This window comes from Lampris incognitus, chromosome 6, assembly GCF_029633865.1.
Source record: "Lampris incognitus isolate fLamInc1 chromosome 6, fLamInc1.hap2, whole genome shotgun sequence".
Lineage (NCBI taxonomy): Eukaryota > Metazoa > Chordata > Actinopteri > Lampriformes > Lampridae > Lampris > Lampris incognitus.
Window position 1 is genome coordinate 4648205 of NC_079216.1, and position 72089 is coordinate 4720293.

General features: G+C 46.0%; 1 protein-coding gene across 1 annotated transcript; it reads right to left on the reverse strand.

Moving 5' to 3' along the window:
* Window positions 1-6960: 6960 nt before the first annotated feature.
* Window positions 6961-58899, reverse strand: si:ch211-272n13.3 (ankyrin repeat domain-containing protein 36C). Its single transcript, XM_056281660.1, has 44 exons — window positions 58700-58899; window positions 57724-57838; window positions 57407-57580; window positions 56726-56832; window positions 56498-56635; window positions 56152-56303; window positions 56014-56040; window positions 55567-55603; window positions 55402-55477; window positions 55263-55320; window positions 54969-55147; window positions 51966-52122; window positions 51782-51843; window positions 51596-51698; window positions 48181-48251; window positions 48018-48087; window positions 47857-47901; window positions 47274-47585; window positions 45850-45942; window positions 45604-45758; window positions 44128-45015; window positions 44042-44067; window positions 42734-42740; window positions 42376-42599; window positions 41801-42025; window positions 41493-41520; window positions 36084-36231; window positions 35556-35769; window positions 33117-33300; window positions 30891-31037; window positions 28594-29056; window positions 27065-27570; window positions 26738-26890; window positions 26292-26467; window positions 24934-25027; window positions 24365-24442; window positions 21965-22099; window positions 18986-19098; window positions 18296-18443; window positions 17808-18098; window positions 14628-14863; window positions 12822-13071; window positions 10125-10170; window positions 6961-7373 (listed from the first exon to the last, which is right to left on the reverse strand). The coding sequence occupies exons 1-44, from the start codon at window positions 58897-58899 to the stop codon at window positions 7243-7245; spliced, it is 7242 nt and encodes a 2413-aa protein (XP_056137635.1). The 3' UTR covers window positions 6961-7242.
* Window positions 58900-72089: the final 13190 nt, after the last annotated feature.

Below are 72089 nucleotides of genomic sequence, written 5' to 3' on the forward strand. Positions count from 1 at the left end.
TGGTTAGAGCCTGTTTGTGCTGTCCTCTGAAGGGAGTAGTACACACCGGTGTAGGAAATCTTCAATTTCTTAGCAATTTCTCGCATGGAATAGCCTTCATTTCTAAGAACAAGAATAGACTGTCGAGTTTCAGATGAAAGTTCTCTTTTTCTGGCCATTTTGAGCGTTTAATTGACCCCACAAATGTGATGCTCCAGAAACTCAATCTGCTCAAAGAAGTGCCCATCCAACCAATCCAACTTGTGGGAGCTGCTTCTGGAAGCGTGGGGTGCAATTTCTCCAGATTACCTCAACAAATTAACAGCTAGAATGCCAAAGGTCTGCAATGCTGTAATTGCTGCAAATGGAGGATTCTTTGACGAAAGCAAAGTTTGATGTAAAAAAAATCTTATTTCAAATACAAATCATTATTTCTAACCTTGTCAATGTCTTGACTCTATTTTCTATTCATTTCACAACATATGGTGGTGAATAAGTGTGACTTTTCATGGAAAACACAAAATTGTTTGGGTGATCCCAAACTTTTGAACGGTAGTGTATATATATAAAGTGCAGGGCCTAAAGAAAAATAAAACACATACCAACATGGGGATCGCCGGTTCAAATCCCCGTGTTATCTCCGGCTTGGTCGGGCGTCCCTACAGACAGAATTGGCCGTGTCTGCGGGTGGGAAGCCGGATGTGGGTATGTGTCCTGGTCGCTGCACTAGCGCCTCCTCTGGTCAGTTGGAGTGCCTGTTCTGGGGGGAGGGGGGACTGGTGGGAATAGTGTGATCCTCCCACGTGCTACGTCCCCTTGGTGAAACTCCTTACTGTCAGGTGAAAAGAAGCGGCTGGCGACTCCACATGTATGGGAGGAGGCATGTGGTAGTCTGCAGCCCTCCCCGGATCAGCGACCGGGACGGCTCGGAAGAGTGGAGTAATCTGCCGGATACGATAGGGGAGGGGGAAAAAAAGAAAACAAATGAACACAAAGCAGAAAAACAAATGATCTCAAATTCAAACTATCAAGTAATCTGGGAATGATTAATCTGGGATTGGGAATGATTAATCTGGGATTGGGAATGATTAATCTGAAACTAATCAACTTTAAAATTCTGTAAATTACTGGATTAATACATAAACTCCCTCCACCCTCTCTGCTGATCCGGGGAGGGCTGCAGACTACCACATGCCTCCTCCGATCCATGTGGAGTCGCCAGCCGCTTCTTTTCACCTGACAGTGAGGAGTTTCACCAGGGGGACGTAGCGCCTGGCAGGATCACGCTATTCCCCCCAGTTCCCCCTCTCCCTGAAAAGGCGCCCCGACCGACCAGAGGAGGCGCTAGTGCAGCGACCAGGACACATACCCACATCTGCCTTCCCACCCGCAGACACGGTCAACTGTGTCTGTCGGGACGCCCGACCAAGCCGGAGGTAACACGGGGATTCGAACTGGCGATCCGCGTGTTGGTAGGTAATGGAATACACCGCCACGCCACCCAGACACCCTGATTTACATCATTTTAATTTTAACTATGTCTTATTTCATCTTTTTCAAATAGAATTAGAGACATTTTCCAGCTATTGGACCAGCGGCGTGGCCAGGGTAAATGAAGTGGGGGGCAGGGGGGGTTATAAAAATAAGGGGGACTCTGGACACGACCTTTACTTTACTAGGTTTCAAAATCCGAGTACTGGTCTTTCTTAAGTTTTCCCAAGTCCCAAGTACTGGCTTCTTGTAGAGAGTTTCTTATAAAACGTGAGTATCTGTTTTGCACGTAAAGATTAAGAGAAGTTTGGAGAAAGAAGAGATGGTAAACAAAGTCAAAACTGTCACTTACCAAGAGTCCCGACCGAGAATCCTGCAGCAGGAGCAGTAAACTGCATCTGCCTCTACAGAATACCCCAAGCAGCCATATGCACTGTACCACTTCTTCTGACACCTGTCCTCCCTCCCTCAGTCATATGCACTGTACTGACACCTGTCCTCCCTCACTCAGTCATATGCACTGTACTGACACCTGTCCTCCCTCACTCAGTCATATGCACTGTACTGACACCTGTCCTCCCTCCCTCAGTCATATGCACTGTAGTGACACCTGTCCTCCCCTCAGTCATATGCACTGTACTGACACCTGTCCTCCCTCAGTCATATGCACTGTACTGACACCTGTCCTCCCTCAGTCATATGCACTGTACTGACACCTGTCCTCCCCTCAGTCATATGCACTGTACTGACACCTGTCCTCCCTCAGTCATATGCACTGTACTGACACCTGTCCTCCCCTCAGTCATATGCACTGTACTGACACCTGTCCTCCCTCAGTCATATGCACTGTACTGACACCTGTCCTCCCCTCAGTCATATGCACTGTACTGACACCTGTCCTCCCTCAGTCATATGCACTGTACTGACACCTGTCCTCCCTCAGTCATATGCACTGTACTGACACTTGTCCTCCCTCAGTCATATGCACTGTACTGACACCTGTCCTCCCTCAGTCATATGCACTGTACTGACACCTGTCCTCCCCTCAGTCATATGCACTGTACTGACACCTGTCCTCCCTCAGTCATATGCACTGTACTGACACCTGTCCTCCCCTCAGTCATATGCACTGTACTGACACCTGTCCTCCCTCAGTCATATGCACTGTACTGACACCTGTCCTCCCTCAGTCATATGCACTGTACTGACACCTGTCCTCCCTCAGTCATATGCACTGTACTGACACCTGTCCTCCCTCAGTCATATGCACTGTACTGACACCTGTCCTCCCTCACTCAGTCATATGCACTGTACTGACACCTGTCCTCCCTCAGTCATATGCACTGTACTGACACCTGTCCTCCCTCAGTCATATGCACTGTACTGACACCTGTCCTCCCTCAGTCATATGCACTGTACTGACACCTGTCCTCCCTCAGTCATATGCACTGTACTGACACCTGTCCTCCCTCAGTCATATGCACTGTACTGACACCTGTCCTCCCTCAGTCATATGCACTGTACTGACACCTGTCCTCCCCTCAGTCATATGCACTGTACTGACACCTGTCCTCCCCTCAGTCATATGCACTGTACTGACACCTGTCCTCCCCTCAGTCATATGCACTGTACTGACACCTGTCCTCCCCTCAGTCATATGCACTGTACTGACACCTGTCCCCCCTCAGTCATATTCAGATCACATCACATCACATCACATCACACCACATCACACCACACCTCACCACACCACACCACACCTCACCACATCACATCACATCACACCACATCACATCACACCACATCACACCACCACACCACACCACACCACACCACACCACACCACACCACACCACACCACACCACACCTCACCACATCACACCACATCACACCACCACACCACATCACACCACACCACATCACATCACACCACACCACACCACACCACACCACACCACATCACATCACATCACAATTACAATCACCTCGAATAAAAGGAGCACTTTTTCTATAAATGGCCATCATGTAATTCACTTACATAATCTTCTTCCAGCATTTCTCCGAAAAATTCTTACCCTACTCAACCTATACCCAGGCATTTTCTCCTCAGTTTTGAAGGCCTCTCGAGGACCATCTTTTGACAAAAGTCTGGGGTGGGGGGGGGGGGCAACCCTAACCCTAACCCGTGGCCACGCCACTGTATTGGACTGAGAACCAGCCTCTGTATTTCTGCTGCTATTTACTGGAACATCAGTGTGGAACATCAGCAGCATCCGCCATTCAGGACGACGGAGGAGAAGTTTGTTTCCATCCAGGGTTGCTTTTCATCAAAATAAATAAATAAAACAAAATAAAATAAAACAGCCCTTTGAACGCTGTTCATCACCGTTCTGTGTGTTTGTCTGTTTGTCTTCTCCGCTGTGCTAAAGTGTCCTGACAATGTTTGTAACCCCCTCCATCAAACCCAGGTGTACGTGCAGCGTGTGAAGTGGCTTCTGCTAAAAAACAGAAGAAAAGAAAAAAGAGTGTAAGAGAATAATAAAACATCTAATAGTCAGTCTGTCAGATGTGCCCATCTTGTGTAAGGGAGAGCAAAATCGAGGTAAGCAGATCTGAATATGTAACATGGGGAGGCTGACACATCAAAGAGAGGAGAGACACGCAGGAGGGGGCGCCATCACGCACGCCTCGTCTCATTTGAATAAGTGGGGGGAATGGTTTCCACACCATCAGCTTCTCATGTGGGAGGAAGAGTACACAGCTCATTACTGATGAAGGCTGGCTTACAAATGGGCAGGAGGAAATATTAATGCTACGCTTCATCTCACCTCGGACAACAGACGCCTCGTGTCCGACAACACACACACCTGCACAGTTTAAACCAGGAAATGTCCATCTAACGAGCACGGATGACTAGACTCGCTAGCCCTGGGCTAACGGGTCTGACCCTTTAGTTGACTGGTTGGCGCAAAATGGTGCGGGAGACCCAGGTTCACTTCCCGGCTGCCCCCAAATTCACTACATTGGTGTCAGAAGTGGCCTGGCTGCTTGGGTACCGCCACAGCCGGGACGTGAACCCGTGTCTCCCACACCACGGGCGACTACGCTAACCAGTCAACTAAAGGGTCCGACCCGTTAGCCAAGGGCCAGCGAGTCTAGTTATCCGTGGTTGTTACACCCAGGCCTCATCCAGTGTGGAGTATGAAGTCTGTTTTATAAGAATATTCTGAATAAATCAAAACCATTTACAAAAGCTTTACATTGGTGCTCTCAAGAAGTGTAAATGTGCCCCTGTCCTGCTGACTGCTTTATAGTGACACTGTCCTGTAATTAAAGACTCGTTTATAGTCAAATTAACAATTTTCAAAATGTCTTTAAGTCTCCCCTCTGACAAACTTCCAAAATGAACTCCCATTACCGTCCTCTGCAAATTACAGGGTTCCTCCCCCAGGACTTTATCCTGGATATCCATGGCAGGCGTTGGTCACAGTATTCAGTATCAAGTGTCGGGGGAAGTCTCAATAGTCTCTAAACAGATTGTGTGAATGAAAACACTCCGATGCCCCCTCTCAACACAGCAACATCTATCCATTATCCAAACCCCTTATCCTGCTCTCAGGGTCGTGGGGATGCTGGAGCCCATCCCAGCAGTCATTGGGTGGCAGGCGGAGAGACACACTGGACAGGCCGCCAGACCATCACAGGGCCAACATACAAAATCAACAGACATTCACACCTAGGGACAATTTAGTACGGCCGAGTCACCTGACCTACACGTCTTTGGACTGTAGGAGGAAACCGGAGCCCCCAGAAGAAACCCACGCAGACTCGGGGAGAACATGCAAACTCCACATAGAGGATGACCCCCAAGGTTGGACTACCCCGGGGCTCGAACCCAGCACCTTCTTGCTGTGAGGCGACTGCGCTAACCACTACGCCACCGTGCCGACCCACACACAGAGAATCATATGATTTTATAATCTAACTTTACAATTTCCACAATCTCCAACATTTCCAGGACATTTGATCATTTGAACGGCGTTTTGTGTGACTGGAAAACTAGTCTATAAATTTCCAGGTTTTCCAGAACGTGTTGGAACACTGAATAACTCCAGGAGGTGATTGAGCAATCAGGATAGAGTAAATTTGTGTTACAGGTTCCCTAACAACACCTTTCTACCACTGACCTCTGCTCTGGTTTGATCCTCCAGCTGATCTACTGCTATCCATCATGAAGACTCCTCTCTGCTGCTATCCATCATGAAGACCCCTCTCTACTATCCATCATGAAGACTCCTCTCCGCTGCTCCATTTCGGAGGAAGAGGGACAGCTGCTGAGCACTGATTTGGAGGATTGCTGTGTCAGTCACAACTTCGCGGTGACCTGTAAATGAACCAAGGATTAACAGAACCAGTGTCACGGGGGAGGGGGAGGGGTCCACTTTAACATTTTCAGTACTACCCGTCTCAGCTCCACATCCGGATGAACTAGTTGAGCCACACGTGATCCAGCGGACACATTCCAGGTTTTTTCAAGTTTTATTGACAACTTTAGAGGCATTTGAAATAGTCCCTTATATTTTTTGCTACAGTAAATTTTGTCTTTAAACACGAGAAAATATAGTGAAATACTTTTTTTTCCTGGTAAGAGTGAAATGAACCCACCAGCGCTGTGACCACCATTTTAACTTCCATACGAACAACCAGTTTTCTAGTTCATCTTTTTCAAGTATATCGTCTCAAAAAAACAAAAACAAAACTAACAAAAAACCAAAATTCCAAACAGGAGACTCAACAGAGCCCACCAGAATAAGGACCGGGACAGATATTGCACCATAAGATGGCACGCACCACATGTAATAATACCTTGTCAGGATGGTTAACGACATGTACATCCAATACTTATACCAAATATTCACAAATAAAAATCCAAACCACAATCCCAAACACTGTATATACACACTGTGCTGAACGACACACAAAGGTTACAGATAACACAGACCTCGCTGGAGGAACAGCCGCCACATGGGCAGCGCCGCTCTCCGGTTGTACCATCGATAATAATAAACAGTGTTAACCGTATGGCTTCATGGACAAACTAAGAGACAACAAGGAAACAACGAACACCGTTCACTACTGAGAGGATAAGTGCAATGTGCATCAAGTTCACTCCTTTCTTCAAAGAAAGAAAGAAAGAGAAAGAGGGAGGCTGAGAGAGAGAGAAAAAGAGAAGAGAAAGAGACAAAAGAGAAGAAGAAAGAAAAAAGGACAGAGAAGAAAGAGAGAAAAAGAGAGCAAGAGAGAAAAGAGAAGAACAGAAAGAGAGAAGAAAGAGGAAAAAGAGAAGGAGAAAGAAGGAGAAAAAGGGAATGAGTTAAAGAGAAGAGGAGAAAAAGAGAAGAAAGACTAAGAGACAAAGAGAAGAAGAAAGATACAGAAAGAGACAAAAGAAGAAAGAGAAAGAGACAAAGAAGAAGAGAAAGATAAAAAAGAAGAAAGACAAAGAAAAATAGAAGAGGAGAAAAAGAGAAGAAGAAATAGAAAGACAGAAGAAAGAGACAGAGAGAAGAAGAAAGAGAAAGAGACAAAGAGAAGGAGAGAGAGCAAGCGAGGCTGGGCGGGTGGAGCGTAGTGGTAGGTTGATGGCAGTGGCTTTGGCCTTAGTTTTGGAACAGTCAGTAAACTAACTGCACGTTAAACGGCTGGTAAACTGACAGTACGTGTACAGTACTTGGACTCTGTCCTCTCTGAAAGTACTGGGGGGGGGGGGGTCAGATCATGTAGTTCTTCTTCAGGACCTCCAGATACTGCTGTGTGGCCCTGCTGACCGGGTCCAGCTCTGTTCCGGAGGCTGAGCCCACTGGGGAGACACGGGCCGAACCCACCTCCAGCTCTGCCATGGCTGAGGATCAGAGTGAGACCGGGGTTAGCCATGCAGAAGCATACTGAAATTACATTATGCATGTAATAATAAAAGTAGTAATGATAACACTAATCACAATGACTATGACAGCAATAACAACAAAAGTATTAACAATAGTATTTCAACTAGCAGTTGTAGTAACATGATGGCAGACGGCCAGAATAGTATTTCAACTAGCAGTTGAAATATTGAAGCCAGAATAGTATTTCAACTACCAGTTGTAGTAGCCACATGATGGCAGACAGTCAGACCACCTCGACATCATTCTATTTCTCCATTTGAAAAAACAGTTGCCTGAAATAAAGAGTGTGATTTTTGAGAAAAGCCACCAACCAATTTTTTTCTGAGTGATTAGTTTTTCATAGCATGAACATGAATTTTGAAGCAATAATTTCCCCGGACCTGGACTGGGGATGTTGTTGAGCAGCGGAAAGAACACTTTGAGGAGCTCCTGAACCTGACTAACACGTCCTCAGTGGAGGGGGTAGAGTCTGAAGACTCAAGGGAAGCCCCACCCATATCCCTGGCAGAGGTCTCTGAGGTAGTTAAAAAGCTCCTCGGTGGCAAGGCGCCGGGTGTGGATGAGATTCGCCCTGAGATGCTGAAGGCTCTGGACATTGTCTTGGTTGACACGCCTCTTCAGTGTCGCGTGGAGGTCGGGGACAGTACCTGTGGAGTGGCAGACTGGGGTGGTGGTTTCCATATTCAAAAAGGGGGACCAGAGGGTGCGCTCCAATTATCAGGGCATCACATTGCTCAGCCCCCCTGAGTAAGTCTACTCTAGAGTGCTTGAAAGGAGGCTTCGACTGATTGTCTAACCTCAGATCCAGGAGGAATAATGCGGATTCCATTCTGGCTGTGGAACAACGGACCAAATCTTTACCCTTGCGGAAGTGCGGAGGGGGGCATGGGAGTTTGACCAGCCAGTCTACATGTGTTTCGTGGACTTGGAGAAGGCTTACGACCATGTACCCTGGAGCACTCTGGGGTTACCGTGGGAGTATGGGGTACCGGGGCGGTTGCTACAAGCCATTCGATCCTTGTACAACCAAAGTGAGAGCTTTGTCCGCATTCCTGGCACAAAGTCAAACATGTTTTTGGTGGGTGTCGCACTCCACCAAGGTTGTCCCTTGTCTCCGATTCTGTTTGTGATATTCATGGACAGGATCTCAAGGTGCAGCCAAGGTGAGTGTGTCCGTTTTGGGAACCTCAGAATTTCATCTCTGCTCTTCGCAGATGATGTGGTTTTGTTGGCGTCATCAGAACGCGACCTCCGGCACGCACTGGGGGCAGTTTGCAGCTGAGTGTGAAATGGCCAGGATGAGAGTCAGCACCTCCCAGTCTGAGGCCATGGTTCTCTACTGGAAAATGGTGGATTGCTCCCTCTGGGTTGGGGCTGAGTTGTTGCCTAAAGTGAAGGAGTTCAAGTATCTCGGGGTCTTGTTCACGAGTGACGGTAGGATGGAGCGGGAGATTAACAAGCGGATTGGTGCAGCATCAGCAGTAATGCAGACATTGTACTGGACCGTTGTGGTGAAGAGGGAGCTGAGCCGGGAGGCAAAGCTCTCAATTTACCAGTCAATCTTCATTCCAATCCTCACCTATGGTCATGAGCTTTGGGTAGTGACCGAAACGATGAGATCACAGATACAACCGGCTGCAATGAGTTTCCTCCATAGGGTGTCTGGGCTCAGCCTTAGAGATAGGGTGAGGAGCTCGGACATCCGGGGGGAGCTCGAAGTAGAGCCGCTGCTCCTTCGCATCGAAAGGAGCCAGTTGAGATGGTTCGGGCATCTGATTAGGATGCCTCCTGGGCGCCTTCCTTTGGAGGTTTACCAGGCACAGCCAACTGGGAGGAGACCCCAGGGTAGACCCAGAACACGCTGGAGGGACTACATGTCCAATCTGGCCTGGGAACGCCTTGGGATCCCCCAGGAGGAGCTGGAGGGCGTTGCTAGGGAGAGGGACATCTGGAGTGCCCTATTTAGCTTGCTGCCACCGCGACCCGATCCCGGAAAAGCGGCTGAAGATGAGATGAGAATTTCATCACAAGGGACTTTTTTACCCCCCCCAATTGTATCCAGCCAATTACCCCACTCTTCTGAGCCGTCCCGGTCACTGCTCCACCCCCTCTGCCGATCCGGGGAGGGCTGCAGACTACCACATGCCTCCTCCAATACATGTGGAGTCACCAGCCACTTCTTTTCACCTGACAGTGAGGAGTTTCACTAGGCGATGTCGCCAGGGGGACATAGCACGTGGGAGGATCATGCTATTCCCCCCAGTTCCCCCTCCCCCTGAACAGGTGCCTAGACCGACCACAGGAGGCGCTAGTGCAGTGACTAGGACACATACCGACATCCGGCTTCCCACCCGCAGACACGGCCAATTGTGTCTGTAGGGACGCCCGACCAAGCTGGAGGTAACACGGGGACTCGAACTGGCAATCCCTGTGTTGGTAGGCAATGGAATAGACCGCTACGCCACCCTGACGCCCCACAAGGGACTTTTTGCTAACAAGATGCTAATCAAGTGACTTAGCAACTTGGTTGTTTCAAATGGGAAAACATAATTGGAATTTGGCAAGTGATCCATCCGTCCATCTTGTGGCTAATTTCGTCCAACGAAAGGATGAGATGGCCGGCTCACTTGACAATAATCATAATAATGACAAGAGTCTACTACACAGCCTGGATGTTTGTGATGAGGGGAGCCTCAGCGCTGTCTCACCGTGGTCTAACTCCTTCGTTATAGCGCTCTGCAGTTCAGTCTGCATCTGAGGAAGAAGCAGAGACATACGAGCTCAAACCTCCATGAATTGTTTTCTTTTTTTTAAAGGTACACTACACAGCAAAGTGTCCAAGTTGAACAGGGAAGGAGGAAGGAGGCGTGGTAGCGATGAGAGCGTCACACAACACACCACGGTAGATGGACAGATGCCATGTCAGCCACTCAAATGAACACTGTGAAAAATGAACTCTACATCAAAAATGTGCACCACAACACACGAACTCTGCTTCAGTGGACTTTCTACAGACCGGTTGTGGTTGCTGGTTGGTGGTACGGTCAGGAAGGTCGCTCGCATACATTTTTCAATTTTGGATGATTGAATCTATACAGAAAAGCTATTTATTTATTTCAACAAATTTTTTTGGGCAAGTTTTCCCCTTTTTTCTCCCCAATTGTACCCAGCCAAATACCCCAATCTTCCGAGTCGTCCCGGTCGCTGCTCAACCCCCTCTGCCGATCCGGGGAGGGCTGCAGACTACCACATGCCTCCTCCAATACATGTGGAGTTGCCCGCCAGCCGCTTCTTTTCACCTGACAGTGAGGAGTTTCACCAGGGGGACATAGCGCGTGGGAGGATCACACTATTCTCCCAGTTCCCCCTCCCCCCTGAACAGGCACCCCGACCGATCAGAGGAGGCGCTAGTGCAGCGACCAGGACACATACCCACATCCAGCTTCCGACCCGCAGACACGGCCAATTGTGTCTGTAGGGACATCCGACCAAGCCGGGGACTCGAACCAATGATCACCCTGTTGGTAGCAACGGAACAGACCACCACACCACTCGGACGCCCCTCAACACTTTATTTTAACATGAGCTTGAGACACACATGAACAATACTAATCATTTTTTAAAAAGTCGAAGAATTTATTCAATATTTTAAACTAACCAAATGAGGAGAAATGTTCTTATTGAGGCCAGAATTACATCTTACATGCAATGATTTAGGGATTTTAGCCACACACACACACACACGCACGCACGCACGCACGCACACACACACACACACGGTAGAAGCTGCAGATGGAAAAGGTCCAGGTTTTATCATTTTCCAGTTCATCTGCCATTAGTATAAACTGAAAAAAACATTTCCAGCTCATATTTAGTTTCATTTACTTTCAGTTTTCTCATGTTCCCTTTATTCTTTGAAGTCCTAGAATGAAAGTTACATCCACCATCCCCCCCCCCCTTATTTTTCTCCCCAATTGTACTTGGCCAATTACTCCACTCTTCCGAGCCATCCTGGTCATTGCTCCACCTCCTCTGCTGATCCAGGGAGGGCTGCAGACTACCACATGCCTCCTTCGATACATGTGGAGTCACCAGCCGCTTCTTTTCACCTGACAGTGAGGAGTTTCACCAGGGGATGTTGTGCGTGGGAGGATCACACTATTCCCCCCAGTCCCCCTTCCCCCCCTGAACAGGCGCCCCAACCGACCAGAGGAGACGCTAGTGCAGTGACCAGGACACATACCCACATCCGGCTTCCCACCTGCAGACACCTGTAGGGACGCCCAAGCAAGCTGGAGGTAACATGGGGATTCAAACTGGCGATCCCCGTGTTGGTAGGCAACGGAATAGACCACCATTCCACCCAGACGCCCCTGTTCCCTCTATTCTTTTAAGTCCTAGAATGAAAGTTAGGTCCATCATTTTCATTGTAAGTAGGGGTGTAGTACTGGTGGTGCTTTATGGTCTCTATTGTACCAGAAAACCACGGCAGCGTGCAGAAAACCAGCTCGAAAGCAGAGACACCAGGAGGGACAATGTTTAGAGGAGTTCACCTTCATACAAATGTGCTTCAACTGCCCTATGTACATAAGCAGCCGTTATATGTAAGACTTAGGATTCCTATGTGTTATGTAGTTAAGACAAGATTTCCATTACATTTGGAGAATTTAACGGGACAGGTATGTGTCCTTTTCCAGAACTTAGCTCTAGCATTGAAAGCCAAATATTCTCCAGGTTTGTGTTTGGCCATAGGAGCCCTGTGGAGACTAGCAGCAGGGTCAAGGCAGTCGAGCAGGGGAGAGAAACAGCAGGCAGTCCGTCAGTTATTCACTCAACTAAACACAAACTACACACCTGGTCATGAGTCTGGCTGAAGAGAGGACAGGTGAGAGATGGACTTTTGAGACAGAAGCTGAAGCAGAGAGAAATAAAGGCAGAGAGAGGTTAAAGGTTAAAAGTTCAGCTAGAAGACAGACCAGGCTCAAGAAGAAGAGAAGGGATGAGAGTAAAGAAAACCAGAGCAGGAGAGGGAAGATGTTCCCAGTCTCCGACGTGAAAATAGAAAAGACAGACAACCATTCAGAGAGCTTTTTACAGGCCTTTACATCAGTTTTATGAATCTGCTTCATTTACATGAAGTAAAGTCTAATGAATCAAATAGACGATATAATAGGGACTGACCTACTAATCACTGTAGACGTTAAGGTAGTGTCATGTACTGCAAATATACGGAAAGTTCTACCTTTAAACAAACAGCCACTGGTTTCATTAACACCACTGACAACAAGATTATGAGGTGAAAATGTCCCAAAGTAAACTAATTGGTCTACATGGAGAGTCATATTCTTCTTCTGTAAATTCCATCTGTGTTTGTTTGTTTGTGCGTGTGTGCGCGTGTTGCTGACCTTGGCCAGGTAGTCCTCCACCCTGCTGTTCTGACCCTCAGTCACGGGGCTGAGGAGGGGCAGTCCCAGGCTTAGGCTCCTGCTCAGTGGCCCCAGAGCAGCCCCGTAGGTCGGCGCCGACCCCAAGGAGCCAACATCCAGCGAGGGCCCTACCATGCTGCCGTTGGCGATGCTGCTGGCGATAAGGGACTTGCTGCGGTGCCGCTCGTTCAGCAGCTTGGCGTTGGCTTCGGCCAGCCGGGTGTTGGCTCTGAGGACAGAGGATAGATAGGGTTTACAGAGTTAATGATGGACTGTCAGGACCTATGCCATGTTCCAATCAACCTGGGAAGTGCTGACCACTCAATTAAAAAGGCTGTAGAAATCAGGCAGGACCGTGGGAAAAGATGTTTCTGTGGCACCTCTCACACAGATATCAACCCCTTCAGCTACACAAGTAAACCGGCAGGCATACAGATCAACTTAACCATTCATTCATTCATTCATCATCAGCCGCCTCTCTCGGGTCGGGTCGCGGTGGCAGCAAGCTAAGTAGGGCACTCAAGACGTCCCTCTCCCCAGCAACACCCTCTAGCTCCTCCTGAGGGATCCCAAGGCGTTCCCAGGCCAGATTGGACATGTAGTCCCTCCAGCGAGTTCTGGGTCTACCCCGAGGTCTCCTCCCAGTCATCCGTGCCTGGTAAACCTCAAAAGGAAGGTGCCCAGGAGGCATCCTAATCAGATGCCTGAACCACCTCAATTGGCTCCTTTCGACGCGAAGGAGCAGCGGCTCTACTTCGAGCTCCCTCTGGATGTCCAAGCTCCTCACCCTATCTCTAAGGCTGATGAGCCCAGACACCCTACGGAGGAAACTAATTTCAGCCGCTTGTATCCACGATCTCCCCCTTTCGGTCCCTACCCAAAGCTCATGAGCATAGGTGAGGATTGGAACGAAGATTGACTGGTAAATTAAGAGCCAATTAATTAAAGAACTAATTAACTTAACCAATCATGTTCAAAATTAAATTATTAACCTACTGCCAGACATGTGTTAAGACAAAGTCAAGATCACACAATGTTAGAAACTGAACTTCTTGTCATATGATGAAATTAAGCTGACGATAAAAGCAAGTTGTTCACAGGTTAGGCCTTTCGATCTGTGACATTATAGACTGTATCTTGTTAAAGCCAGGGATGAGAGGAACTCCAACACCTGTATTCTAGTTGGAATTCTGACCTCAAAGAGACATTTCAGTGCATTATTTCCTGGTAGGATGTGGGCAATCCTACCTTCCCAAAGTGAATGGAATGCAGCATAACTCAGCCTGTATCTACAGGTTCCCACCACAACGTACCTGCTGATCAGAGAAGGCCTATTCTGTACATTCAATATTCAAACCATTTGATGGAACGGTTTTTCTTAAAAATGTCAGGACTATTTTACTGAGGGGACCATTTGATGTTGTGTCCTGAATAATAGTAGACCAATCAAATACACTCAAAATGTGTCTTAGCACGTGGGTCATTTACCACGTAGTGAATAGCAGGTAGCTAATACAGACAGCACACACAATTACACCATTATAGTCGTTTATGAACTAAACAGATCTGGAACACTTCTAGACCACAAGATGCCTAGACCTCCATCCAGGAGCGTAACTCTATAGCATGCTAGACTAACGTATCCTTACCTTATAAGCAGACTATGGGCCAGAAGAGAAGGAGAATCTGTTACTTAGTTACAAAAATTCAGGAATCTCCATACGCTTATCTATATCTGTGCACTGTACATCTCTGTCATCTGTACAGTGGGCAGGCGGGTCTCACCTCTCCAGTTTGGCAGCTAGGGACTTGCGGAGGCGGAGTTCCTCAGTATACAGTTCCTGGTAGCGCTCCAGCTCGCTGCGTGTGGATTCTCTCTGGTTCAGGCTGTCCTGCTGGGCAGTCCGGACCTGGCCCAGCTCCCCCTCCAGCTCCCGGATTCTCTGTTCTAGCTGGGAGCGCACATTGGTCTCATTGGCAGATTTAATTTGATCCAGTGCGTCCTGGGAAGCCGCCTGGGTCTGAGGGACATATCAGCCACATTTAATACTGTGTTCACTAGACACTGTCATCAAGGGTATCTTTAGATGTTTAAAGTACAAATTTAATGACTTTTGAATAGTTTTAATATCTCTAAAGGAAAAAAAAAGACAAGTCTCTCCAGTTTGGCAGCTGTTGAGTATACACTGTTGTTGGGGTCCCTACTGGGGCCCCTCAAGGCTCCATTTTCCATTTTGGGCCCCATCCTCTTTTCATTATATATTACAATACATTTACATTACAGGCATTTAGCTGACACTTTTATCCAAAGCGACTTACAATAACTGCATTTAACGTAGGAAATCAGGAGAACTACTAGTCATCAGAGGTCATATGCTGCCCTTGGGGTCCATTTTTAAGAAGCATTATATTCCTTTTCATTGTTTTGTTAATAATATACAAATGTATCTGCCTATAAAAACAAAAAGCAAAGATTCAATGCAGCCTTTGTTGAACTGTTTAAAAGATGTCAAAACGTGGATAGATTTAAACTTACTCAATCTTAATGGAAATAAGACTGAGATCGTAATGTTTTGACTACCTGATATATTGGATGACTCTGACGGTATTCTTGGCACTTGAGCTTCTTATATTCGATCAATGTTAAGAATCTTGGTGCGATTTTTGACAGCTCCTTCAAATTTGATAAACAGATTAGTTCAGTTGTCAAAACTAGCTTTTTTCAGTTAAACTTTTAACCAGGGCAAAGGCTTATCTCTCTCCCAAAGATTTCAAGAGAGTTATCCATGTTTTTATTACCTCTCAGTTTAGACTATTGTAATTTCTTTGTATGTGGGTGTAAAACAGTCATCTCTTCATCGCCTGCAGTTAGTACATAATGCAGCCACTTGTCTTCTAACTGGAAAAAGAACATGTGATCACATAACACCAGTATTGGCCTCCCTCCACTGGCTTCCTGTCTGTTTCACAATTGAATTTAAGATTTTTTTCACTTGTTTTTAAGGTTTTAAATGGGCTCGAGCCACACTATCTGGCAGAACTCCTGCATCATCATACTCCAGTCAGAGCACTGAGGTTGACCAATCAGAGACTCTTGGATGCTCCGAGATCCAGGCACAAAAATAGAGGCGACCAAGCCTTTGCAATGGCTGCTCCTAATCTCAGGAACAGCTTACCTATTCATATAAGAACTGACCCTAGATCAGAACACACCCTAGAAAATTTTAAGTCGCTGCTGAAGACTCACCTCTTCTCATTGGCTTTCAATTTGAGTTGAGCTTGACACTTTGACTTCCCTTTCTATTGTGCCGGAAATTATTGTATTATTATGTTTATTGTTTTCTTTTATTCTTAACTGTTATTTACATTTATTTTCGATTATTTGGCATTTTAAGCCTGTTTAAGCCTGCACTTTGGTAAACTGTGGTTGTTTTAATTGTGCTATACAAATAATATTTGACTTGACCAAGTAAAAAGCGGACTTAGAACTACACAAATAAACTTGACTACAGGCTTACATAGTCCATCCATTATCCAAACCGCTTATCCTGCTCTCAGGGTCGTGGGGATTCTGGAGCCTATCCCAGCAGTCATTGGGCGGTAGGCGGGGAGACACCCTGGAAAGGCCACCCGGCCATCACAGGGCAAGGCTTACATAGTATTTTTAATAATTATAAAAGACACATGAAATAAAGAATGATTGGTTTTTTTTACAACCTGGGTTTTATTTTTGTAGGTTTTTCCATCGTGCATATCAGTAATGATGTTTTATCTAGCTGCTTTATTTTGGAGCTCTTGGACACAGGGCCAGAGTTTTACAATGGCATCTTATGGGACCATGAAACATGAGTGTCATACATGTTTCAACAAGTCCAATTGAACTATATTTAAACCACATATTTGGATGTGAAAACTAAAATACAAATTGTAAGTAATTACCAAAAATATTCAATATCACCAATGATAAGTAACATTAGTGAGCTACTTTCTGGTTAAATTTTCAGGAATTAGCAGCCTATACTTAGACCTTGTTCAGACTGCAGGCAAATTGGATTTGTTTCTCAAATCAGATCTTTAAGACAGACTGTCTGCACTGTTATCTGCAAGTGATCAGATCGGATTTGTGTGTTCAGACATCACCAGCCGATCTGCATGGGTTGCTGCGGTAACGACGTAGGTGTGAGTAACTACGTACGCAGTTTACCAACACGGAAGCATGAGAAATGGAGATCCATCATCTCGCCCTCCAAACAGTTGCGCCGTCAAGTTGTAATGCAGAACTCCTCCGTCACACCAGACAAACTCAGCGACAGAGGAGGCTGGTATACATTGTGACGTTCCATGCTGCAGTTATGGCAGGCACTCTGGATTTGACGTTGTCGCTGTGTGTCGTGTTGCAAGTGACGCAAAAGACAGTTTGAGATCCGATTTGGGCGGCCAGACCATCTAGACTGAGACGCATCTGTAGAAATCTGATTGGAATCACATTTCAAACCACCTCCCCATGTGGTTTAGATCAGATTTGTTCATACTTTCGAAAATCAATCTGGATACACCAAAAAATGGATTTGGGCTAATAGACTGAACAAGGCGATAGTGTAGGTAGTAATAATCATCCATAAACTACTCGGCCAAAACAATAGAGAAGTCATAGATAATGGACAATCATGGAAACAGTTGGAGACACTGGGGGGGGGGGGCGTTGTTGTTTAAAGGACAGGTTTATGACTCCTGCTCAGCTGTCTCATAAGACACCGCTGTAAAGCTGAGTCCAGCGGTGATCCCGTTCTAAAATCCACTAAATGAAGCTGGTGAATAAAATATCATAATCAAAATACCAGATGGCAAAATCTACAAAAATAATATCCAGGCTGTAAGTAAAAAAAACAAAAAAACAATAAAAACCCAGAATTTTGTTTTAAAAGCAAAACAAAAGGAAAGAACCTTTTGATTAGCGCCCCCTACCTGCAGGAAGAGGTTGACCTCCTCCAGTTTTTGTCGGATCTCCTTGCGTGCTCTCTCCTCGGCATCACGGCGGTACTGCTCCAACTGGCTCTGGTCCACCAGGCCCACCTCCACCTGGCGCCGCAGCCCTGACACTTCCTCCTCCAGCTGCCTCTTGGTCCTTTCCAACCGCTCGTTGCTTCGGCTCAGGCTTCTCTGGGCCACCAGCTGCTCCTTCAGCTCGCCGTTCACTTTCTCCAGCTTCTGGCAGCGAAACACCTCCTTCTCCAGCTGCACCTGCAGCTCCTCCACCTGGGGGGCAGAAGAAGCGGACAGCCCAAAAACGTTCGGTCTACGCCTTTTGTGTCCATCACAGACCCCCTTTGACAAAAACCTGGTTGTGTACATGTTGTCAGGCTAAAATGTTTAAACAGAGAATGCAAAGCTGGGTTTAGAACTTGAGTGAGGACTTTATAAGCTCATTGTGGTGCATTTCGAGAAGGACATACTTTTTCTTTCATCCGTCCCAAGGAGACGTCCGCCAGGCTGTGCTTGGCCATCTCCATTCTCAGACTACTCATGGGAGAGCCCAACTCAGCACCACCGCTGTCCTGCTCCCGAAGTTTCTTCTTCGCAGTCTTCAACAGAGTACGGAGCCTAAGACACAGACACAAACATACACACACAAACACAAACAAAATGTTAACAGCAGAAACACATAAGGTCTTACGATTTGCCTCGGTGTGACGATAGTAGACTTTACAGTCGGGTGCAACTTTATGTCTATTCAATACTGGAAGACGGTGCGTCTGACCCACAATCCTGAGGACAAACCTAAGAACATTACACCCATCCAGATACAAGATAAATCAAACAACAAGCAACAAAATACACTTCTATGGCACTACATTTGCTCGGCTATATAGTAGGCTATGACATCAGCATGGAGGTGACCAGGAATCCCAAACCGCTTGGAAGAATAAAGACTGCCAACAATTACAAATGAAGGGTAAGTGTTTGTCTATAATACTCAGCAATAAAAGAAAAAAAAAGTCACATCCTTGCAGTAGAAACACAGAGATGGATATCAGGGTAAGCCAGGAAGGACTGCACTCTACCGGGTTCTACGTGGAGGTAAATAAGGTGGAGGTGGTACTGCCATTGGGTGTAGAGGGCTGAGGAGGAGGTAAAGGTGTCACCTGTACATTTCTTTTTGGAGCTCAGTGTTCCTCTTCATCTCCTGGTCAAGCCGTGTGTCCATCGCCTTCTTCTGCTCGGAAATCTTCTTGGCTTTCTTCCTCTCCAACTCCATCTAGAACACAGGACCACAAGCCTTCAAAACTCCATCTAGAACACAGGGCCACAAGCCTTCAAAACTCCATCCAGAACACAGGACCACACGTCTTCAAAAGCCTCTTGTTGCTTTGTATTTTTTTTTGTTGACCCCCCCCCCCTTTTCTCCCAATTGTACTTGGCCAATTATCCCACTCTTCCAAGCTGTTCCGGTCGCTGTGCCACCTCCTCTGCCAATCCGGGGAGGGCTGCAGACTACCACATGCCTCCTCCAATACATGTGGAGTCACCAGCCGCTTCTTTTCACCTGACAGTGAGGAGTTTCACCAGGGGGACGTAGCATGTGGGAGGATCATGCTATTCCCCCCCAGTTCCCCCTACCCCCCAGACTGCCACCCTGACCGACCAGAGGAGGCGCTATTGCAGCGACCAAGACACATGCCCACATCCGACTTCCCACCTGCAGACACGGCCAATTGTGTTTGTAGGGACGCCCGACCAAGCTGGAGGTAACACAGGGATTCGAACTGGCGATCCCCATGTTGGTAGGCAACGAAACAGACCACCATGCTACCCGGACACCCCGTTGGTTTGTATTTAAATCTAATTCAAAGGCACAGTTAACCTGCAAATATCAACCAAAGCTGTGTCGTGCTACTCATGGTGACACGAATAAACTTCAGTTCATTCACTTAACTGCTGTTCTATTAGAGATGTTCCATACTGAGATTTTCTGTTATTATCTTATTCTTCATTTGCACTTTGTTCTTTGTGCCTAAATGCTACCAAGTCTTCATTGATAATCATACCCACGGGCCACATTTAGATCACCTGGTACAAGTGACCCAATTCCAATTATTTATGGCGCTTACAACACAAGTAATTGCCATAAAGCTAAGTTTGAGTCTGACAGGACGCAGGTGCCAACAGGCAGTGCACAGAGGCAATGCATTGAGTGCATACAAGCAGATTTTTTTTCCTTTCTTTTTTTCCCTTTAGTTCATTAAGTGCAGAGGTGTTTGCAAAAGAGCTGGGTCTTTAGTCTTTTCTTAAAGATTGAGAAGGACTCAGCTGATCGAACAAAGTTTAGTAACTCATTCCACCACCTCGGAACTACAGCAGAAGAGTCTAGCTAACAACTTAAGGTCCTGTTGTGGTAGCACCAGGCACCTTTCACAGGCAGTGTAATGAGTGGTAGGGAGTATTGAACTGAATGAGGAAGTTCAGGTAAGGAGAGTACAGTGGATGCTTAGTTGGCAGCTGAGGACTGAGATGGTCAGGCTCAGAGAATTGGTTACTGATGGAAGAGACCATATCAGTAAAAAACGAGGCGAACATGTCTGCAGTGAGCAGACTGGAGGGCGGAGGAGGAGGCGGACTGAGGAGGGAGTTAAACGTAGAGAACATTCTCCGAGCATCTTTGGCACCACAGATCTTGCTGACAGCAAGTGGTCTTAGCAGTTTTTAAACTGGAGGAGAATGATGCTAGGAGACTCTGAGTCACTGAGGTCAGTGGGCTCTCTGGATGCAAGTTTGGATGTTAAAGGGCAGAGATGGTTAAGAGAGGAGGCTAGTGAGGAACAGAGTGTGTGAGGAACAGAGTGTGTCTGTAGCCTCATTGAAAGGGAGTGAGGGGAAGTCATTATGAGAGGTATGGTAGCCAAGACCTCATATGAAACTTGAGTCGGTGTGAGGGACCAGAAGTTGCGGTGGAAGGAGACCAATTGCACAGGAACGTGACGATGTTCCAGTAAGGAGGCCGTGAATTGAATAAAGAAGTGGTCAGACAGATGTAGGGAGGTGACAGTCACATTTGCTGTGGAGCAGATCCAAGTCAAAATCAGATCAAGAGTATTGCCCACTTTGTGTGTGGGAGGGGTGGAGAGACCTGTTTGAGGTCAAATGAAGAAAAGAAGTGACAGGAAGTCAAGCTGCTTGGGTTTTGCCAGTACGAATATTCATGTCTCCCATGACAACCAGTGGTGTGTCATCATCAGGAATGAATGAAAGTAACACATCTAGTTTGACTACAAAGTTCCCCAGTCGACACCCTGGTGGGCGGTATATGACAACCACAAACAGCAGAACAGTAACTCTGACTGTACGGTCACGGGAAGAGTTGTTGCTTAGTGGAGAAAGCTTAGTGAATTTCCAGTCTTTGGAAATGAGGACCCCTGTACTGCCTCCACGCCCAACAGAACAGGGTGTGTGTGAGAAAGTGGAGTCAACAGAGAGTGTGGCCGGTGTGGCACGTTCTTTTGGACAAATCCAGGTTTCGGTCAGGGCTAGTTCCTGAATGTCTGACAGGTTAGCAGGTGATTGGATAAATTCTGTTTTGTTTACTGCCGATTAGCAATTCCATAGGCCAACTGTGAAGGAGGAGTGAGTAGAGGAGGCTTTTCTGTGTGTAAAGATGTTCTTAGAGTTGCATTTTCTGCGACAGATGTAATTTTTCTGGAAAGCATTGGATGACAGGAATTTCTTTGTAGCACATGGTGAATCTATGCTGTCCCTGAGCACAGGCAGGCTACGTCAACAGATAGTAGAAAATAACTAACCAGTCGTTCTCCTTGCTCGGTGGACTCATACAGGTAGACTCGTAGGTCTACTCTGAGACACTCTTCATTTTGCTACCTTACAATGTTACATTAACTTCCCTGGGTCTTTTAACTTCCTTGTAAATTTTGAAATTTTGAGGTTGTATTTGTGATGGCTTTATCATCTCCTCTGTTGTGCGTACCCTATTTTACTTTATTTGTTCCAGTCCCTAAACAGTCCTATTATCCCTCACACCATTTCCTTCGAGGTAACTCTACAAACGACTATAACGAAGGCTCTTTGTTTGAAAAAGAAATGAAAAGTACAAGCTGTAAGGAGCTGGCCACCTGGCTGCTGAGCTCTCCCTTCTCCTTCTCCAGCTCGGCCAGGCGCAGGCCCAGCTTGGAGCGACTCTTCAGCTCCTCCTCCCATAGTGCCTGAGTGTCCAGCGCGGTGTGGGACAGCGCACTCTGTTTCTGCACCTGAACACCAGAGAGGAGAGACGGAGGACAGAGGCCAGTTCAGGAAGTTATCATACGATGAAAAAGGATGACGGTTCAGATTCATGACCAGAGGCAATCAAACCTTTAATGTCAACAACTTTGGCCCGCCTCACTCAATGAGCTCAGGCTAACACAATCTGTCCTCCTTTATAAACACTCTTAAATCTGTTTTATAGACTTTCATTTAAAATCCTATCATGTCTTATGATCTCGTTTTCACTGCTTTCATATGTCCCCCCCCCTCCCGTTTTCTCCCCCAATTGTACCTGGCCAATTAACCCACTCATCCAAGCCGTCCCGGTCTCTGCTCAACCCCCTCTGCCAATCCGAGGAGGGCTGCAGACTACCACATGCCTCCTCCGATACATGTGGAGTCGCCAGCCGCTTCTTTTCACCTGACAGTGAGGAGTTTCACCAGGGGTACGTAGCATGTGGGAGGATCACGCTGTTCCCAGTTCCCCCTCCTCCCCGAACAGGAGCCCCGACCGACCAGAGGAGGCGCTAGTGCAGTGACCAGGACACATACCCACATGCGGCTTCCCACCCGCAGACACGGCCAATTGTGTCTGTAGGGACGCCCGACCAAGCCGGAGAGAACACAGGGACTGGAACCTGCGATCCCCATGTTGGTAGGCAATGGAATAGACTGCCATATTTCCGTGATGGCAAACTGTACCGTGGTTCCAAGCGTTCAGTCAGGTGGTGGGGAAGCCCTAATTTTCAAAGACTGTCAGGGGTTGCTCATCCAGAACAAGTAATTGAAGAACCTTCTGCTATTTTTGTCACTTTAACACTATCACTGGGAAATTTCTCGCATCTTTGCAATGATAAGTTAATAAGATGGTTGTGTTATATTTTGCAGTGGTACCGCCACCTCACGAAACACTGGATTTGCAGATATTGCAAATAGCCATAGAACTTGTTGGCACAGCAAGAGTAAAATACCTCCAACCAGCTGACACATTGTTGTTAGCTCCCTCCATGCTATGACAGCTCTCCTTCGAGCAAAATGGCCAGGTCTACTGGCGCGCTGCTGATGAACAACATAGTACACGCACATAGTAGATGTGAACATAGAATAACACAGAATTAAATTGATCGGCCCCATTGTCACCAAAACCCATCCATCCATCCATCCATCCATTATCTGAACTGCTTATCCTGCTCTCAGGGTCGCGGGGATGCTGGAGCCTATCCCAGCAGACAGTGGGCGGCAGTTAGGAGACACCCTGGACAGGCCGCTAGGCCATCACACAGGGTTAACACACACACACACACACATTCATTCCTAGGGACAATTTAGTACTGCCAATTCACCTGACTTACATGTCTTTGGACTGTAACCAACACCCAATCCAGCTATTTGAGTCAGTATTGAACTAATATCCGACATCAGCATCGGACTGGTGCATCCCTAGTTTTAAGAATAAAATCTCCCTGAGACTAAAGTCCATCCATCCATCCATCCATTATCTGAACCGCTTATCCTGCTCTCAGGGTTGCGGGGATGCTGGAGCCTATCTCAGCAGTCATTGGGCGGCAGGCGGGGAGACACCCTGGACAGGCCGCCAGACCATCACACTGGGTCAACACACACACACACACACACACACACACACACACACACACACACACACACACACACACACACACACACACACCTAGGGGCAATTTAGTACAGCTGATTCACCTGACCTACATGTCTTTGGCCTGTGGGAGGAAACCGGAGCACCCGGAGGAAACCCACGCAGACACGGGGAGAACATGTGAAATCCACACAGAGGACGACCCGGGACGACCCTCAAGGTAGGACAACCCCGGGGCTTGAACCCAGAACCTTCTTGCAGTGAGGTGACCGCGCTAACCACTGCGCCACCATGCCGCCCAATACTCTAAAGCAGGGTGGGTAATCTTATCCAGAAAGGGCCAGTGTGGGTGCAGGTCTTGGTCCCAACCAAGAAGTTACACAACTGTGTCTCCTAATCAAGTTCCTCAGGAAAGACTCTACTAGTTGATTAGTGAGATCAGGTGTGTAACTGCTTGGTTGGAACAAAAACCTTCACCCACACTGGCCCTTTTTGGATAAGATTGCCCACCCCTGCTCTGTCTAAAGTTACGTGTCGACTGTACTCTAAAGTCAGTTAGACAAATTCCAAAAACTAAAGAAGAAGAAGAAGAGACGAAGACCAGAAATCTGCAGAACTAAGAGTTTTGTCATTGGAGAAATGTGAACAAGTCACCAACCTCTCGACTTAGTTGGTCCTCCAAACTCATCTTCGTGCCCTGAAGGTTGGTCACCAAGTCCTCCAGACGACTTCTGACCTAATGGGGGGGAGATGCGAAGAGATGTGAAGAACAGGTTTTACTCTCTTAGGGTTTAAAGCTTGGACCTTTCAGGGATATCTTTCATGCATCATGCAGCTGTAGACACGAAGGAACAGCAGGTGCCACAAACCTATGAAGAGAAACCATCACCAAGTACAACCAAAAGGGTTCTGAAGAGTTCAAAGATTATTTTTTCTCCTTTTTTTTTTTTTTAATTAACAGAGAGAAACTGCTTAGAAAACCAGAGGTCAACCACACAGAGATACTAAGCCTAACTCCAAAATACTAACCGCTCCTCCCGGTGAAGATTCAGTCAGCTGTGAAAAGATTAAACACTTTGTAATGTCTCTACAGTCAGTTTAATAATTTACGTCACACTACAGCACCTAAAACTGAAAGAGCACCATCAGATTGTAACAATTTGCTGGTTAAGCTGTCTGTGAAGCAGGTTAACTGAATGGGGGTTGTTTGGGTTGGTTCTCACTCACCAGGGCCGCCTCCTGCGCTCCCTTCTGAAGGATTTCAATCCTGTTGGACTGCTGCTTGGCTGCTGCCTCCAGCCTGGCGTTCTCTATCTCCAACCTGGAAGCAAGCCAACATATTACAACGTATCCGAGTCACCAATCTATGGAGACTGAACAAGAACGTGCAATTTAAGACCCTCTGACCATAGATATTTAAAATTATACATTTCTTTATACAAATCATTCATTTCTTCTAACCAACAGAGACAGGATGTACCGTTTCCAGCGGTTTCTATTTCAGATATGAAATGAAAAGGGCAAAATTGATTTTATTTTCTATACTTTCTATATATTCCAAGTCCCGAGGACCAATCTGTGATGCCGGAAGTTGCAACGCCCCAGTCCCTTCTTTTGCCTGCCGCCCGGCCTGCGTTGCACCCTACGCCAATGCTCATCGCCGCGTGTGCTGGGTCCACGGGGTGGTAGATCCATGTTGCTTTTTCGGGCCGGGCCCGATCGGGCTCCCTCCGAGATCTGGAGGGAGCTCGGAGCAGAGCAGCTGCTCCTTCATTGTGAAAGGAGCCAGTTGAGGTGGTTTGGGCATCTGATTAGGATGCCTCCTGGGCGCCTTCCTTTGTAGGTTTACTGGGCACCGCCAACTGGGAGGAGACCCCGGGGTAGACCCAGAACTCGCTGGAGGGACTACATGTCCAATTTGGCCTGGGAATGCTTTGGGATCCCCCAGGAGGAGCGCCCTACTTAGCTTGCTGCCACCGTGACCCGACCTCAGAGAAGCGGCTGAAGATGAATGAATACTTTCTATATATTTTCTATACTATACTTTCTATACTACTATATAATGTATCACATTATTATAGATAGTTGGGCTGTAGTCTCAATTATAAATATAAGTATAAACATAAATTATAATATTTTTCATTGTAAAGGGTTCCAAGCAGATGTGTGTGATTGTGTATGTGTTTTCATTCTCAAGGGAGTGGGCTCAATTATTGCTTCACATATATATAGAGAGAGTGTGTGTATGTGTGTATAGGAAGGCAAGCTACAGATGTGTGTGTTTGTTGCTTCATTCTCCAGTAAGTGGGCTTAATTATGTATCACACAGAGAGAGAGAATATATATGCTCAATATGGAGCTGTCAGAGAAGAGGAAAAGAGGAAGGCCAAAGAGGAGGTTTATGGATGTGGTGAGGGAGGACATGCAGGTGGCTGGTGTGACAGAGGAAGATGCAGAGGACAGGAAGAGATGGAAACGGATGACCCGCTGTGGCGACCCCAAACGGGAGCAGCCGAGAGTTGTAGTAGTAGAAGAGAGAGAGAGAGAGAGAGACAGAGACAGATAGAGACAGTGTAGGTATGTACCTCTGCACAGTTTCCTCTAGCTGTCCGATAGTGGTGTCAGAGCCTTGTGTGGCTGACAGTGCCTCCTGGAGTCTCTGGGCGGTAGTGGTGAGCTCCCGCTCCCTGTCATTCAGACTGCTTTTCAGACCATTGATGCGCCGCTCAGCCTGGACGAACTGATCCTCGCTCTCCTCCAGCTACACCACAGAGAGAGATTGTTAGTGAACTCGGACAGGATAAAGATCACTGTTGTCAGCTCAAGGACAGCATGGATTCACTGTTATTGTCCTGTGTGACATCCTGCTCCGTCACCCACAGGAGTTAGGGGCCAGGCGCTCTAAGTATAGCACAGCTGAGCTAGTTACAACACAACTTAAGCTGCCTGCGTCTTCTTTCCAATGCAGCTAGTATAGGAGACGTGGTAAGAGTATGATGCCACAAGGTGGCGCTGACCCCCTTTCCATTACCTTCCCCTTGAGTCGGTCCATGTCCTTGAGGAGCCGGGCCTTCTCTTCGTCCAGGTCATTGCGATAGCGTGTGTTGACCTCGAGGGAGGCCTCACTCATGGAAAGCTTCTTCAATGAGTCAGCTAGCTCCTGCTGCAGCTGCCTCAGACCGGCCTGCACTCAGAGCGAGACAGACAGAGAGAGAGAGAGAAAGAGAGAGAACTCATCTCTGTTAGACATTAGGACTAACCTGACCTCTAGGAGGAGACATAAGAAGGGAAAAGGTAAAAGCAGGTCAGGAGGAAGCGGTAGTCTTAATCCTTTTACCCGTCTTTGCCCTGGCCCTACCTCTCTCTCGTTCCTCTCCTCCTCCAACTTGAAGAGCTGCTCTCGGAGTTCGGCCGCCTTGCTGGCCAGCTCCCTATTCCTCTCTTCCACCAACTGTACCCTCTCCTCGCAGTCTGAGCGCAGCTTTGAAAGGATGTCGCTGAAGCGCTCCTGTGCATCGGTCACGGCACGTTCCTTGGCCACACCCTTGTTCTGGGCTTCCTCTAGCTGCTGTCGCAGTAGCATGCCCTCACTCTGGGCCTGAGCTAGCCGCTCCTGCGTGGTCTCCTGGCGGGCCGCGGCCCGGCTGGCCAGCTCTCTCTCAGCCTGCAGGGTGGTCTCCAGCTCCTTGGCCCGTGCCGCTGCCTGGTCCTTCTCCCGCTGCAGGGCCTCCAGCAGAAGACCTTTCTCTGTCAGCTGCAGAGTTGCCCTGTGGACCTCGTTCTCCAGGCTGTTTGCTCGGACCTCCGCCGTGGCCAGTTTCTGGGACAGGCTGCTAACTGCCTCACGTTGACTGGATGCTTCACCTGGAGATTTTATTTTACACTTGTAGTGTCACAATATTCTACACCCCTTGCATTACAAAAACACTAATGACGCCGATGTTTTTCAATGCCAGTCTACGCATTGTGATCAGCTGTTAAAGGAAAAAAAAAATCAAAATCTTCAATATTATCTATAAACATATGTTGTAAGGAAAACACTCCACTAGCAGCCATAATACTAGGTAATCTGCGTGTCTGAAATGCCCGAAATTGTGCAGCAAAATGTGAAACGGAAAACCTACTTCCTGGTTTGCTGATACACTGGACAAAAAGAAAATGTGGGGTCCGCGGTGGTGTAGCGGTCTAAGCATCAGCTTTGTGTCGATGCAGTTGCCCACTGGGGACCGGGGTTCACGCCCCGGTCTCGTCAGATCCGACTATGGCCGGACTCGACGAAGCAGCAATAATTGGCAACGCTGCCTTCAGGAGGGGGGCGGAGTCGGCTTGTGTTCATCACACGCGTCTCTGTGTGTATCGGAAAAAGCAGTGGTTCGGCCTGGATTTGCCTCGTCATGAAAGTGGGGAGACGTCTCCTTTGAGACTGCCGGCCAGAGAGATGCAGTTGGCGAACACATGCATTACGGGGGCGGGTGTTTGAAATAAAATAAGGATCGATTGGCCACTAAATTGGGAGAAAAAGGGAAAAATCGGAAATACATTTTAAGAAAAAGAAAATGTGAGTAACATTGCCTCATTATACAGCTGTATTTAGTGTTGATATTTTCTTATACAATGCAGCCCATCAGCAAAGAAGGAGTAATTTTGCCTTTTTACAGATTTTCTGCCAGTGGTGGACAATGTCAGCGGCGTTTCAGCTGCTAATGGACGTGTTATCCTTGCAACAATTATGTAAAGATAATGTTGAAAATCATGACCGTTTCCCTTTAAATGCAGGTAAAAGAAGACAGTTTGGTCTAATTATTTCTGGTAAGTGACTCTAGTTCAAGACTTCTGACAGCAGACAGATAGTGTAAATGTCATATTGAGGTTCTAACGCCCACTCACCTGTGTGTTTGTCTTTAATCCGCTGGTGCTCCTCCTTTTCACGGAGCAGGGCTTTCTCTGCATCTGCGCGGGTTGCCTGGCAGCGCTCTGCCTCCTGCGTCGCCCCCGCCAGGCGATTCCGGGTAGACTCCACCTCTGCCTCCAGTGTCTCGCGAGCCTGCCGCTCATGCTCCAGGCGGCTGGTGGAGATGGCCAGCTCAGACTTGAGAGCGCTCAGCTGGCTGTTGTACTGGAAGACAGTCTGGGCAAGCGCATCTTCATTCAGTTTCAGGTCTCGGCGAGTGTCTTCCAGGCGCTCCCTGAGGGCCTCGCTCTCCTCCACCAGGCGGCTCTCCTCCAAGTTGCTGTTGGCCCTTGAGCGCTCCAGCTCTGTTCTCAGGAGACTCAGCTCCTCCTGCAGGGAGGCCGTCTGCTGGAGGAGCTCCTTCTCCCTGTCGCTGGCCTCAGTAAGCTGAGACAGGGCCTGTGGGGAACAATCTACATTTTAACACTGCAATGCTAATCAATGAATTCCTATATACTTGTACTTTAATATTTTACTTCTTATTCAGACCTGACTGTGGGGCGCTTGGTTAGAGTTCTGAGTAAGATGTGACTGATGTTAATATTGCTGAGTGCTTATTTCCTTTATCATGTTATTCTACTTGTTCAGATTTGCCTTGAGAGAAACAAATATAAATGTAGATGTTGTGTATACTGTACATACAGAGTGCTGGGACTGAAAACCAAATTCTAAATTTTTAAGTAGTAAAGTTCTTTACTTTCCAGTCCTTTAATTGAACCGAGTCAGGCAGCAAAAACAGTTACAGATACAGTTCCTTGCAAAAGTATTCAACCCCCTTGACGGTCGTCACTAATATCTGCATTATAAAAGATACTCACACAGGGGGAAGGGGACAAATCCCACATTACACAGGCCCTGGTTAAGTGTGGTTATCCTAACTGGGCGTTTGCCAAAGCCAGGAAGATGCCCAAACAGTGCACCAGCCGATCGAAGAGAGGAGAAGGACAACAGCTGCGTAAGCATAAACCAGTGGTGATCCCGTATGTGGCGGGAGTGTCGGAACAGTTGAGACGCGTATTTTCCAAACACCGTGTCTCAGTTGCTTTCAAACCCCAAAACACGCTGCACCAGAAATTGGTCCATCCCAAGGATCGGGTCCCCCGGCACAAACAGAGCACAAACTGGCCCAACAACACTACCAGAAGTGGTGTTGGTGGGCCAATAGGGGGCAGTCTTCCCTCTGGTCCTAACCCCCACCCCCAAATATCAAATCCCAATGCCCCAGTGCAGTGACAGGGACACTGTGCTGTAGGAGATGCAGTTCTTCAGATGAGACGTTAAACCGAGGCCCTGACTCACTGTGGTCATTAAAGATCCCATGGCACTTATCACAAAGAGTAGGGGGTTCCCCGGTATCCTGGCAAAATTCCTCCATCTGGTCACCTAATCATCCTCCTGTGTAACTGGCTCAATGATTCCTCCCTCTCCACCTCAAGCTGATGTGTGGTGAGCATTCCGGCACAAAATGGCTGCCGTGCATCACCCAGGTGGTGCTGCACATTGGTGGTGGTTGAGGCGAGTTACCCCCTTCAATGTGAAGCACTTTGGGTGTCTAGAAAATCGCTATATAAATGTAATTATTATTAGTAGTAGTAGCATTACAGTATACACTGTTAAGTGCCAAGAGGATTGCCGTGACTTGTACATTGGGGAAAACAAACAGATGCTGGCCAAGAGGATGGCACAACACACCGGAGAGCTAACACATCAGGCCAGGACTCCACAGTCTATAAGCCAGTGGCCACTCTTTCGAGGACAAGGACCTGCACATCCTTGATAGGGAGGAACGCTGGTTCGAACGGAGAGTCAAAGAGGCCATCTATGTGAAGAGTGAACGACCATCACTGAACTGGGGGGGGGGGGGACTAAGAGTACATCTGTCGCCATCTTACAATGCTGTGATTACAACCATTCCCCAGTCCTCTGTGAATAGTACACATGGCCATTGTAACTAGTTAATGGTCATGGCAATTTGCATACGAAACCGATCGTTTTTGGTCATTATGCCACTGTATTGTTTATAAGGGTGGGGACACCTGCAGTCAGTTGAGACTGAAGAGGTCACTTAGATGAGAGATTAAACGGTTCTCTCAATAAACGTGTCCAGACGAACTGATTCAACTTTCTTTCTTTGAGTTACAGATATAACCCATTAAGTTTGACAATGACAATAAAATGATGAGAATGATGATGGCATGATGGAGAATGATGTTTGCAGCTGTGTGAAGACTACCTCATTGCTCTTACTGATGTTCTTCCTGTTCTCCTCCTCCATCTCCTGCTGTTTGCGAAGATGGCTGTTTAGAAGGTTCTCCTGCAGGGTTCTGGCACTGCGTTCCTGGGCCAACAGCCTCTGGGTCTCACTGCGATCCTGCTCCAGCTGGATCGCAGCAACACAAACATGACACAATCACACACATGCACAAATAATTTGTTTAGCCAAATACCTATAAAGAGGTAAGTCTCTTCACAGGATACCCTATTCTGTATGAACTAGGCGGTGCTCCTCAACTCTGATGCCGCAACTGCTAAAATCTTATTATTATATCTTACGATTTGATTTACCATCAATGACTTAATTCACATGCAGACCAAAATCCCATTGGTATTTAAGCAACTAAAGCATCCCATCTTTGACATGGCACACATAAATGCATATCCTGCATATCCCATCAACAAATAATGCGAATAAACATTTAACCCTGGTCCCTATAAACTTCGATAAGGCATCCCAAGAGATAAGGTATCCACTGGAATGTCAATGGTAGCCAGGATACTATGGCATAGAAACAACTCATCCCATCAACTATTTGTATCTATCTCCTAGTTCACAGTTTTATGGGTGCAATTTGGCCAAGTTACTCAGGGTTGAGCATGACCGTCCTCCCTCTTGGTCTTCAGGTCTGCTGTCTGCTGCCTCAGGAGACCCCTGGGCAAACCAAGCCCGAAAGGCCTCCCTCTTCAGCCTGACGGCTTCTCTCACTGCTGGTGTCCACCAGCGGGTTCTTAGGTTGCCGCCTTGACAGGCACTGATGATCTTATGACCACAGCTCCTACCTGCCGCATCTGCAAAAGAGGCTTTAAACATGACCCACTCAGACTCCATGTCCCCAGCCTCCCTTGGGATACACGAGAACTTCTTCCGGAGGTGGGAGTTGAAGACCTCATGGACAGGGGCCTCCGCCAGACATTCCCAGTTCACCCTCACTACATGTTTGGGTTTGCCAGGTCTGTCCGGCAGCCTTCCCTGCCATCTGATCCAACTCACCACCAGGTGGTGATCAGCTGACAGCTCTGCTCCTCTCTTCACCCGAGTGTCCAAAACATATGGCCGCAGATCTGATGATACGACCACAAAGTCTATCATTGATCTTCGGCCTGAGGTGTTCTGGTACCAAGTACACGTATGAACTACCTTATGTTCGAACATGGTGTTTGTTATGGCCAATCCATGACTCGCACAAGAGTCCAATAACAAGGTACTGCTCGGGTTCCGATTGGGGAGGCCATTCCTCCCAATCACGCCCCTCCAGGTTTCTCCATCATTGCCCACATGAGCGTTGAAGTCCCCCAGCAGAACTATAGAGTCCCGAGGCGGAGCCTTATCCAGGACATCACCCAGAGACTCCAAGAAAGCCAGATACTCCAAACTGCTATTTGGTGCAAAAGCACACACAACACTCAAGAGCCTTCCCCCCAGCGACTCGCAGTCATATAGAGGCGACCCTCTCAGTCCCCGGGGAGAACTCCAACACAGCGGTGCTCAACTGGGGACTTGTGAGTATCTCCAAACCTGCCCGGCGCCTGTCACCTTGGCCAACTCCAATAAAGTAAAGAGTCCAGCCCATCTCCAGGAATTTGGTACCAGAGCCCATGCTATGTGTGGAGGTGAGCCGAACTACATCTAATTAGTACCGCTCCACCTCCCACACCAGTTCAGGCTCCTTCCCTGCCAGAGAGGTGACATTCCATGTCCTGAGTACCAATCTGTGATGCCAGAAGTCGGCATGTCCCGGTCCCCGCCTTTGCCTGTCACCTGGCCTGCATTGCACCCTACCCCAATGCTCATCCCCGCGCGTGGTGGGTCCACGGGGTGGTGGCTCCATGTTGTTCTTTCGGGGTGGGTCCAACCGGGCCCCATGGGCCAAGGCCTGGCCACCAGATGCTCGCTGGTGAGCTCCTTTCCCAGGTTTGGCTCCTGGAGGGGGCTCTAGTTTCCCTTTTCCTGGCCAGGTGCTGTAGCTCTGCTGGTGTACTTTCATTGGGTTTCTTGGGATTCTTATATATATATATATTTATATAATTTTTAAAATAGATTAAAGTCAAACTATTTTAACTGTTCCATTAGGTGGTCAGAGCATTAATGAGCTCATGGGAAAGGGGCACTGATGTGTGAGCTGGTATTAGGAGGTACTGGTATAAGAACTGGTATTGGGGGTACTGGTATATAAGCTGGTACCATTTTCATGTTGTTGACAAGAGTTCTCCTCTCTAGCTCCAGGTTGCGGAGGGTGAGCTCCACGCTTTGTCTTTCTTCCACTTCCCGCTGTTGCTGCTCCTCTGTCCTCCTCAGCTTCTCCCTGGTGGTCTCATACATCATGGTGGCATTACGCCGATTCTCTTGCTCTTGTTTCAGCTGGAACCTGCACCGAGGGGTTCAACAGGATGACATTTATACACTGGTGCATCATCTGATTTCAGACAAATGCAAATGTAAACCTGCTGTGTAATATATAGAGCAGTGGTGTCCAACTCAGTTCCTGGAGAGCTACCCTCCTACTGCTTTTCACTCCAACCCCAATTCAACATATTCGATTCTATTAATTTAAGGTCTTGGTCTGAAGGTAATTAGTAGAATCAAATGTGTTAAATTTGGGTTGGAGTGAAAACCGGCAGGATGGTAGTTATCCATGAGCAGGGTTAGACACCACTGAGACAGAGGGATAGAAAATAAAGGGATAGATAGGGTGATTCTTTTTCTTATTTTGCAGTTTTTTTGGCATTTATCTACTTCTGTACTTTTTGCCATAGAAACTTCGTTTGAAAGTCAAAACGTACATCTTCTTCAGGAAATGTATGCTATTACTTTTCTTTATGCCAGCATGTTCCAGTGAATTTTTATAATAATAATTAAAAAAAAACAATTTATAATGGTAGTCTAAAGGGAAGAATAACCCAGCCACTGAGGATGCACAAGCCAGTGCATCCTTAGTGCCGGTCCCAAGCCCGGACAAATGGGGAGGGTTGCGTCAGGAAGGGCATCCGGCATAAAATCTTTGCCAAATCAAATATGCGGATCATAAATTACGGATGATCCGCTGTGGCGACCCCTAACGGGAGCAGCCGAAAGTAGTAGTAGTAGAGTCTAAAGGGAAGAATGTTTAAAAGTTGAAATCTCAACAACTGCAAGTGCTAAAGTGCCCCATGTGGAAATGCTTAAAATAATGAAATAGGTACCACGTGGTCAGTTATTATGTGTTTTACTTACGTTTTGCTCATAACGCATGACGCATGAGGCGTAGTAAAAACAATACTTGCACACTGTGTTCCTTTGACGATACCAATTCGAAACCTATATCCATGTATCCTTCCATCATTTCACATCCGATTTAAAATCCAGAATCAGAAAACCAATAACAACCTGTTATTTCATTATTCATTTACAAATCCAAAATCATAAAACCAATAACGGGCTGTTTTTCGTTGTTCATTTACAAATACAAAAACAGTAATGGGCTGTTTTCCACTGTTTTGATTTTGTTCTGAAGTTAAAATTAGAACATGAGAAAATGTCTGTATAACTCAATCATTTCATATCCGAGTTAGAATCCAAAATCACAAAACTAAGAACGACCTGTTATTTCATTGTTTGTTTACAAATCCAATATCAGAAAACCAATAATGGCCTGTTTTTTCATTGTTTTGATTCTGTGCTGAGGTTAAAAGTAGAACGTGAGAAAATTGATATTTGTAATATAACATTCCATGGTACCCAGTTGGGGATGCTGAACAAGTCTGTAGCGTTTGATACAATTTCAGCTGTAGGTGGCGCTAAAATACTTGAAAAATTGCTGCTGGATTGCTAGCCGCGGCGGTAGCAGCAGCAGCAGCTAACAGCTTCCAGCTCTCAAACGCAGTTTCCTCTGGAACTGCAACATTCTAGTTATCTTTATTATTCTCCACGTTTTTCATCCGCTATCTACTTTCACACACTTTCAGATCAAAACTTCTCTCAAGTCTTAAAGGTTTCAGCCAATTTGTGTGATTCTACACACCTTTTTCATATCCTTTATACGTTTTGAATTGTTCATCTTTATTGACACTTTTTTGCCGTTAGAACGAATGGGACAGATTCTTTAAAGTTCAGCATTTTTTCTACTTGTTCTACACTTTCACACTTTCAGCTAAAAACTTTTTTTCAGATTTTAAAATGTTCCGCTTTCGTCTTACATTTTTGTACTTTTCAACTTTTTGATACCTTTTATACTTTTTTTAATTCTAATTTTTTCCCCACCACTTTTTTTTTTTTTACAAAGAAAGTCTATGGATGGAACGTTCAACCACGCCCCTTTTGAATTCTAACTACACCTTCATACTTTAGCTACGAACTTCATTCAAACTTGAAACGAGTCAGCACATGTTGTTCCTTAAGACTTCTACACAGCTTTTAGACATCTTTTATAGTTTTTGAGAAATTGCAAATGAAGTTTTATGCACTTTTCATAAGTTATAATGGGTGTGCATAGTGCCTGGCTAGAGTGGTTGATGTCGTCACAGTTTAGAGATATTTCATGTACTTCAACACCATAGCACCCAGCAGGTAGTTTTTAACTCTCATTTTCAGCAGTTTTCAGCTAGCCCACAGTTGCTCCAGAAACTACACTTTTCTAGTTCTCACTTGAGGTTGTTGACTTCAGTCTGTAGCTCCAGTTGGTGGCGTTCCAGAGCAGATTTGACATCTTTCACTTCCTCCAAAGAGTTCCTTAGCTCCGCCCGCTCCATCTCAATCTGGCTCACCTTGTCAGTCAGGTGCCCATGGCGACTGCGCGCCTTTTGGATGGAGCGCTCATACTCATGGAAAATGTTCTGTAGCTTCACCATGGTTCTGGAATCTGAGGGATATAACATGAGAGATTTAGCAAAGGAACCCCTCTGGATCTTTCCTGATATATACTAATCAGTCCACAATGTGATGAAATAAAGTTTAGTTATAATGACATATTTGATGCAAATACTTTTCGTAAAAAAACCCTGAAACATGGCAAAGATTTTACAATTGAGCCATTTGTATGTCAGTAAAACCGCCGATGAATTAGACTGTCAACAAAATTGGCAAATAATTTCAGCCCTGTTTGAAATTATAAAGAGTATCACTATTTACTTCATAGATTATTCCCTACCATCCTGTTAAAAGCTGTATGCATACCGAAGGTTGCAGAGTCCAGTTTCTCGATGAGGAGGGAGGCATGGCGGTAGCCAGAAGCGGGGGAGTCCAGGTCATCTGTAGCAGTGTCCGAGGACTGAGTAAGTTCATCCAAGTCCTCCTCAATCTCCATTTTCTCAGGGTCTTGAGTCTGGATGCATGAAAAATAACCTTTTATCATTATCCCTAGTACCTTGTTGCCTACACTGTATATGAAATAAAAGCCAATTTTAAATGGTTAAATACTGTTTACAGTCAGTTGGTAAGGTTGATATGAATGCAACCATGCTGACTCACTAGGACTTCAAGGCCCTTTCACACTCGACATGAATCAGAAAATAAAAGTCTTGATTCCAAAGTTTCTTCCTTTTTTACTATGAAATTAAACTTCAGTACAACATTCAAAGGATGAATTCTAGGCTTTCCTACAGAAATGACATAACATGCCGGTCAAAAGACTGCGATGCTCTCTGGTCCAATGCTTCTGGAGCTACTACATTTATGGGCTTACGATTTATAGTAACTTCAGCAGCCAATCAAAATGCATCACACTAAATCTTTTCATATGTGGGCTTACACTGAAGTTTTCACTTCTCCCATTCAAACATGTTCACTAATCATATCCAAGGAAAAACACAAAATAACAAATATGCAAATTAAATGGCTTTACAGAAATGCATCATCTGCTGTTCTTCTAAGTGCATACGAAGCACAACTAGGGGATGATGTAGCTCCAAACAGATGGACGCACATCATGTACTCTGCTGCTTCCTCATTCAGATCACCACCTGGCCACCAAAGAAAGCGCAACAGATCAACATCCATGTCTGGAACCTGCACCTGGCAGAACATGGACTCGATATCGGCCATCATCACGACAGGCTCTTCTCTGAATCTCAGCAGCACTCCAGTAAGGGTGTTCATAAGATCGGGTCCTCGTAGCAACTGTTCATTCAACGAAACTCCTTGGAAAGTCACCACACGGTCAAAAACAACTCAGTTTTCCTTTTTTCGGGTGGTACACTCCATGTTGCGGGATGAACCATAACCTACCACCGCTGTGACGCAATTGCTCTTCTGGTACTCTAATGGCATAACCTTTCTGCAATATGTTGTTCATGAATCCTTTGTACTCTTCAAAAGAAATCTGGGTTCCTAAGGAACTTCCTCTCTTCAAAGTGTTAAGCCTTTCTTTAGCTATACTACGGTTGTACGGCATCTTCATCTTGTCATCCTTCAGAGGCAGCTTAAGGCAGTAATGACCATCAATGAACCATGCTGATGTTGTTACAGCATGCATGAACTGCTTATCTTGTTGGGATGGTTCTCGTCTGTCATTACTGCTGCGCTCTGGAAAATCAGCACTGTAGTGCTGAATCAACATGTCTTCAATGTTCATCACAGAGATGCAGTTGACCAAGAAGCTCTGTCTTGCTGTGTCATCTGACTCCCTCTCTCCCCCTCTACCAATTGGCCCATTGACAACAAAACCAAGAGCTGTCTTTACAGTGTATGGTCCATCTCTCTGGCTGTTAATGATCTCCAACGGCTCCATAGCTTTGTAAGCATTGGCTCAAAAGCCCTAATGAAAGATCTGTAAGTAATAGGATCTCCTGTTAACACTGGAATGTTTCTGTGAGGGAGTTGAGACGAACTTTGTTGCTTGATGAGCAGCTCGGTGACCTCATTTTGGTGCTGCAACACTTTGTACAGGCCTTCGATGGAAGAGTCAGTACGCTGGGCATTGTCTGCAGTATGGCTTGATGGACGTCTTCTTCTGGCTGAAGCATCAATTTGAACTGCTGGTTTTGAATTGAAAACTGGAAAGGGCTTACCATCCCCTCAAAGTAAATAATCACCATCAATGAATGTCATGTTTTTCTTTTCTATCTGGTAAATTTGTAGACCTGGCTCTGTGTCTTGGATTTGACTCGACGTAATCATCCATAGAATCTTGAGCCTCTTCAAATTCTTCATACACCTTTAACCTTGCATCTGACGTGGCAATTGCAGTTTCAATCTCCAGTGCTCCTTTTTTGCTTTCAAGCAGACCACTTCTTGCTCAATTGCCTCTTTCCTTTTTCAGAGCCATTGCTTTTGTGACCAGTGCTTCATGTTCTGCCTTAAGTTTCAACCGAGCTGACCTAGTGGTAGACACCTGTGATAAACAACCCATAACAGAACTAGCTTCCGAGACACAATAACATGGTCTAGCATCATCTTTCTGTATATCTTGAGAAGAGCCCTTTTTAACCTGTGTGATCCATCTATTGGTTTCTTGTATAAAAAGCTTCAATCCAGTATGTCTGTTTTCATACATATCCAGATCATCTTTCCTTTCGTCTTCAGCTAACAGCTCACACAATTCTTCATTTCACATTCCCCGTTGTGGCGGAAGTGCCAGGCGCCTTTCATTGGTGCCTGGCACCCTGGGCCCTAAGTCACTAGCCAGACTCTTCTCTTCTGTAGTTCCCTGGTGGTGGAATGAGTTACCAAACTCCATTCGATCCGCTGAGTCCCTCTCCATCTGTAAGAAGAAGCTAAAGACCCAGCTCTTTCTCGAACACCTCCACACCTGATGGCATTTAACACTAGAACGACCAAGACAGTCATTATGGCCGTTTTGGATTTTCAAAGTTTAATAACTTTGTGGAAAAACAAACAAACATACAGACCTGCTGCTCCCTGAATTTTCCTAAAATTGCATACACTACCGTTCAAAAGTTTGGGATCACCCAAACAATTTCGTGTTTTCCATGAAAAGTCACACTTATTCACCACCATATGTTGTGAAATGAATAGAAAATAGAGTCAAGACATTGACAAGGTTAGAAATAATGATTTGTATTTGAAATAAGATTTTTTTTACATCAAACTTTGCTTTCGTCAAAGAATCCTCCATTTGCAGCAATTACAGCATTGCAGACCTTTGGCATTCTAGCTGTTAATTTGTTGAGGTAATCTGGAGAAATTGCACCCCACGCTTCCAGAAGCAGCTCCCACAAGTTGGATTGGTTGGATGGGCACTTCTTTGAGCAGATTGAGTTTCTGGAGCATCACATTTGTGGGGTCAATTAAACGCTCAAAATGGCCAGAAAAAGAGAACTTTCATCTGAAACTCGACAGTCTATTCTTATTCTTAGAAATGAAGGCTATTCCATGCGAGAAATTGCTAAGAAATTGAAGATTTCCTACACCGGTGTGTACTACTCCCTTCAGAGGACAGCACAAACAGGCTCTAACAGGTACTATTTAATGAAGATGCCAGTTGGGGACCTGTGAGGCGTCTGATTCTCAAACTAGAGACTCTAATGTACTTATCTTCTTGCTCAGTTGTGCAACGCGGCCTCCCACTTCTTTTTCTACTCTGGTTAGAGCCTGTTTGTGCTGTCCTCTGAAGGGAGTAGTACACACCGGTGTAGGAAATCTTCAATTTCTTAGCAATTTCTCGCATGGAATAGCCTTCATTTCTAAGAACAAGAATAGACTGTCGAGTTTCAGATGAAAGTTCTCTTTTTCTGGCCATTTTGAGCGTTTAATTGACCCCACAAATGTGATGCTCCAGAAACTCAATCTGCTCAAAGAAGTGCCCATCCAACCAATCCAACTTGTGGGAGCTGCTTCTGGAAGCGTGGGGTGCAATTTCTCCAGATTACCTCAACAAATTAACAGCTAGAATGCCAAAGGTCTGCAATGCTGTAATTGCTGCAAATGGAGGATTCTTTGACGAAAGCAAAGTTTGATGTAAAAAAAATCTTATTTCAAATACAAATCATTATTTCTAACCTTGTCAATGTCTTGACTCTATTTTCTATTCATTTCACAACATATGGTGGTGAATAAGTGTGACTTTTCATGGAAAACACAAAATTGTTTGGGTGATCCCAAACTTTTGAACGGTAGTGTATATTTGAATTAAAATTAGTTTTACATCATCCATCCATTATCTGAACTGCTTATCCTGCTCCCAGGGTCATGGGGATGCTGGAGCCTATTCCAGCAGTCATTGGGTGGCAGGTGGGGAGACACCCTGGACAGGCCACCAGGCCATCACAGGGCCCACGCACACACACGCACACGCACACACACCCATTCATACCTAGGGACAATTTAGTACAGCCAAATCACCTGACCTACATGTCTTTGGACTGGTGGAGGAAACCGGAGCCCCCAGTGGGAACCCACGCAGACACAGGGAGAACATGCAAACTCCACACAGAGGATGACCTGGGATGACCCACCAAGGTTGGACTACCCCGGGGCTTGAACCCAGGATCTTCTTGCTGTGAGGCGACCACGCTAACCACTGTGCCCCCGTGTCGCAGTTCTAGATTAATCGAACAAAAAAAAAAAAAACAAACAAACAAAAAAAAAAATTATGATAAGATCGACCTAAAACGACCATGGATGGTCAAAACGACCATGGATGGTCAACATGACCATCTTGTAATTTGCACGTTATCGTGCGCGTCATGTCACTATTTATGACATGTTTTGGTTGCATCATTTCCTTGGCGAAATTCATTGCTCTGTCATAGATTAAAAAAAATTTTCAAAAAAATAGCATTCTCCAGTGCAGAGAAATAGTTTAAACTTAATTTCTGATTAGGTGGCATGGTGGCGCAGTGGTTAGCGTGGTCGCCTCACAGAAAGAAGGTCCCGGGTTTGAGCCCTGGGGTAGTCCAACCTTGGGGGTCATCCCAGGTTGTCCTCTGTGTGGAGTTTGCATGTTCTCCTCGTGTCTGTGTGGGTTTGCTCTGGGGGCTCCGGTTTCCTCCCACAGTCCAAAGACATATAGGTCAGGTGAATCGGCCGTACTAAATTGTCCCTAGGTATGAATGTGTGTGTGTATGTCGGCCCTGTGTGATGGTCTGGCGGCCTGTCCAGGATGTCTCCCTGCCTGCCGCCCAATGACTGCTCGGATAGGCTCCAGCATCCCCGCGACCCTGAGAGCAGGATAAGCGGTTCGGATAATGGATGGATGAGTTTTGATAAGTGCCAACAGGTCTGGTTACAGACACCGTTACAGACGCACCACGACTACCACCGAGGAGTTGCAGTATTTACAGGCGTTGGACAGCGGCCATTTTAAGTTGTTTGAAAAACAGTATTAAAAGTTGTTACATGTTTGAATGTTAAAGATATTAATGTAATGCATTAATATCTCAACTGGATATTTATCTTGACAGAATATTAAAGAGTTTAAAAACTGGCAGTCATTTTGACCGCCCATGGTCATTTCAGGTAGGAGTGAAATCCGGGTCGTTCTAGTGTCCAAGCTATGACACAAAATAACAAATATGCATATTAAATGACTTTACAGAAATGGCTCTAACAGTTGAATTAGAGCAAACCATTTACTAGTATGGAACAGAGGAAGCTTAGTGACAGAGTGTGAACAGTATGTTTTACCTCATCTCTCCGCTGACCAGATGAAGACCTAGGCCACACAAACACAGGGCAGAAGAAAGCAAGTTATCTGGAGAGTCTATTTCACACAACCTTCTCAAGTCCAGGGACCATAAGTGTGATGGTATACTGCAGTATACTATTCCATATGTCAGAGAAGTTAGTCATGCAACTACAGTTGGAATAAGCAGAGTTCGCCAAATCAGGGTGGGGGAGGTCCTGATCGATTTCCCTCCACTGACATAGGAAGAGTTAGAGAAAGACAGAAGAGGTGACACCTATAAACTTAGAGCAGTATACTGCACGTATACCTTCCTTCATCGTCCGACACTTCACTTAAAGTACTATCATCAAACACAGAGAGGGGGTCTCCGTTTAGGTGGGTGGTGGTCTGAGGGGCTCTATTGCTCCGTGCCCCCTTGACTAGATGCTGCGGCTGGGAGGTCCTCCCTACATCTACCGCTCCACCCTGCTGCTTCTCCTTATGGCAGCTCTGCTGGAGCAGGACATGTCGCTGCACGGCATCCCTGTCAGAGCTATGGAAAGCAATAGACCTGATGGTAAATGATATCGCCCGTAATATGTTACATCCACACCTCACTGCCATGAAGGCTATCTTTCAAGAAGGCCTACTATTAAAGGAATGACTGACTCCAACTTATATGTGGGTCTTCCCATCTCAGCTGTGACCTGTAACAAGGTGCACAGCAGTATCTGAGACTGTGAGGGAGCAGTGAATGCTTACATCGCCAACATCATCTAGTTCCTCATTTCAGAGGAAAAGCGGCTGCGCCACCTTGTGACGACATTCTAAACTGTAAGGACATGCTATATATCCAGACAGTGACAGAGCCATTATGTTGACTGACAGCTAAATGATGCTTACCTCTTTGGATTTATACAGGCCGGTCTTTTAGGAATACTTTGAGTGACTGTGAGCCGAGTTTCCTTTGGCGTTTCCTCATCTCTGCTGGCCAGCTCTTCCAGGCGTCCCATACAGGTCTCAGGTTTCTCCTCTTCTGTTCGTTCCTGCTTCAGTTGTTGCCGAGCTTCCCAGGAAGCGTCAGGTTTTTCTTCTTTCATCGAAGTGTTTGTCCTTTGTTTGCCAGCCTGTGAAAGACAACAGCAAAATGCTAAGGATTAAAAACAATGGGCAACGGGTGTGGGCCAGCCTTTAAAATGTATTTTGGAGCAGGTATACTTTGCCATGCATAATTCAGTGAGTCATCCCTCCCTCAGGAGACCAAATACCTTCAGTGAGGTTACACAGTGGGACATGATATTCACAGGGATCCATCTTTTCAAGGAGTGTTGGAACTCACTACAACCAACATCCAAATGTGATTCAGCCATTATTGTGTGTTCACTCATGAAGATCACACTGGCACAGGGTATATAAAGAACTTCTTCAATGATGACACGTCGTAAGTTATTTCAGGAAAATACTGATCCAAAAACATTCAAAAGGATACCCAAAAGTTATTTCTCATACTTTTTTCATATCTAATAAAATTGCAAATCAACAACTCTGTAGAAAAACTTACTTGAAGAACAGCATGCATAAAAACAAAAATGTTTTGATTTTTTTCTCCCCTTTTTCTCCCCAATTGTACTTGGCCAATTACCCCGCTCCACTCTTCCAAGCCGTCCTGGTCGCTGCTCCACCACCTCTGCCGATCCGGGGAGGGCTGCAGACTACCACATGTCTCCTCCCATACATGTGGAGTCACCAGCCGCTTCTTTTCACCTGACAGTGAGGAGTTTCACCAGGGGGACGTAGCGCGTGGGAGGCTCACGCTATTCCCCCCAGTCCCCCCCCCCCACCACACCTGAACAGAAGCCCTGACTGACCAGAGGAGGTGCTAGTGCAGTGACCAGGACACATACCCTCATTCGGCTTCCCACCTGCAGACACGGCCAATTGTGTCTGTAGAGACACCCGATCAAGCTGGAGGTAACACAGGGATTCGAACCGGCGATCCCTGTGTTGGTAGGCAACGGAATAAACCATCACGCCACCCAGACACTCCTTCATAAAAACAAATTTAAAACAGCAACTGTCACATCATTCCAATAGTACTTCTTTTCATAGAAAAGAACATTGTGATCTAACATCAAATTCACAGCACACCAGCTAGAGAAGTTAGCACAACAGAACGGATTCCCAGCGTAGAGCTACAAGTCAGGGTCATGCATGAAGAAAGATGGAGAGTGAGTAGTAGATTTATTTAAAAGACAGCCTTTCCATTTGGAGTGTTATGGTGGATAATCCAGCAGTGGATCATCTAAATGCCACTAATGTCAGTTCTCTTCCTTTAAGTATCTCTGGATGATTAAATGAAAGGAACAGGATGAGTTGTATGGGTGGTCTAGGAATGGCAGGACACACGAGGAAGGCTAACTTTTAAAATCTAAAATACACAGAAAAAACTAATGGGAAATACTAAAAGACCTGACATAGATGGTCATCGTTTAATGTGGCAGCTTGGACACAGTGAAGGTAATGAAATGAACGACATATGAAGAGAAAGAAGCAATCTAGGAGGGACTACAGGAGTAAGGAGCGGCCGTCGTCTACCTCTCTCTGGAGTTGAGCCTTCTCCTCCAAGTCCAGGAAGACAACCTTCAGCATCCCTACCTTATGCTTAAACTTCCACATGTCCTCTTCCAGTTCTTCGTCATAAACGCCCAGGCTGGCGGCGGAGTACATGGTTCGAGAAGGAGGCTGAGAATGTGCATGCTCTTCAGGGTCATCCTCTGAACCAACAGGGCTCTTCGTGCTGGAATCAAAGGGAGCAGCGTTGTTGTCCTCCTCCATGATGGGCTCTGGTTGAGTTGGCTCAGGTTTGATCTCGTCATTTGAGGGGTGGCCTGCATTTAAATGTTCACACATTGCCTCCGAGTTGACGTTGGGAAAATCCTGAGTGGCATCATTTTCGTCAGGGTCTGCTGCTGTGATATAGCTTCTAGCAGGCTGCTGTGATGAGAAAGACATGCACCTCTCCAGAGCGTCATCACTAAGGAGATGGAGGTCTTCAGCCCTGCTGCCTTCACAGGCCCGAGTCCTGTCCTCGCACTGGGAGTTCTCGGCTGACTCAGTTACTGAGTCCTCCAGCCCCGACTCTGTCTGCTCAGGTATCGTGAGGAGGACTGCGCTCCTTGCTCTGGCTGTGGGCCGCACGATGGGCTCACCCTCTTCCTCCTCGCTTGACATTTCCTCCACCTGCTGTTCTTCTATGGTGTTTTCTGCAGTGCTTCTATAAAAGTGAGGCAGCTCTCCAAATCTCTCCTTCAGCTCACCAGCTACATTCCTGTAGGTGGAGATCGCCTCCCTCTTCTCCACCTCCACCCAGAGCTTCTCATAGCCTTTCTCCCACGATTTATTAGTACTTGTGGTATATCTCCTCTCAGGACCTTCCTGATCGCTTGACACATCGTCGCTGTCTGCACATCCAGAGCCCACCAGCCAAAACTGACTTGGGTTATCAACATCTAATTTAGATGTGTCTAATGCATCGTCTTTCACCTTTGTATGAATGAGCGGACAGAAATACAAAGGACAAAGAAAGACAAGACAAAAATAATGCACACACTAAGTTGGGACCTTGTGGCTTTCTAAGAATAAAGACAGCATTTTAATTGATTTGAGTCCAAGTCACTTCAGAATTAATATCTTACCCCCATTAAATCTTCAAATAAAGAAAAAATAACCTTTTATTGGCAGTGGAAACAAAATCACTCCAAAATTCCTTTAATAATGCTCACCACATTAAATATTTTCTTCTGATGAATTAGAGAACTTTGTACATAGATGTATCAATGCAATATACCTAAGAAGTCCGTTTTAAAACTCCTTTTGGATGCAATGGTGGAGTCCTTGCCATTCAACTCCCTAAGTTTCCAAAGCACCATATATATCATATATATAGAGATGCCACATTTGCTCCTATGAATGGCATCAAGAGGTATCTAAAGAACTTAAGACTCTAAGGAGAGAGGAAGACTTTGAAGCATGTCAGAAACTATGTTCGTTTATTCATGGATGAAGACTCCACATAGAAGTGTAACCATCTATGGTTTGGGTCGACTTTTCCCCACTAAGGTGGAACAGCACATGGGTGTGCAGTGTGGGACAGACACCAGAGGAGTGTGGGACATGGGATGGAGTTGGCATTTCCTGGCAGGGGCTTACCTTTAGCGGCTGTTCTGCCAGCTCTGAAGTGCTGTCACTTTCTCTTGCTGTTGGTGAAGGATCAGGCACAGGAGAACCTGCAGGGAGACAGGAAACAGCCGGTCTTATCCAGAGCAGACAGAACATCTACACAAATAGTCTTGCTTAATGAACCGTGGGGTGCCTAACCTGGTTTTACCACCGCTCCAGCCTCAGCTAAATCTGGCAGCTGCTTGACAGGGCTGGAAGAGGAGGTCACGTTGTCTGAATCCCAGTCTGATTCTGAGAGAGCAAGAGAGAGAGAGAGAGAGAGGGTAAAATAAGTAAAGGAGAGTGCATGATATATTGGTCGGCTTGTCAGTATTGGCCAACAGTTGCTTAAAATTGTGTTATGGCTATTATTGGGACATATATTAAACTCATGCCCGATATGTCATAGCGATACGATGAGGCATTGATTATGTGCCAATGGCAATGACAGACACTGACGGAAAGACAACTCACTCTACAACATTCAAAGAAGTGTAGGCCCTTTTGCTATTTACACTTGAGGTGACATTATGACAGACAATATTTTACAGCAAGCTTTAAGGGTCAACCTGTCGTACAGCAAATGTAAGAGCAAAGATGTTAGAAAATGCTATGCCACAATAAATGACACGTGTTTTCTCCATTTCAGTTTGAGGTAATTTATGCTAATTTCCCTCAGTGAACTCAGATGCTTGGAAACAGCGTAACATTTAGTAATAAATAGGGCAGGTTCTAATAAGGGAGGGTGTTTTTAGACATTTGTATCTGCACCAATCATGACACTTACTATAATAGGTAAACTCCACTGGTGGAAACTAAGGCCTCCTACAGACCGTGTGATTTTAGCAATCCTATAAGTTTATTGCAAGCCACACTGTGCGATATGGATCTAATAAACTTGGGTACGGCATCGAGTGTGATGTATGCAGACTGTATGATGATAACACCTACAGAATTGCCGGCTATGACGCAAGTCCATAAAAACGTCATCAGTGTGTGTGCCGCATCAGTGCGCGTAATCAATCTATGTTGCTGGTAGAGCAACATGACGCCAAGCAGGAATCGAGTCCTTTCAATAGTCGCCGCAGCTCGTTTTGCTGAATCCATGACATTTGGGTCACAGATGCTAACAGTGTGTTTGTGTTTAGCGCCAGCAAAGATTCTGCATCGCATTGATAGTGTGGCATTTCGTGCTGCATTTCTATTGGTTGGTCAGTAGACGTAGGTCGTAGCAGCGGTCACATTGTGAGATGGTCGTCCTAAATTTCTGACACTGTCAGACTTTTGTCCCAGGTTATCGTCAGTGGCAAGACCATAATAACGGCCGTCTTTGAACCTGTCTCACAGTGCGACGTAGGACCGCCGTTTTGGAGCCACGACCAAAGATATCGCCACGTTTAGTCATCTTTCATCTGAGACGGCCCAAATCACAGTCTGTAGGAGGCTTTAGACACAAAGCAGGATTTCAATGAAATGAGAAAAAAAAAAATCGGTATCAACTGAATTGACCAAGAAAATTATTGGTTATTTGATATCAGCAAAAATATCATCATCATGCATCCTTAGTTCCTATGCGTCCATACCATCTTCACTCTCTGGTTTTTGAGTTAGCATCTTGGTTGCACGGGGCTGGGGCAGAGTTTGAGGAGGGGAGTACGAGGTTCGAGAGCGTGGGCTGGGCTGCGGTGACATCCTTTTGCCTGCGCTGATGCACCTCTTGGATATAGCAGGTGCTGCTGTGGGGGTCTCTGGCTCCTGCTCCTGAGCAGGTGGGGTGGAGCATTCTGGCAGTTCCTCTACCCCGGGCGAGGCCACTCTGCGGCCGGGTAGGGTTCTTCTGCTGGTGGTACTGGCTGAATCCCAGTCTGAGGCATCTGTACCGGTGACACATTGAAAACACTAGGGATATGTCCAGTGGCTATTTCAAAACTACAGCATCTCCGTCTGGGGTCTGGGGAAAAAAACTACAGGAGGAGCTAATCCAATACTGTCCACTAGAGATCCACTGACCTGGTTTTTTAGCTTCATAAGAATGTGATGAAAGAAAACAAAACATGTTGAATGTAGCAAAACAGTGGGTTTTTTTTTTTAGTTGATTTTAGTGTACATATGATTATTTCCTTCTAATGAAAATACATATCCATGGGGTTAAATTGTGCAGCTTACTTTCAAAATCATCAGCATCACCCAGGCCAAGCTCTTCCATCAAATCTGTCCAACAGAAATTAAGCACAATTATTAAATCCACATGGAGTTGAGGAATTAAAAAAGATTCAGACCCCCCATTTAGATTCCCAATCTCAAAGTTTAAGAGGACCTCAAATTACCTGGCTTCCTATTAGCATCCCCTTCAAGCTTGTTCAAAACAGACAGCAGCTGACACTTTGCCTTCTCAGTCTACCAGAAAGCAAAAGACATCTCAACTCATTGTCTGTTCTCTGCTGGGAACTGGCATCTGCCCGTTTGTCTGAATCAATGTTCTGCACTAACCTCTTTCTCTGGACTGTCGTCACTGTTATCACTCTCTTGACCGCCACTGTCGTCACCCTCCTTTGTTACAACTGCAAGAGAAGACATATGTGTATGTTACACCGCTTAGCAGGGAAAGAACAAGAACCATTTGACAGATACAACCGTGCAATGTTCTGATGCAGGTTAATGAATATGCTTGGCAGGTTGTGATGTGAAGCTACAGAACCGCGAGCTTTCCCATGCAAGTGAAGCACACAACTGGATACCATAAAGTACATGGACTAGGCAATGGACAAGCATTAAGTTTCTCCGTATTATATCAGTTCCCATTATTAGTTAAGATTAGTGAGACATTCACATCCACTTATTTGATTGTTCAGAATTTAGAATTGGGTCAAAAAAAGTTAAAAAAAATCTTAGCATTTCTTGCCAATCAGGAGTACCAGATGTGGGTTTTGCCACCTATATATATATATATATATATATATATATATATATATATATATATATACACTACCGTTCAAAAGTTTGGGATCACCCAAACAATTTTGTGTTTTCCATGAAAAGTCACACTTATTCACCACCATATGTTGTGAAATGAATAGAAAATAGAGTCAAGACATTGACAAGGTTAGAAATAATGATTTGTATTTGAAATAAGATTTTTTTTACATCAAACTTTGCTTTCGTCAAAGAATCCTCCATTTGCAGCAATTACAGCATTGCAGACCTTTGGCATTCTAGCTGTTAATTTGTTGAGGTAATCTGGAGAAATTGCCCCCCACGCTTCCAGAAGCAGCTCCCACAAGTTGGATTGGTTGGATGGGCACTTCTTTGAGCAGATTGAGTTTCTGGAGCATCACATTTGTGGGGTCAATTAAACGCTCAAAATGGCCAGAAAAAGAGAACTTTCATCTGAAACTCGGCAGTCTATTCTTGTTCTTAGAAATGAAGGCTATTCCATGCGAGAAATTGCTAAGAAATTGAAGATTTCCTACACCGGTGTGTACTACTCCCTTCAGAGGACAGCACAAACAGGCTCTAACAGGTACTATTTAATGAAGATGCCAGTTGGGGACCTGTGAGGCGTCTGTTTCTCAAACTAGAGACTCTAATGTACTTATCTTCTTGCTCAGTTGTGCAACGCGGCCTCCCACTTCTTTTTCTACTCTGGTTAGAGCCTGTTTGTGCTGTCCTCTGAAGGGAGTAGTACACACCGGTGTAGGAAATCTTCAATTTCTTAGCAATTTCTCGCATGGAATAGCCTTCATTTCTAAGAACAAGAATAGACTGTCGAGTTTCAGATGAAAGTTCTCTTTTTCTGGCCATTTTGAGCGTTTAATTGACCCCACAAATGTGATGCTCCAGAAACTCAATCTGCTCAAAGAAGTGCCCATCCAACCAATCCAACTTGTGGGAGCTGCTTCTGGAAGCGTGGGGTGCAATTTCTCCAGATTACCTCAACAAATTAACAGCTAGAATGCCAAAGGTCTGCAATGCTGTAATTGCTGCAAATGGAGGATTCTTTGACGAAAGCAAAGTTTGATGTAAAAAAAATCTTATTTCAAATACAAATCATTATTTCTAACCTTGTCAATGTCTTGACTCTATTTTCTATTCATTTCACAACATATGGTGGTGAATAAGTGTGACTTTTCATGGAAAACACAAAATTGTTTGGGTGATCCCAAACTTTTGAACGGTAGTGTATATATATATATATATATATATATATATATATATATATATAAATCAAATGTAATGCAATAACTTTAATAATCGAAGGCCAGTGTAACATATAATTTGCTAACATGGCCAAGGTCGTCTAGATCAGGGGTCCCCAACCACCGGGCCACGGACCGGCACCGGGCCGCAAAGCATTTGCTACCAGGCCACAAGGAAATAACATGATATACAATATTCAAATAAAAGCCTGGTCTTTTAATTTGACACGGATACTTGGAAGTGTTTACAATGATGTCATTTTATCACTCATCACGTGACATTCGGCAGACCAATGGTAACTAACTTCATAACTCAGAGAGCACTCAGTCAACTCACTGCTAGCAGCTAGCTAGCTACCATGAGTACCGGTAAAAAACAAACACCGCTTGAGAGTATCTTCAGAAGAGGTAGGGGAGATAAAAGGTTTAATGATGACGACAACACAGAGACAACAGAGGCCAAGACACTAAAAAAAAAAAAGAAAAAAAAAGAAGCTTCCTTTAACAGGAAGTACGAGTCGCACCTAAAATACGGCTTTAGTGCGACTGGTGACTTGCATGCTCCGAGCCCCGTGTGTGATATGTGGAGACAAGCCGTCTAATGAGGCAATGAAGCCTCAAAACTGCTTTGGCACCTTAAGTTCAAGCACCCTGCACTTAAACACAAACCCATGGAGTTCTTTGAGTGAAAACAACGCAAGCAAGCGGGACATAAGCACGTGCTGAGAGTCCTGCTGCAGGGAAACAAGCCCAGGGCTCCCACTGATTCAGTGACGTTATGTTAATGCGAGGAAAATATGTTCTGTGTGTTTAATATCCAAACGTTACTTTAAATGTTATGATACTATTGACTTATAAGCCTAACCTATATTCCGGTCGTTATTAACCCACCCTTGCCCCTGCCCCCGGTCCGCCAGAATATTGTCAATATTAAACCGGTCCGCGGTGCAAAAAAGGTTGGGGACCACTGGTCTTGATAGGTTAAACACCACACATCCAAATGGGTTACAACAAACACCTAAAACAAATTCACCAGGTCCTATTTCACCCAGCTTCGCCAGTGGATTTAAGTAAGCCATGCAGAACCTGCAACCCCCTTTAGACCCAAGCTCCAGAATATGAGGGTTGAAGGTCAGAGGTCAGGCGGGAGGATGCTTCATGCACTCTCTCATGAGAATGGGGTGACGGCTGGTCTTGTGGGATGATTAACATGCTTTTCCTCAGACTTATGAGGGAAGACAGATGTCCATACCCACTCCCTGGCTGCCCCTTGGCCTGCCTACACTCCTCCGTGGCTCTAGAACTGCCATCCTACTGCTCCCTCCCCCTCTTAAAAAAGAGGGAATATAAAACAAGTCTACAAAAGAAATTTAACATGCTATTATGAGGCGGAAAGTCTGTCTTGTCTGATGGCGACTGCAATGCTCTACATATTATACAAACAATTCACGTACACAATTCTTAAAGGGCTTTACTCAGATGTATACGCAATATACATTATTAATGCTCCATATTCTTGAGTTCAGTCTTAAAAACGAAGCAAATTCTGCCTAGAATGAAATTTTTAAATTATGCTAATAAAATAAGTCAGTTCATTTGCTGCATGGAATGGCAACTGGAATGATTTTGAACAAAGCAAAGCTATGATGGCAGTTGTCAATTCTTTTCGCTCGACTAATTCAGTTAAAAAAAAATGAACTGAAACTTACCTTCTCTATTTTCCTTTTCACCAACGGACATTTCTATCTGAGTTTTGGCAGGAGAGCTATGATGGCCATCCTGTGTCTTCTTAGGACTTCTGTCAGAGTGGGACTGAAAAAGGCGGAGAAATTCTGTGAGGTTGTATATGATGGGCTTCTCATCCTAAAAAGGTAAATGAGAACATCCAACTGTACCTCAGAATCCCAGGAGTCCTCGTCTTCCTCTCCTTTCTCCATTCCCAACTCAGAAAGGAAGTCTATTGAATAAGATTACAGAGGATGAGGATCCATGTCGCTATTGTTCTGGTGCACTTCAGGATGTTTCACCTTTAGATGTTCTCATTACGGACAGAGGGACATTTATTTCATCACTCCTTACCCCTTTGCTTATCTTTGGAGTTATCGGGTGTGGTGGCTACCGGCGAGGCTCCTTCCTCCTCTTCCTCCTGATCACTCTCCTCTCCTTCCTCTTCATCTAAATCATCGCTCTCTTCTTCCTCTTTGTCCTCATCATCAAATTTGGTGTTATCTTCTGACTGTATGGAAGAGATTCATTTTGTTCACGAAATACTGTTCTCCAAATAGTTTTCTCACAAAGGTTTCATTTTTTTAACCTACTACTCTATGCTACTTGGGCCTGGGCGACATTGACAAAATCAAATACCCAAATATTTTTGATTGAATACCTCAACATCGATAGCGTCAACATTTAGTGATGACTACTGGTGCGTTCATAAGATATTTACACACAAGAACATGTGAATATGATGACCAAGCAGGTACAGGCATTCATTGTTCATTCCACTCAGCTACACAGTTGAATAAGTTAGGAAAATGGTCTCAATTTACTGTAAAGCAGCCTTTAAGACCAGGGAATGACAACATTTAAGTTCATACGTAAATATCACTATATTACCAGAACCACAATCCCACAACACATTTAATCTCATAAACATATCCAGATTGCTACATTGCTATGCTCTAATGTTAGTGGAAATACTATGTCTAGAAAACTCTATAGTGGTTTACTAGGAAAAGCCTGTTACCTGTTTGTCAAGTTCTTTAATTTCTCCTGACTCTGAACCTTCCTGGGCTTTGTTCTCTAGCTCAACAGGTGAACCTACATCAACATCATCAATATCAGTTTGAGGCAATTCCTCATCAGAAAATCCATCACTGGCAGACTTGGCGACATCATTCTCTTCAGCAGGTATGCTGGATAACTTCACCTCCACTTCCTCCAAAGATTTATTTTTGAGGTCATGGGAAAACACAGCTGTCTGCAGTGCAGTGCCACCTTCATCACTTTCATGATCGTCGTCGTGCTCATGCCCTTCATCTAGGCATCTGTTAAGACTGTTTTCCGATTCATCGCCTGCCTCGGGCTCTTTCATTGTGCCACTGGCAAATTCATTGCTTCTCTTCTCATCTTTGAATTGAGCTTCTTCCTCATTGTCAACCAGCTCTAACTGATCTTGCTCGTTCCATTCTGCAGTCTCCTCATTCCCATCAATCATTGATATGGGGATCTCGTCCTTGTCTTCATTACCCTCTTCTTGCTCAGATTCTAATGGCTCTCCTACCATGGTTCCTACATCTAACTTCTGGTCAATTGGGCTTATAGAGCTCAGTTGCTCTGCCTCATCATCATCATCACCATCATCCCAACTACCATCATCATCATTTTCATCTTTCTGATTATCAAATATTTCTTTCATTTTTGGAGAGTGAGTTGATCCAACATCGCCTTCATCTAGTGCTTGAATATTGGTTGTATTCTGTCCCTCAGATTCTGGTGACACTGCAGGAGAGGCATTGTCATTTGAAATGTCATCAACATTTTCTTTATCATCATCATCATCGTCCCAAGAGTCATCAGAATGAGCCTCTTCAGCTTGATTCACTGAAAACTCAGCATCTGTTCTGTGAAATGGTATAGAGTTGTTTCGTTTTTCTGAACCAGTCATGCATAAAACCTCTCCTTCGACAGACATTCTATCTTCTGGATGGTCATCATCTGAAGAAGAACCCAACTCTTCTACTTTTGCTATGGGGCTCGCTCTAGAGTGAGGACTAGATGGTAAAGAGGATTTCAAAGGGGACTTTGATGGGTCAGCCTCCGGTTTGGGAGAGGGGCTTTTTGACCCAGCAATAGCTGGTGATGATGAATCCCATGAGGAGTCCATGTTGTCTAAATCTGGCTTGGGTGATGACCTTTTGAGAGGTGATGGTAGCTCAAAAACCGAATTTTGATCATCACCTCTCTGATCAAGAGCATTTTTGTTGACCTTATCCTCCTCTGTGGGTGAAGTACTATTGTCACTGTCCTCTAGTGATGAGCCCCATGAGGACTTACGTTTTCCAGCTTTGGGAAAATCTTCATTTGACCTATCATCTTCATCATCTTTTGCATCCCAAGAATTGTGAGAATTTCCCTCCCCTTCATCCTGGAACCCCAAACTGCTTCGTCTGGCAAGTACTGTGTTGCGACCGAAACCATCACTTTGATTTCTCTCATAATCATCATCGCTGTCGTTCCCCACTGCGTACCCATCATCTGACTTCTCACTCTGGGATTCTGGATCATCTTCATCACCCCTTTCCTTCTCTGTACCAAAATCTTCCTCATCCTCATTAGGTGAATGAGCTCCTGTGCTGTGTTTTGGTGTCATGCGGCTTCCTGTACAACCTGGATCAGATTTTATGTTTTGATCTGACGACAATACATTTTCCCTCCCAAGGCTTTCATCTTCATCAGAATATTTGGATTCTACTCGAATGGCTGACACAACACAGCCATCCTCTACATCCACTGTCACTGGTATCCCATAGTTCTTTTGGGTTTCTGTGTTGGCAGCATCCTCTGAAGCCTCTTGGTACTCAGGCACATCTACGGGACCAGAATTAGAGACGTTATCAGGGATTTCAATACCAGCTGCATCACTGCAGATGATCTCAAGGTCATGGGTGTCGTAGAGCTTTTGTGTTTTTTGGAGGGCAATGGTGTTGTCCAAGACTGAAGTCGCAGCCTTGTCACCATCTTCTTCCTCCTCGTATTCTTGCTCTTCCTCGTCCTGATCTGCCTCTTCTTCATCATCATCCTCTTCACTTTCCTCCTCTTCACTTTCCTCCTCTTCCTCCTCCTCCTCCTCCTCTTCTTCGTCATCTTCATCCTCCTCTTCTTCCTCAGAGTCTTCTGCCTCTGGGCTTCTCCCTGCCGAGTTGGATCTTGCTCTACTACTGGAGGGCTGCTCAGAGGGCTCCATCTCTCCTAGCTCAACTTCATCTTCGTCTTCTTTAACAATCCAGGACAAAAATAGAAGAAAAAAAAAGGAAGACAAAGAGATGTCACAGAAAATTCAACAGCCAAAAGTCTTATTACCTTTCTGGTGGTTGGGAGTGGGTTGGAGGTCATCCGGGGGGCTTTGGAGAACAAAACTGGGAAGGGAGCTACTGGATGCTGGGGAGCTTTGCTGGGTGGTAAAGCCTTGGGGTGAGAAGGGATTCTCTGGACACTATCTTCACTCTCAGGCTCAGACATGTCACCGCTCAAAGGTCTGTCTGGTTGTGTTGAAACTACGGGGCAGGCAGGGGTAAAGGATAACTACCAACAACCACAAATCAAGGGCCACAAATCGAGGGACACTGTTTAAGAGAATCAGGTGAAGTAAATTACCAGCATGCTCTCCCCTTTTAGAGGCAATCAATTTCTTTAGGTTCACCTTCTGTGGTCTCTAAAAGAAACAAGAATGTTAGGGCCACAAGCTAGATTTGAGAAAAATTGGTATTAGCAAGAATTCATAAATAGCAATCACCTTTGGGATTAATTCCAGTTCATCATCATCATCATCCTCCGATGACAGCCAATCATCAGCAGCACTTTTGGAAGCTCTGAGGTGAAAAGGAAGAACAGTTTGACCTAGGAAGTGACATCTTGTTGACTGTAAAAATTATACATACTAATAGCAAAATGTGCTCACCGGCTCACTGACTCTGACTGAGAATTGTCCTCAAGATCTGTAACACATCACAAAAGCTTTGTGCTGTCAGCTGAATCTTTTACTAAACCTCTATCTTATCTCCATTTGACTTCAATCCACACTTAAACCAATTTCAGAAAGATTGGCATAACATTATATTCAAGTCATCAAACAGCTAGATTTTAAAATGAGTAAACTTACAAAATAGAACAATCTACAAAACACAGTAATAAAAACAACATAACAAAATCAGACACTTGGTCAAGTTAGGAGTTGGATGAAAATACAGCCTCAATAAATGTTGATCATCTCTGCTGAGAAAAAATATGACTTAATTCCTTGTAAATTAATCAAACCATTTTTTTGTTTTTCTTTTTTTTAAACTAAGGAAGATGGAGCAATTTTGTCTGATTTTGCTGTAAAAGCTATGTCTACAAATGCCAATACCTCTCCCTGTTTCACTTAGTCCATGTTCTAGATCCAGTCAAGTGGTATTGCATGAGGGATAAATGAAACATAAAGGTTAATGACGATAACAGTGATGCTTGGTCAGAATAACAATTAACTCAGAATCTTTCCCCTTACCATCTTTGTCAATGGCTGGTCCTCCCAGAGAGAAGCCTGCTTCACCTCCTTGGGAAGGACTGTTTTTCTTTTTCTTTTTGGTTGAGACTTGATTTGAAGAGGGAGACAATGCATTCCTCTTGGTGCCATGCTCAATGATGAGGTGAGAACAACTTTAAACAGAGTAATGACCATCATAGTGTCAGCATAACTTTTTCCTGTGGTCCGTCACCAAAACAAATACCTGTCTACTGGGAATTAAATCGATTGTGACTCTGGTCTGCTAACAGCGAAAAAATGTGGACACTGCATAAATAGTAAACAACTGGGAAGCATATGAGGAGGGAAAAAAAGAGACGCAGCTTACGCATGATGTCCGTTGATGACTGCGTGGTCATCAGACGACCACCCATTGACATCCTTTAGTGTAATATCCGCATCATACTGCAAGAGCAGCCTCAGCATACTGATTTGTCCATTGCTAGCAGCTATCATCAATGGGGACCTTAAGGTGAAATCAATGGCATTGTCATGATAGGTAAGCTAAGTCTGGCTGATTCTATGCCTTTCACAAATGTGCCATTAATTTACAGACCTTTGCCCCTGATCCCTGACGTTCACATCAGCACCCTCCTTCAGCAGAAATTCAGCCATCTCCACGTGATTCTCACGGACCGTCACGGTCAGAGGGGTGAAACCTTCCTAGAAAGTAAATCAAAATCAGTTTCCACTTTCAGCCTGAGGAACCTACCAAAATAACACAGTTATATTCCACTTCAGTGATTCCACCATGTCAACCAGTCAAACTTTATAGAACACATTCTGCATAAAAATGCAATGCAATGTAAAATAAGCACCAGTTACAAGTGTGGGGACAAAGACAGGTATTTTCTTGTACATAGGATAACAATGAGAGTGAGTATTTGTGTGTATGTATATGTGCATGTGTGTGTGTATGTGTGTGCGTGGGCATGTGTGTAGAGGCTGAGTATAAATCCTATTTAGGATAAGGGGCACATGCATGTATGCAAGTGTGTTTGAGAGGCATGTGTGCTACAACACTGAAATATTAAAACTACTGTGAGATGTGTTCCTGCATTACTCTGTGCTCTGATCTCTCTAAGCTTCCCTCTCTTACTATTAAAAACTCACTGGGTATAAGCCTACCCCCTAGGACTTTGCTAATACTGCCTGCTAATGCACAGTGGGGCAGTGCTCCTTCAGGAGTTCCCAACTGTGGTCTGTGCTGTGCTGCTCAGCCCCAAGCAAGGGTCACCTTGTTCTGAGCATTGATGTCGGCATCATGCTCCAGGAGCAGGGTGGCAGTGGAGATGGAAGGGATGTTGGCGGCCAGGTGCAGGGATGTGTTGCCATTGATGTCCACCAGGTTGGGGTCAGCGTGATTCTCCAGCAGTGAACACACACAGCGCTCATGTTGGCCCTGCACTGCCTGCCAATGCAGAAGGTTATAATGTGGGAAACATGGCCATTCAATACTAAATACAGATAAAAACACAACAGGCAGTCCTGCTTATTAACACATTTTACTTAATAGTTAATCACTGACTAGGAATTTCATCAACCCAGGATTACCTTCATTAAGGCGGATCTGTTTTGATTGTCGCATAGATTAAGCTTGGCTTTGCTTTCGACAAGGAACTGAACCACTTCCACATGTCCACTGGCACAAGCAATATGAAGCGCTGTTCTGTAAATAGGAAAAATTACAATATCTCACATGCAGCACTTCAAGATCCACTTATATTCACCCTCCTATGCTGATATTCTTATATTGTTCAGTTAAGCGAGCCAGCTTTTTTGAGGACTCTTTCAAGTTAGGCAGATAACAAAAACAATATATCTATTATCAAAAGTAAAAATAATTAGTTGAGAGCAATTTTTACTAATTTTTGAAAGCAGCAACACAACTAATTGTAAGTACGAAGGAAATGATAATGCCAGGTGTGCTTTCAAAACATTGTGTCCCATTTTGAACAAGTGCTAGCCCTAAAAGTCAATTTGCATATCTAAACATTTCACCACTTTCTATTCTAAAAGATCTTGGATAAAAACATGTTTGGCAAGTCATGAAGGAACAAGTGTCTTGACCATTAGTTCAAAAACAACAAGCCATTCCGCAAACTGACTCAGGTACTCAACTCCACTTACACCGCTCACATCTGCCACTACAGGTCTATGGTAACCGGATCCTACAATGAAACACAAGTAGGGAAAGACAACGAACCACCTTGCACATTTTAACTTGTATCATGCATTTGGGGCTTCACACGCTCGGCTCTGATGTGATTATATTGAGGACTATTGTGAACAGGGGCTAATAACACGTTAAAAAGTGGATTAGTGAGATGCGAGTCGTGTGGGTTGCACAGAAAGTTTAGGGGGAGCTAAGTGAGGTAAGGTGATAAAGAAATGGGATTAACGTCTCACGTGGATTGCATGTGGAAGTCATATTGCAGGTTACCGAACCGCTGAGGACTGACACCTTGACCACAGGATAAGGCAGCAAGGGGTTAACGCGTCTCTCTTAAACGGCGAATACTGCGCCCACCTGTTCTCCTTGTCCAGCTGATTGATGTCGTTCTTCTTGGCGAGCTGCTTCAGCTTCGACGCGTCGCCCGCCCAGGCAGCCTTGTGGACCTTCCCCAGGTCCTTCTCCTTCAGCTCGTATCCAAGGGAGAGCACGCTGCCGCTGTCCGGCGTGCCGGACGGGAATTTCTTCTTCTTGGTGAAGTTGAATATTTTCTTCATCGTCGGTTTGTCGCCGTCACGACCTGCTGCTGGTCAGCGGCTGCTGCAGGATCGCCGCCGGCGTCTCTCCCATCCCTGAGGAATAAGACGCGCAAATCGGATTAGGAAGCTCCCCCTGTGAAAGCAGGGCGACGGCAGTGTGGCTATGGCGCTGTGAAGACAAGCGAGAGACGCATAGTGACAGAAACCCTCCTGGGGTGCGGGGAAGAAAGCGACGTAAATTAGTGTAAACTACTAATAAGACACGTTAGCCCCCCTAGCTAACGCGTCTGACCCTTTAGCCGAGCGGTTAGCGATGTCGCCTTGTGGTGCGGTACACCCCGTATCGAATCCCGCACCGGGCAACAAAGTAACCGGCTACAGAATCAGAATCAACAGGTGGCCCGAGCAGGCCGGCGTCACTGACCGAGTCCCCTCGAACGACCCCACCGGGCCGAGTCGGTTCCTAATCCTCACACGTACTAAGTCATAATTCGACCCACCGGTGAATATTGTAACGTGCGTGGATAAGTAGACACGTTGGTCTTTGACTAACGGGTCGGACCCTTTAGTCCAGTGTTTCTTAACCGGGGGTCCGCGGACCCCTAGTGGTCCGTGGTGTAATTGCAAGGGTCCGTGAAAATAAAATATCTTTAAAAAAAAAAAAGATCCTATGACATTTACAGAAATAGGATTATTTGACTCAAATGTGACCGAGACCGTTATCTACCTAAACTATAAAGGGTAACAGGACTTTTTTCTCTAATTACATGTTTCACAAGTGTAATTTATTGTATTTTAATAAGAGATCTCGCTCCCGTTTGCATTGTTAAAAGTTACTGCATAAAAATTCTGTTGTTACATATATCTGAAAGTTACTGAATACATATTCTGTTTTGTTACATATATCTGAAAGTTACTGAATACATATTCTGTTGTTCCATATATCTGAAAGTTACTGAATACATATTCTGTTTTGTTACATATATCTGAAAGTTACTGAATACATATTCTGTTTTGTTACATATATCTGAAAGTTACTGCATAAGAATTGTGTTTTGTTAACTATATCTAAGTTACAACTGAAAGCTCTTATTTTTGCCCCAAAGAGTGAATAAATGCTATAATGCAATTTAAAATGCAGTTTCTACAAATTGCAACCCCCCCCCCAAGATCAGGTGGAGGGGTCCTCAGGGTAGATCAAAAATACGCAGGGGGTCCAGGACCCCAAAAAGGTTGAGAACCACTGCTTTAGCCGACTGGTTAACGTTGTCGCTTGCGGAGCGGGAGACACAGGTTCGCGTCCCGGCCGTGGCGACGGTCTCCCAGACCGCCCCCCCCGAATTCGCTACAATATTAATAAAAACACGATTTTTGTTTAAATCACCTTACCGCCGCAAGAGCGACATCAAATACAACGTACACCTCAATTAGTCGCCGGCTAGAATCAATTCAACAAGAGAAGCCCAATTTTGGACCTTCCTTTTTTTTTGGATTTCGCGATGACGTCAGCGTTTCCTGAGCTGGTAGATGATCTATCTTCCAGTTCAGCAGCACTGTTGGGTTCTCATGCTAGCCCCCCCCCCTTTCCAAAAGCCACGATAAAACACATTTGATCAGCAGAAAGCAGGTTAGGGTAACCCGATCGCCCCCCTCCCCCCCGCGACCTGACCAAGTCCCCGGAGGACAACTTCCGACACGTGTTAAGTAATCAATAATAAGGAGCAACCGCGTTGCGCGAACGCCGCAATGTCTTCAAGCCTGCGTAAATTAGCGCAAAACACGCGCTTTCAAAAAGAAGTGCTGCCACCTGCGGAGGGAGGCGACTGTCAGTGGCGTGTCGCTCAACTGACGAGTGACGTTCAATCGGATCGACTCAGCAACACGCACCTGACCGCCGCCGCCGCCGCCGCCGCAGAGCTCCGGAGATGGTCTACGGACGCGCTCTTTCCCCCACCGGAGCTCGGCTGCAGACCGGGACGTGCTCCGCGGCAGGCGTCCGGTGGGTCCGCGGCGCGCTGTCGAAGCTAAGACGACTCGTTGGATCCAACGTTGTCCTTAGCAACGCGGCGGCAGCTGGCGGCTTGTTGCCATGGCTGCCGGCAGCCGGAGGGTGGCTTGCGTAGGGTTGCCGTCTGACGTCTTCTCGTGTTTCCTTAACGGCTCGCCGTTTTACGTTGCTATCGCTAATCCGCGTCCACAACCCACCACAAAACCGAGCTCTCTCTCCGGTCCGTGAGGAGAACAAACCGAGGCGGTTCGTACCCCCCCAAAAAAAGCCCACATCCGGTTTAGGAGTTCTGGTTGCCTAGCAACGTCGACGCGGCGTTTAATTTGGCGGACGGCGCCGCTCTGCGCCACCCACGTCGCTACGCCGCAAACGGCTCAACCCGCCACATTTAAAATAGACTTAAAGCCCCATAACAAGAGACGAGCCGACTGCTTCTGGTCGCCGGTCAGTTACAAAAGGGAAAGTAATCCGCACCGGAAGTGGAAAGCGCTTTAGTGGATAACTCCGGTTAGTTCAAACACATATCGTAAGCTAGCGGCTAACTAGCAAACGTCAAATGCACAACGAGAAGGGGAGCGGCGACTCTCCGATAACTAACTAGCCAGACCAGAGAGGTCCACAGAAGCGGACGAAGAGTGCGTTAACGTGGACGGAGCATTCTTCAATAGACGATCACAGATTACTGAGCCGTAAACCTGTTGATTAGAGCGCTGACCTGTAACCGCACCGAGACTACATGTCAGATTAGCCTGCTGGTTGTTGTCAGTTTCAGACAACCAATCACGATTCAGTGCTTCGAAACAACTCCCGCCTCAACTCCCTCCACTGACCAATAGGCGACTTCAGTATTAAAGCTTGGTTGACGTCTTATTCGTGCGCTGGCAACGTTTGACCGCTTGATGGCGGCATTTGGGTTTAAATCACATGACCTGTGTAGTTCTGTACGCTCCTCTTTTATTTTTTGATATTTTTTTCATATTCACTGTTTTCATTATTATTATTATTATTATTATTATTAATAATTATTCTATTTTCTTGTTATCTTGTGTCTTGTTAGTTTGTAGCTTTTCTTTACTAGAGCGTGAGTATCTGTAATAGGACCCAATTTCCCCTCGGGGATGAATATAGTATTTCAGATTCAGATTATTATTATTATTATTATTATTATTATGCTTCATGCTTTGTTTTGTTTTGTTTTTCCTCTTTTCCCTTTTTAGATAATATTCTGAACATAATTTCTTGCTACTTCGGCCCCCAGGGTTTTGTGATCCTCTCTGTACTGTTAACTGCTACTATTTTCCTCATGTCCTTCATATTTGTTTGTAAACTGCACAAAAAAAATAAAAAATAAAATAAAATTAAAACATTTAAAAAAAAGAATGGAAACGTTCCCAACAGGATCCCACACGACTTCATGAGATTTTAGGAGAACTTTTCAATTACAATTGGTGCAATGGGACTAAAAGATACAATTCTGACGTGGATGGTGGATATTATAGGTATTTTAGATGTTGTCACAGCTGAGTGGCTTATATAAAGGTTTAATTAGGTCAAGCTTTCATGAACTATACAAAATGCAACTTGATTGAACTTGTGTTAGCCTTAAGGCCATTATTTTGCATCCTGTGTTGTGACTGTATGCATATTGTGTCCACTCCCCTTTCCCTACATTGTTTTATTTGGTTTCATGCTGGCAGTTGGCTTTATCCAGACATCTATCCGTTCATCCCTATGTCATAATTATTTTTGAATATTCTGTTTCTGTCACCCTTTATTATAGCTTCTCTTTATCAACCCACTGTTGCACCTAATGCGAGCGCCAAAATCTTTTTGCACTTCGTTTTATATTGAAATTTGGTGTTTGCATTCAGCTTTTGTTGTTTGCAACGTAAAAATTCGCACATTCACGACGATACAAACAGCTACTCTTAAGGCCAGGACGTGCTTCAACCTGTCGAAGTTTTTTTGTTTTATTTTATTTTATTTTTCAGTTTCGAAATATGACATGATATCCATCCCATACACGTCTCTGCACAGGGGCGCAGAGAAAGGGTCTCTGGGTAACCGCGGACTCGCAGTGTTGCAGAAGTGCACGCCTCCAAAATGTTACAGTGTATCGACAGTGTTGGCTGGGTTAGGGTTAGGGTTAGGGTTAGGTCTGCATGGACCAGCAGTCCCTGCTTCCGTGTCTCGCCAGACCGCTCTCGGTACCCCCCCCCCCCCCCGACCGCAGCTCTGGTCAGGGCCGCGGTCCCTGGGCCCACAGGACGCAGCAGACCAGGCTCCTTCAGCCGATCCAACGCCAGCCCTCCCAGCCAGACACCTTCAACACATCTCCCCGCACTCCACACGACGACACTAAAAACACAGCCAAGGCCAGGTGAGGCCGCCGCCACACCGCCCTTGGTGTTATTGGAACTGCCGGTCTGCACGGGCTAGCAGTTAGCTTAGCCTGCCCGTCCGTGTCCTGTCAGGACCACCCTCGGTGCCACCCCCTCGAGCACAGCTCCAGGCAGGGCCGCGGTCTCCGGGCCCACAGGATGCAGCAGACCGAGCTCCCCCAGCTATCAAACGAAGACACTTAGATGCAGATGTGGACAAAGACACTGCATGGACGGTGCTGGGTGAGGCTGCCGCCAAGCGCAAAACCGTATTGTGTATTGCGTCTGACACACAACACACAGACGAAGACAACACAGAACCAACAGAAGACACACTGCAATGGTTTTACCTTCTATTTTGTTCTCCTGTTTATTTGTCTTATTCCTGTTTATAGATTTATTCTTTGCCCCTGTCTTAGTCACGTTTGTAAATGAGACACCCACTTTTTAGGGCACGCGTGTGCTGCGTTCAAGCATGTAGACAAAAATGTACGCACACATCAGTGTCAATGCCTCGCACACATATAAATCCACCTTTGGCTGACACCAAAGCAGGGGCCGCCGAGTTTGCAGGCAGGGGTTTCGCCGTCTTGCTCACAGATGCTTCGACGGGCCGTTGGATGTGCCAACATCCAAACCTGTGACTTGTTATTTACAGGACGTCTTCTGCAGCCTCTCCCAAGGTGAGCTGAGTGAGTTGAGTGTGTAACCCACAGAAAGACTCACTGGCCGGTCGCCAGGGGGTCGGCCCCCTTCAGTCGAGCGTTGTTGCCTCGTGGTGCAGTACAACCAGGATCGAATACACTTGGTTGCAAGAGTTCAGGAAACCAGCGGCAGACAAGTCCGAGCTTCTAATGCAGTGACTCAGACCAGCAGCATGCAGACCAGGTGTAAGCACCACAAAAAAACCTGCACAGTCCACGGAATAAGTGCTGAGTATTACACCACGTGTTAGGGGTTATTCTGAGGAGCTATGGAACCGTTCAAAACCTTAGACCAATACAATATTATGTATGATTCCAGGGAGTTATAGCTATTCCTTTACACTCACTGCAACTCTCTACCAGTGTTTACACACCCATAGGCACAGAGCATACATAACACTAACTTTACCCATGAACTAGAGCAGAGCCGGGTCAGCGGAGCGACTCTTATCTCAGGCCTTGGGCCTGGATTACGTCTGGTCTAAATTCAGCAGCACCATTCAACGCCCCGGTCCACGGTGCGTACTGAGCAGGGCAGGGACTTAAATCTTATCTTGAAGCATAGCTGGTGCTTTTCTCTGTCATTACAGAAAAATAGTGGTTATTTTAGAGAGTTGGGCCAAAAAAGAACATGGCCGCAATGACGCCGGTTCATTCCAGCCGGCGACCTTTGTGGCATGTCATACCTCTCTCTCTCTCTCTCTCTCCCCCATTTCCTGTCTGCCTCTTTCTCCCCCATTTCCTGTCTACCTCCACTGTCACTATACAATAAAGGTACGTATAAAAAGAACTTGTCAAATAATTTTCTTTGTTTCATTTCCCCCCATGAGACTCAGGTGTCTCTTTTTACAGCGACCAGTAATTCAGTTTTCCCTCTTGGTTCTATTATCTTCTTATAACCAAATCTTTCTTTTCTGTTTTAAGGGGTTAAGGGTTTAACTATAGGAGCAGTACCTTTCCTAGATGCCCTTTCATGGCTCCTAGACTGGTCTCCATACACCCCAGCATCATGTGACGCGCAAAATATAGCCTCTCCATGATGAACGACCATCCGTGCGTGGTGAAGAGCCACACCCTCCTCACGGTAATCCTCTTAAGCTTGTCAGGAGACAACAGAGCAGAACACGGCGGATCTAGAGGAGTAAACCTCCATAATAAATCCTGCTACTCCTATGGGTAGCGGTAGTCCTGGCTGCATTCATCGATAGACTGGTGTTATGGACTGGGGCACATCGTGGCTTTGCAGATGATCAATGCATCTTGACAATGGAAAGGCACAAACCCTCCAGTTAGCGGAGAACCAGTAAAACTGCATGTGGAGTAGCGCCCCCTGCCGTAAACAAACATGCACAACCGAAACCCTAGAAAGGGCCGTCCTGGTGGACGCCCTAGCTGAGCAGGTGTGGTGTTTTCTGTCTGGAATTGAATTTGATTTCTTGAATTGGCCTGAGAGGAAAGAGATGAGTCCGCCTGAAAGTCGTAGTCCTTCTTTAAGCACCGTACCCAAAAGCTTTGGTGGAAGTGCAACGGAGATGTTCGTCAGACAGCGTTGGACTGAGCCGCCGGGCCGCTCTTCATCTGCTCTATGTTGCTTTCCAGGAACTGGACCATGCAGTCACTTCAGTTTACCCCGGTTCCTTTTCTCCCCTCACCCAAAATACCTGTACGAACACGATTAAACAATAAAACTACGGAGGACACGTTAAAGTACTTCAAGTTAATGCTGTTGTAACCGGTTATTTTCTTGCCCGGTGCGGGATTCGACACGGGGTGTACTGCACCACAAGGCGACGTCACCAACCGCTCGGCTAAAGGGTCAGACTCGTTAGCTAGCGGCTAACGTGTCTTATTAGTGGTTTACAGTCGTCACCCTCCCCGGATGTGCGCCCTCGCGCTTTGTTCTTCCCGCGCTCCGAAGAGACTACTGAGGATCTGCGCACTTCCGGATCCCACCGCTGCCACCAATGTAAGCGGTTATTTTCTTGCCCGGTGCGGGATTCGATACATGGTGTACTACACCACAAGGCGACATCACTGACCGCTCGGCTAAAGGGTCAGACCCGTTAGCTAGCTAGGGGCTAACGTGTCTTATTAGTAGTTTACAACGGCTACATCAAATACCACTGGTTTTGCCGGGTCCCTGCGCCGAATGATTCCCATAAATGTGCAGTGAGTTTATCATAAGCTGTTACGTTATTGATCAGGCTGACGGCGCAACAAGTCGTTAATAATCAAATGACAAAAAGTTGTCCAAAAACCTTGCCAATGCTAGATATCTCTGCTTGGTGTCTCATGTAGCTGCACGCTCACCTACTGTCATCCATCCACATGACGTAAAACCCACTCGCCCCTCCTAAAGGGCTGTAATCTGTTGCACGCTGATGTTTAGCATATTTTCTCGATCCCCCCCGCCCCCCCGAAACGAATTCCTGGCTACGCCACTGCACGCACAGCTTCTACCTCTACGTTTTGGACACGAAGGCGTCTCCTGCCTGCCACCACACAGATGCCTTGCTGAGTCCATGCGAGGGCGGAGAGAAGCTCTTTTATTTCTAGGCTGGTCCGTTTTCCTAAACGTTTTATTCATGGTTTTCTTACTTTCTTACCAATAAATATCTTATTCAAGACAAGTGCCTGCCAGGAAAAAGTTGCGGGGGCATTCCTTGTGGTGGGCCCGCTCACTTCCGTAAAGCGTCTTATGTAAGATTGGTGCAGAACGTTTGTCGTCCCTGACCCGGAAATCTTGCAGCTTTTGGGAAAACCTCTGTCGTTCCGGAACAGGTCCAGAAAAGCTGGATGAGCCGGTGTCGACTCCTGCCCGGCATTTGCTGTGACCCCCAACACGTGTAAAAGGGGTTTTCACACACACACGCACACACACACTGCACCTATTCCAATCAAACCCCGCTTGCCCAAGAATCTGCACGTGACCCAGTGCAGAAAAATAATGAAGTCATCATGAAAAAGTTATGAAGCTTCCTAATTATTCATTCATAAGTCAGGAAATCATGATGAAGAGCACGAGGCCTTCTCTCAAATGATTCCAACAGAGGCTTGAGCTTTGCTCTGCTGAACACGGAGGGTAAATCTGCTCCCTGCTAACCTCTGCAGGACCGTCCCAGCTGCAGAGTTTAGCACAGCGGGGGAACGGACCGTCCACTCAGCCCAGCAGGACCCCTCAGGAGACCGGGGCCATGGCCAGCATGGATGGTCGTGCACGCTGCAGAAGGAGACTTGCTGACGTCACTGAATGGCGTCCCACGACTTTATGGGGGAGAGAGGCATCAAGGGAACAAAATGAGCCACATCGTCTAATTTGATTTGATCCGTCGCATCTAATGGTGTGGAAAAATGCACTTGTGAGCTGAGATGAAGTCGAAATGACCCAAGGGGGGAATTCATTCACAGCGGGGACGGGACTCCCGGAAAGTTTCACCAGTGTTCAGTCTGAATGCATGAAGGCCTGAGGACAAGATGTCCTGCTGACGGCGTGTGAAAACTTCAGAGGAGTTTCCTTCACTGAGTTTGCTGAACTGCTTAACAATTACGCGACAACAAGCTTGTGCAGGGCGACTTCAGTCACCGCCGCCGTGCTAACGGCAATGCCAACCTGCGGCGAGCGAGGCCCGCTGGACTGACAAAGGGACGCCGGGCTGTTTGGGGATGAAGGCGACAAAGCCACACGGCTGCCCGCTTGAAGAACGGGTTCACTTTTATTTGAACCCCACTGGCGAGTGTTTCAGCACTGAAGCAAAGATGGCGTTGAAGTCTGCAGGACTCGAAACGATGGCTGACAGCATTTCAGCGAGGAACTCGGCTCAAACCAGAATGCCTTCACACACAGAGACCTGCATATCCCGGGTCGGGGAAAAACCAAATGATTTTAACTGAGGAAAAAAAAAAACAAGTAATAGGTCTTCACTTCCTTGGTACTTTATAGCCTCGGTCCATAATTTCAAACACCAACAGCAATATGTTATCGATGACAGCTTGTGTGGACCGTCCAAAGATACGGTAACTTTATTCATGGGAATATTTCTTTTATTAAGCTCCAGCCTTTCCTGTTTGCTCTTTTTCCACTCCTTATTTCCTTTCCTCTCCTTCGCTTTCTGCTTGGTTTCATGGCTTTTGGACGCGGCCCGCTGCTGCTGGTACATTAAACTGATCCTGTTGGCTGCAGCGAGCCGCTGCCTGCGGGGCCCAGGGGACGAGCGCTCTGCAGAGCGCCGTGGAGGTGAGCTGCAGCCCCGTGGATTCCTGGGCATCTAGTCCAGCGTTTATGACCGGGCTCGTTTGCATTGACATCCAGGAGATGGAATGCAGATCATATCGCCGACGCAACTGTAGACGCTATAAACGGCGGTACTGGCCTCGTTTTATTTTCCCATAACATCCTCCAAACTCGTGACGCCCCGGGTCTTAACACCTCCAAACCAGCAGACAGCAGAAGCATTGGCAGAAGTAGATTCCCACCAAGTGGTTTAATGTTAATTCTGCGTCTAAAGGACAAATGATGTGCACCGTCAAGGCCAAAACCAGCCTAAATGTGGCTGGAAAGTGAATGTCTGGCAGACATCTAAATCCAAGACAAAACAACCACTTACCGAAACAAAAGCAAGAATGTGGACTTGTGTCGGTCCTCTTAGACATTTGGAGTTGTTTGGGTGGTATTAATCAAACCTCATTAAAACACTGGTCTAAAAGTAGTCTACATGTGGTCAGACATATCCCGAGTTAGATGAGAGCTGCCATGTTGGAATGGGGCGTAAAGCTTGTTGTGGGTTGTTGGAGCTGCGGGAAGATGACGGCACAAATTCACGTTTGCGGCGGCCTCACCCAGTACCGTCCATGCAGTGTCTCACCTCTTTTAGAACTGCTACCCTGTTACTTGTTCATAGCACTTATTATATTCACTCATTAAAAAAAAAGTCTCTTTCTTGCACTTTTACTTTAGCACTGGTAAGATGCTTGTTTAGATGCACTTATGACCTCTGATGACTAGCAGTTCTCCTGATCTCCTACATTAAATGATGCTCTTATTGTAAGTCGCTTTGGATAAAAGCGTCGGCTGAATGACTGGAATGTCATGTACTGTGTCTTTTTCCATGTCTATGTCTAAGTTTGTCTTGGTTTGACGGCTGGGAGAGCTGGCGCTGGATCGGCTGCTCCTGTTTGCCAGATCTGGGTCAGAACCAAGCCATAGCAATGCCACATGTGCCACATATTTGCCAAAGGTGGTCCATATTTGTTTTGTGATATTTGGGCCATATTCACCATTTACCACACGGGCCACTTCAGGGTCACATCCAGATCACATGTTGCCCAGAGCATCTTTGCCAAAAAAGGCCCACATGTGATTTGGCATTTTTGGGCCATATTTGCTATTATACATGTGGGCCACTTCAGGCTCACATCCATTTTGTCAGGGCCAGAAGAAGACCAGCAGTGCCGCATCACTGCCTGAAGTGGCCCACATCTGCTGCTGTTTGAGTCAGCATTCGGTAGTAATTGACAATTACAGCAACCTCAGTCGCTGTGTTTCGTTGAATTTGGACAGTGCACAGACCAGTGAGTCACATTTTAATTTGAGAGGCAGCCATGGTGGTCAGTGGACCATCTAACCTCACCCATCCAGTATACCTTCACAGCAGATAGATCACAAGACAGCCGGCACGAATAAGAACTCTCTACTCAAAACACATGGCAAGGATGTAAATTGAGCAGCGTGGCAGAATAAGCCCAGTTTAAAGTTCCTGTGTGATGTGATGCCCGGATAACAAAATCCATGTGTCTCTGTCATGTCTTTATGCATGACCACTAATCCAGGTCAGGAAGCCACAGAAAGGTGAACCAGTTCGTCTGGACACAAGGTTTATGGAGAGGATCACTCGTCTAAGTGACCTCTTCAGTCTCAGCTGACTGCAGGTACCCCCCCACCACTTATAAAGGATGAGGATGTGCACATCCTAGATAGGGAGGAACGCTGGTTTGAACGGGGAGTCGAAGAGGCCATCTATGTGAAGAGGGAACGATCATCCCTGAACCGAGGGGGCAGCCTAAGAGTACTTCTGGCACCATCTTACAATGCTGTGATTGCAGCTATTCCACAGTCCTCTGTGAACAGGACACATGACCACTCTAGTTAATGCTCACAGCCATGTCTGTGAATGTCCTCATTCATCCAGGTCATGGTTATCCAAAGGAGTTGAAACAAGTGCAACTGGACTAATGCCAGTTGCACTATATACCAAGTCCAGTTGCACTTGTTCCAACTCCTTTGGATGCTCACAGCCATATTTGCATATGAAAGCGAGCATTGGTTTCGGCCGTGATGCCACTGTATTGTTTATAAGGGCGGGGACACCTGGACGCCGGTTTGAACGGGGAGTCGAAGAGGCAGGAATACCTGCTGAACAAAGAGGTGATCGTGTGTCTGAGAGTGATGCACCAGTTATGGCAAATGAGGCAATTCAATTTGAGAGACGTTCCCCCAGACAGGTCAGTTAAGCCTGTTATTAGACTGACTTATGACAAAGTAGGGAAACCTAAGGACCAACCGTTGATGGTGGTCCACAGAGAGGGGTAGTCGTTAAGATTGGTCAGGGAGATTGTCATGCGCTTTGAGTGGCTGTTGCAGCTAGAAAAGCACTATATAAAATGCAGCTCGATTGATTGATTGATCCTTGAACCAAGAGGGGGGGGAAATGTGGGGTAAGGGTGGGGTACCTGCAGCCACTGTATTGTTTATAAGGGTGGGGTACCTGCAGTCACTGTATTGTTTATGAGGGTGGGGTACCTGCAGTCACTGTATTGTTTATAAGGGTGGGGACACCTGCAGTCACTGTATTGTTTATGAGGGTGGGGGTACCTGCAGTCACTGTATTGTTTATGAGGGTGGGGGTACCTGCAGTCACTGTATTGTTTATAAGGGTGGGGTACCTGCAGTCACTGTATTGTTTATAAGGGTGGGGTACCTGCAGTCACTGTATTGTTTATGAGGGTGGGGGTACCTGCAGTCACTGTATTGTTTATAAGGGTGGGGACACCTGCAGTCACTGTATTGTTTATGAGGGTGGGGACACCTGCAGTCACTACTGTTTATAAGGTGATGTGCTGGAGCTAACCAGGGAACGGGGAACAGGTGTCAGATACACGGGGTTGACTGGTGGCCAAAACCAGGGGCAGGAAGTGACGCGACAAGACAGGTGAGAACTTCAAAATAAAACAGGGAAAAGAAAGGTCGACTGAACTGTACTGGGAGAACGACGGAGGCTATGGGAGCCTAGGGCTGGAGTTATGAGCTGACTGGGAGACACGTGACACGTCTCAGTGACCCGTCCTTTAAAAGAGCCACGCGGCGACAGGATACGACATGAGGATGAGGATGCATACAGGTGTAAAACATTCATTTGAAAAAGGAGTGTATTCTGGCATCCTGGTCTTGGAAAGATAAACAGCATCTCATCAAAAACTACAAGCTTTCTCAAGCCTTTCCAGATACCAGAGGTGATTTCTTTTTCTCGAAGTCTTGGCTGACAGAATAGGAACTTCCTCTTGGACTCCAGTCTCAGATATGCTTCAAATCGCCCCGGTTTTCTTTAAATTAAGTGTCAGTTTGTGTGTTGTTGTTGTTGTTTTGTTCTGTTGCAGTTATTCTCAACCTATTTTCACAGCCTCGGCCTCGGCGTCAGACACCTTGACAAGTTCAGGAACCAGGAACATTTATTTGTCGTTTCCCCCCAGCCCAAAGCAGCGCAACACCAACACAAAAACACATATCCAAAAACTACAAGAACACACATGTCCACACTACAAAAGAAGCTCCAAAAACTACAAAAACACATATACTGGTCAGAACTGCCGGTCTGCATGGGCTAGCAGTTAGCTTAGCCTGCCCCGCTTCCACATCCTGTCAGACCGCCCTCAGTGTTTCCTCCTCGGGCACAGCCCCAAGCAGGGCCGTGGTCCCTGGGCCCACCGGACGTCCCCCGGCCGATCCAACGCCAGCTCTCCCAGCCAGACGCCTTCGACACACCTCCCCGCCGGCAGTCCACCACCAAAAACATAGTCGAGGCTAGGCGAGGCCGCCGCCAGACCACCCTGCCGGTCTGCGTG

Coding starts and splice junctions, on each gene's coding strand:
- si:ch211-272n13.3 (XM_056281660.1), bottom strand. CDS start 58,899: ATGAAGAAAATATTCAACTTCACCAAGAAGAAGAAATTCCCGTCCGGC. Junction 24,443..24,933: donor GAGCGCAGGAGGCGGCCCTG/GTGAGTGAGAAC, acceptor CCCCCCCATTAG/GTCAGAAGTCGTCTGGAGGA. Junction 22,100..24,364: donor AGGACCAACTAAGTCGAGAG/GTTGGTGACTTG, acceptor TCTGGTGTTCAG/GTGCAGAAACAGAGTGCGCT.